At 43.6% G+C, this 72,089-nt stretch overlaps 1 protein-coding gene across 1 annotated transcript; it reads left to right on the top strand.

Moving 5' to 3' along the window:
- Positions 1-14,070: 14,070 nt before the first annotated feature.
- LOC139366413 (ATP-binding cassette sub-family C member 5) lies at positions 14,071-66,838 on the top strand. The gene is made up of 29 exons (XM_071103869.1): positions 14,071-14,349; positions 16,022-16,225; positions 18,352-18,507; positions 22,075-22,222; positions 26,672-26,905; positions 30,496-30,669; positions 31,807-31,954; positions 36,404-36,552; positions 36,719-36,826; positions 36,972-37,334; positions 41,489-41,560; positions 41,792-41,916; positions 42,207-42,279; positions 42,578-42,781; positions 43,205-43,330; positions 43,665-43,782; positions 44,041-44,225; positions 44,700-44,864; positions 45,855-45,984; positions 46,146-46,299; positions 49,113-49,241; positions 49,747-49,933; positions 51,669-51,758; positions 52,542-52,734; positions 53,018-53,177; positions 59,927-60,005; positions 60,310-60,423; positions 60,903-61,067; positions 65,424-66,838. The coding sequence occupies exons 2-29, from the start codon at positions 16,032-16,034 to the stop codon at positions 65,526-65,528; spliced, it is 4,248 nt and encodes a 1,415-aa protein (XP_070959970.1). The 5' UTR covers positions 14,071-14,349; positions 16,022-16,031; the 3' UTR covers positions 65,529-66,838.
- The last annotated feature ends 5,251 nt before the right edge of the window (positions 66,839-72,089 follow it).

Genomic DNA, 72,089 nt, shown 5'->3' with positions numbered 1-72,089 from the left:
ATATAATGAGTGCAGCCAATAGGAGGGTTCGGACAAAGAGATGGTCAGTCCACTGAAGAACAGGAAGTCTAGGCCAAGGACTACAGCAAATGCAAGGCTTGAATCTGCAAGAATAGCCACAGGAAGATAATAGTCTCATCATGCAGTTGTATTATTATACCAATCCAGCCCAAGGGGGTGGTAGGTTCTCCATTGGCCAAGTACAATGGTCCCTCCTCCCATGTTCGTAGCTCCTCATGAGGTAATACCATGTTCTGCCACAGGGCCTCTTGCATCAGGGTGTAAGTTGCTCCTGTGTTGATTATGGCCTTCCCTCTCCAGTTCCTAACAGTCAGAGGAACAAATAGTTGTTGCGGAATAGGAATAGGAGTAAGACCGCTAGTTGTGCTGTCTAAAGGCTTCATGGTGGGCATTAAGGCTGACCCAATTGTACGCAAGCCACCACGCCTGTCCTTTCTGACTTTTTCCTGAATCCTGACGCTGGCCATAGAGGGGACAAGAACCTGGAGGATGTTGGACTTTACACCTCTAACACATCACTGGACTTTTGTCTTGGATCTTGGGTACAAATATCTGAGACGGTTTAGCCCCAGGAGAGTTATGGGTATACTGGGATGAGGGAACAGGGTTTCTAGTTTGGAGGTGGTGCTTCCATTCCCAAGACGCACCAGATCATCCACATTCTGCACACATTCTCGAAGTTAACTAGCAAGGCGGGGAACCATGTTCTGAAGAATGAGTTTGACCATCTCCTGCTCAGTAATGTCAGCCTTCCATCTCCTACATAGAACTTGATAGGAGAAGGCAAAGTCCTGTATTGTCTCTGCTTCAACCTGGACTCTGTTACGAACACGTTCCGCCAGTTCATCCACATAGTTCTCTGAGAGGAAGGCTGAGAGGAATATTTTTTTTAAACTCCTCCCAGGTTGACATGTTCATGGGCTATCTCCCACCAGTCTCTTGCTGTACCATGGAGGACACTGTGGAGGGTGGCAAGAACCTCCAAGTCAGTAAGGGGCCGGATAGAAAGAAAATCATTACACTTAGATAAGAAAAACAGTGGATCCACATCATCTTCTGGGCTGCCAAAAGTGGGGAAAAGTAGTTTGACAGGGAGGGAGCGCTCTAGAGGAGGCATGACAGTGGCAGCGGGAGTTCTGTTGCTTAACAGTATCTTCAGAGGGTTTTTTGTAGTGCTACCTGTTCCTATTCCCTTACTGGCCAAGCCAGTGGCAGAGGTAAAAACCTGAGGGAGGTGCAGAAGATTTGTCCAGAAGGGAAAGCACTGCATTACCTCCTGGTGCCGCTCTTCCAGTTGAAGGTCTGTGGCCTTCTGTGCTTTTTCCATCTCATTAACGGTGTCCTTTTGAGCCTGTTCAATCAAAAATCGTAGTTCCCCTGTGTGAGAGTTCTTCATGTCCTCCATAACTTCCTTCAGATAAGAACACACTCCCTTCACAACAGAGGCTGACTCTTCTGCTCTCTGTTTTTGTTCCTCCTCAAGATAGATTATGACTTGATGATGGTTAGTTTCCATTTGTGTTTTGAACCGGTGCAGTTTTCCTTGAATATCCTGCTTCAGGGAATCTTGTAAATATGTCTGTCTCTGAACAATTTGTTGTTGGTTTTCCTCCATTTAACAGGGAAGGTAATCCAACCTCCGCTGCACATCTGTCTGATGAGCCTCCACACATTCACTGAGTTTGCGAATAGCATTCTCCTGCATTGTCAAACTATGATTGGTGTGTGTCCATCGATGTTCCATTTGTCCAGTGATCACAGAGACACCTCTCCCAGTCTCTCTGGACCGGGTAACGGGAAGAGGTTGAGGGGAGGGTAATGGTGGAGATGTTATAGGTGAGCCGGAACCCTGTGGATTAGGATCAGTGCTATCCAACTCCATTAGTCCATCGAGTCCTTCCACAATGAAAGAATCCCTGAACATGATTACCATCAGGTGTGTCCACATTGACACAGTATGGGGTTCCAACAAAATACATGATTCAACCTTGTGTGGATGGTGTCATGGGTGTTTCTCTTCAAGTCCCTGTTCGGGCGCCAATTCTATAGCGGTGTTTATTAGAGAGGGGTAAAGATACAGATTTTGTTCGGGCGCCAGGCAGGTATTAACCATACCGAAAGGAAAAGAGTAGAATAGAGAGAGTACCACTACCAGACCCACACACAGCAGAAGAGACTGCCTAGAGTGTAGCCTGTTTCCCAGATAGCCAGTGGAGAGAAAAGAGAATACACACCCTATAAAACCCACATCACAGCACAGGGGTAACCCCACCAAAAATACCTCATACAATAATAATAATACTAATAATGGCAGAGCAATTTAACAGCAACTTCATACAAGAAAGAACCCAGTCATCAACAGAGGATTTGCAGTAATATGTATTGTCTTTCAGTGGAGGAGTGCAGAGGGTATGAATGTGGGGGGTGTTCATAGACACAACAAAGGCCTTAAAAATGTCCCCAATCTTCTCGGCCACATGTCATTAGTACACCCCACCTCAATACAGTTCAAATAACAATACACAATAATCCTGGCAGGGCAATAATAGTCCAGCTCTAATGAACATCAATGGGAAGTGCATTTGAAAAATAGAAAATCTGTTGCAGGGTAAAGCACTGGAACAATAGAGGGAAGAGAAAGAGAACAAGAGAGATCTTAGCTGTGGTCTTCAGGCTGGCAGTTGTCCTGTCTGACCGTCTGATGGTTTGTATGTTAAAGCTTCACAACAATGTTGCTACTAATCCATGCAATCCATAACAGGTGCGGTCCCAAACGATAACAACCACAACCTAGAGGGGTGTTATGGGATTTATATGAATAATGACTAAATTATGTATACATTTAATGTAGAACTATAATTAAACAGAATACTACCCTGTCACTGTATGAATGTATGAATCTTATTATAATCATAACACTGAATATAATGTGTGTAGTTTTAGTTCTGAATTAGAACACAGACTTTCTGTTCCTTGTTAGAAACTAATGGAGCTATCGTCAGACCGGCTGGAATACTGTGTTCCTTACAGGACATTCTGTCCCCACCCAGGGAGGGGAGAGACCTTGGGCTTGTAGTAGATTGTTTAACAGGTGGCAGAAAATGTGCATGAGTAGGAGAAGACTTGTGAACTATGTTGCCATTGTATCTGAGAGGAGGAGGGGTATTTATGACGAAATGTGAGGTATATAGACCAATGTACAGGAAATGATAAGCAGAACGTTCCCATGAATAAACATTTAACTATTGTAGACTGGGCCTCTATCTGTCTTCATTTATATCAGTATCTTACAAATCCTGATATAGCAGACTGAGTAATTACAATTGAATTGGTTAATGAACACGAGAACAAAATTCTCTTGACAAGCCGTCACACCGATGATTGAGTTAAATACTTTAAAAATGAACAAGGACATCTGCAGCATAGCACACACAATCAAACTGTCGCGCCAACCAAGAGCTCCTCCCCAGAGAGCTGAAAGAGCTGTCTTTATTTCCTCCTTCCTTACAGCTGATGCACTCTTAAAGTGGCAGCGCATGGTGAAGGCTCCGTGCAGGATTTCACCACAAGGTGTATGAGATAAATATGTACATTTAACCAGGAATAGTGTGACTAGGCAACAGGATAGTTAAAACAGTATCAGTAGTGCATGTGATGAGTCAAAAAGTCTATGCAGGTAGATATTTGGTTCACTATTTAACTAACTATAGCAGTCTTATGGCTTGGGGATAGAAGCTGTTCAGGGTCCTGTTGGTTCCAGACTTGGTGCATCGTTACTGCTTGCCGTGTGGTAGCAGAGAGAACGGCCTATGACTTGGGTGGCTGGAGTCTTTGACAATTTTTAGGGACTTCCTCTGACACCGCCTGGTATGTCAAAGCATTTCATGGCTACAGATGAGTGCTAAGTGGCGATAGTCATTTAGACAGGTTACCTTGGCGTTCTTGGGCACAGGGACTATTTACAGTCAATGCTTTGAAATAAGTTTAAAGGGATAGTTCACCAAAATTACAAAATTGACACATTGGGTTACTTACCCTGTTATCGGTCTATGGAGAAGGTACTGTATGACAGCAATCCATGCTTTGTTTTATTTTCCCTGGTACTGATTCCACTTGCTAACATTTTAGCATTTGTAGCACAAATCCCATTCAAGTCAGGACCGATAATGTAATTTTCGTACATGTCCAAATCATCCGAAAGTCGCTTAGATGTTTTGAATACGGTGTGTAAAACATGATAATATTGTTCCCATGACTTGAGTAAAAAACAACAGCAAAAAAACAAACATATACTGTATCACAGTTATCATGCTGATTTTACTATGGTTGTCATTACCAAAACGATTGAGTCGGACATCAATCACTCTTCATTATAAGACTACCTATGAAAACGGGTAAATACATTTAAGTGTTCTTTGTGTAATTCCTATTTAATCTGCATCGGCCCAGTGCGTTTCAAATGGATTTTTATCCTTTACTGTAGAGTCTGAGAGAAAAGCTAAGACAAAATCTAATCTAATCAAATGTATTTATATAGCCCTTCGTACATCAGCTGATATCTCAAAGTGCTGTACAGAAACCCAGCCTAAAACTCCAAACAGCAAGCAATGCAGGTGTAGAAGCACAGTGGCTAGGAAAAACTCCCTAGAAAGGCCAAAACCTAGGAAGAAACCTAGAGAGGAACCAGGCTATGTGGGGTGGCCAGTCCTCTTCTGGCTGTGCCGGGTGGAGATTATAACAGAACATGGCCAAGATGTTCAAATGTTCATAAATGACCAGCATGGTCGAATAATAATAAGGCAGAACAGTTGAAACTGGAGCAGCAGCACGGCCAGGTGGACTGGGGACAGCAAGGAGTCATCATGTCAGGTAGTTCTGAGGCATGGTCCTAGGGCTCAGGTCCTCCGAGAGAGAGAAAGAAAGAGAGAAGGGGAGAATTAGAGAACGCACACTTAGATTCACACAGGACACCGAATAGGACAGGAGAAGTACTCCAGATATAACAAACTGACCCTAGCCCCCCGACACATAAACTACTGCAGCATAAATACTGGAGGCTGAGACAGGAGGGGTCAGGAGACACTGTGGCTCCATCCGAGGACACCCCCGGACAGGGCCAAACAGGAAGGATATAACCCCACCCACTTTGCCAAAGCACAGCCCCCAAAATCAACAATGACAGCCATAAGCCCGTGAGCTCCCACTGAACACATGACTGACCCCTTATTGTCTCCTGTGGCATCACAGAGAGCACAATGCTGTCTCTGGAACAGCTCTGAACTGGTTCTCCTACCTCTCCAATTGGAAGCAACATATCACTATTGGAGAGTCCAGAGTCTGTAGTCACATGTGGTGTCCCATAGGGGTCAGTGCTGGGGCCTATCCTGTTTTGAAATGACATGCTCCTTCTTGGCCAAATCCTCCGATTACAACATCCACTTCCAATGCTACACTAACGATACCCAGGTTTACATTAACACCAAACCGGACACCATCTCTGCCCTAGCAAATCTCAGCAGCTGCCTAGAAGACATGGATGAAAGAGAACTTTCTCCATTTGAACAGTAGCAAGATTGGGGCTATGCTTATTGGGACACCCAAACTGGTCAACAATGCAGGAAACTGCCCTACAATCAGTGGCCAGGCTATCCCTGTCATCTCTAACGTAGGAGTTAAGTTTTATCCTTCTCTGTCCCTCAATGCCCCCCCCCAAAAAAAAGTCCATCTAAAAAGTATTGCCCACGTCATACCATCACTCTTCCAGCCAGATGCAGAGAAACTAATCCACGCCTTCACCTTCTCTTAGATTGACTACAGCAATGCGCTGTTTGGAGGCCTCCCAGCCAAATCACTACAGAGGCTCCAACTAATCCAACTAACAGTGCTGCCAGAGTCCTGACCAGGACCAAGAAGTCAAACCACATGACCCTGATCCTGGCCAAAATCCACTGGCTACCGGTTAACAACAGGATCGGCTTCAAAATCCTCAAAATGCTTGTATTTAAAGCCATGAATGGATTAAAACTCACTTCTATGTTTTTCATAGTCCTAGTCCCAATCTAATACGTATTTGCACCAAACCCACTATTGCTATTTTACCTGCCTTGATTCTAAATATTTGTTGTTTTCATTGTATGTAATATTAAAAAGAAATCCCCAGTAGACATTTGAGAAGTGTAATGAAAGTGATGTATTATTATCAGGCCTGATTGATAGTCAAATTGTAAGCAATGCTCCCCAAAGATTGCCCAGGGATTTCAGCGCCTCTTGGTAAAGAAGAATAATCCCAATAGCAAGCTAATAGGATTGTAATTTATCCAGCCGTAACATTTACATTCATTGTTGTTTGGGTCGTCAAATTTACATTGGTAATTATTCAGGTCATGTAAGGGCCCAATTATGAGATGGGTTGCCAGGTTTGGATCTCTGACTTTATGAATTTCTAGCATTGAGATAATCTGATTAGAGTTGCTGATTGGAAGTCAACACCATTCTGAAGGCCACCACTGAGCATGCTGTCAAATTGCTGGTGTAGCTCGCCTGCTCTGTCTTGCAGGAGAATTAAATGATTTCTTCCTCGTGGGAAGTGAACCAGAGCAGCATGAGGCTTTCATTTGCTCCAGCCTGACACTGCTCCTGAGCTGTGGACGGACAACGCTAGTCTTAAAGGGATACACTCCAAATCCAGTTGGTGCTTTATATTTCCCATTCATTTGCCTGAAGTCTGCAGATCTCTTCCAATGCATAGAGCATTACTCACAGTAAAGATAAGCATGGCCTTAATTAGACCATTTCTGATTTATTGAAACATCTGCCAAACTATTGAGTGAACCATCTCTTTAACTATTCCATCTTTGACCCCAGTGCTCCCACAATCAAAAAGAGTTTCTCTCAGTTTCTTCACCATGGCAACAAAGTTCTGTATGTGCTATGGAACTTTCTCTCCAAACTCAGCCATCGGTTGCTACATATCAGGAATCACCCAGGAAATGGATAGAGGAGACTGGATCCAGTTCATTGATCTCAGGCATTCAGCAAATTTCCCAGTTCAGTAAAGTGAGACGACTCCAATGATTTTCTGGGCCGGTTTATGTATTGATTTCTGCTGGCTGCCGGTGGTACAGAGAAACCAGTCCATGAGATGGCATCACTGTATTAAGATGATGGCGTTGGGCTGAATACAAATTATCAAAGAAATGGAGAGCGAGACTCTGGGTCCTGTTCCAATACTATGACAAGCCTTCCTTCAACCCTTTCTCACTTCCTTAATGGTACCTATCCAATGATCGGTCATGACTGGATTGGAGATAGAAAGTTAACCTACGTAGTAAACCCTTGATTTTCACCTATCCAGCAGTGTTAAAGGTCAACTGTCGCTTAGAACCAACTTTTCTGGTTTAAAATGGCCTCTGTGGCATCAATATGATTCAAACATGTACAGTGCCTTGCGAAAGTATTCGGCCCCCTTGAACTTTGCGACCTTTTGCCACATTTCAGGCTTCAAACATAAAGATATAAAACTGTATTTTTTTGTGAAGAATCAACAACAAGTGGGACACAATCATGAAGTGGAACGACATTTATTGGATATTTTAAACTTTTCTAACAAATCAAAAACTGAAAAATTGGGCGTGCAAAATTATTCAGCCCCCTTAAGTTAATACTTTGTAGCGCCACCTTTTGCTGTGATTACAGCTGTAAGTCACTTGGGGTATGTCTCTATCAGTTTTGCACATCGAGAGACTGAAATTCTTTCCCATTCCTCCTTGCAAAACAGCTCGAGCTCAGTGAGGTTGGATGGAGAGCATTTGTGAACAGCAGTTTTCAGTTCTTTCCACTGATTCTCGATTGGATTCAGGTCTGGACTTTGACTTGGCCATTCTAACACCTGGATATGTTTATTTTTGAACGATTCCATTGTAGATTTTGCTTTATGTTTTGGATCATTGTCTTGTTGGAAGACAAATCTCCGTCCCAGTCTCAGGTCTTTTGCAGACTCCATCAGGTTTTCTATCAGAATGGTCCTGTATTTGGCTCCATCCATCTTCCCATCAATTTTAACCATCTTCCCTGTCCCTGCTGAAGAAAAGCAGGCCCAAACCATGATGCTGCCACCACCATGTTTGACAGTGGGGATGGTGTGTTCAGCTGTGTTGCTTTTACGCCAAACATAACGTTTTGCATTGTTGCCAAAAAGTTCAATTTTGGTTTCATCTGACCAGAGCACCTTCTTCCACATGTTTGTTGTGTCTCCCAGGTGGCTTGTGGCAAACTTTAAACAACACTTTTTATGGATATCTTTAAGAAATGGCTTTCTTCTTGCCACTCTTCCATAAAGGCCAGATTTGTGCAATATACGACTGATTGTTGTCCTATGGACAGAGTCTCCCACCTCAGCTGTAGATCTCTGCAGTTCATCCAGAGTGATCATGGGCCTCTTGGCTGCATCTCTGATCAGTCTTCTCCTTGTATGAGCTGAAAGTTTAGAGGGACGGCCAGGTCTTGGTAGATTTGCAGGGGTCTGATACTCCTTCCATTTCAATATTATCGCTTGCACAGTGCTCCTTGGGATGTTTAAAGCTTGGGAAATCTTTTTGTATCCAAATCCGGCTTTAAACTTCTTCACAACAGTATCTCGGACCTGCCTGGTGTGTTCCTTGTTCTTCATGATGCTCTCTGCGCTTTTAACGGACCTCTGAGACTATCACAGTGCAGGTGCATTTATACGGAGACTTGATTACACACAGGTGGATTGTATTTATCATCATTAGTCATTTAGGTCAACATTGGATCATTCAGAGATCCTCACTGAACTTCTGGAGAGAGTTTGCTGCACTGAAAGTAAAGGGGCTGAATAATTTTGCACGCCCAATTTTTCAGTTTTTGATTTGTTAAAAAAGTTTTAAATATCCAATAAATGTCGTTCCACTTCATGATTGTGTCCCACTTGTTGTTGATTCTTCACAAAAAATACAGTTTTATATCTTTGTTTGAAGCCTGTAATGTGGCAAAAGGTCGCAAAGTTCAAGGGGGCCGAATACTTTCGCAATGCACTGTATAGTGTCTTAATAGGATAATTTTGGTCATAAGGTCAGTCTCGTTCCAAACTGAGTTTTGCAAGTGAATTTGTCACGACTTACAGGAGGGTTGGGTGTTGCGATCTTGCCCAGTGCCCACTAACATGAGAGAAGCTGCTGTGCTGATTGCGCTCTATCAGTTGTGTGCACTGTTATCAACCATAGCAGCCAGAACCTCCAGACAGTGTGACAGACCTGCCCATTACACACCGCCTCACGACTTGTTTACATAAGATAAGTCGCCAATGTAATGTTGAAATGACCCTTGGCCATAAGCTCTTTATGGTGCGGCCACTTGCTAGTGTGTTTTATAGTGTCTGCCACTTTTTGGGGTAAAATTAGAATTGAGACGATCAGAGCGCACTTGTATCCCAACTGCAACCTGTCAAAATTACAAAACCCATTCAGAAGCCTGTTTTGTAACATAATTCCATATGAAACACTGCCGGACAGATGCACAAAAAACAAATAGCAATGAAGCACACACATAGCAACTCGCCAGTGACCTGATAAGCTGATTGTGGCCTGGCTCAATGTGCCTGCTAGCTTCATTGACAAACACAGAGTTGGAACTTAGCTAGCTAGCAAGTGATTTTGGGCAGTGATAACAGCTTAGAGTTTCAGAAGAAAGTTATTTGTTTCTGGCCATTTTGAGCCTGCAATCGAACCCACAAATGCTGATGCTCCAGTCTAAAGAAGGACAGTTTTATTGCTTTAATCAGAACAAGAACAATGTCTACACTGTATTTCTGATCAATTTGATGTTATTTTAATGGACAAAAAAATGTGCTTTAAAAAAAAACAAGGACATTTCTAAGTCACCCTAAACTTTTGGGACAGTAGTGTATATAAATATAGGACAGCACACACATCACGACAAGAGACAACACTACATAGAGACCCAAGGCAGTAACACATGACAACACAGCATGGTAGCAACACATGGTAGCAGCACAAAACATGGTACAAACATTATTGGGCACAGACAACAGCACAAAGGGCAAGAAGTTAGAGACAACAATACATCACGCCAAGCAGCCACAACTGTCAGTGAGTGTCCATGATTGAGACTTTGAATAAAGAGATTGAGATAAAACTGTCCAGTTTGAGTGTTTGTTGCAGCTTGTTCTAGTCGCTAGCTGCAGCAAACTGAAAAGAGAAAATGTAATAAGCATCAACCAGTGGGTCTTGCAACAGGTATACAGAGATGACCCGTGTACAAAGGAGTATAGAGTGCAGTGATGTGTCCTGTAAGGAGCATTCCTGGCAAATTTGATGGCTGAATGGTAAAGAACATCTAGCCGCTTGACAGAGCACCCTTACCTGCCGATCTATAAATGATGTCTCTGTAATCTAGCATGGGAAGGATGGTTATCTGAATCAGGGTTAGTTTGGCAGCTGGGGTGAAAAAGACATGTTATTCGGCCTCCCGGGTGGCGCAGTGGTTAAGGGCGCTGTATTGCAGCGCCAGCTGTGCCACCAGAGACTCTGGGCTCTCGCCCAGGCTCTGTCGTAACCGGCCGTGACCGGGAGGTCCGTGGGGCGACGCACAATTGGCCTAGCGTTGTCCGGGTTAGGAAGGGTTTGGCCGGTAGGGTTATCCTTGTCTCATCGCGCACCAGTGACTCCTGTGGCGGGCCAGGCGCAGTGCGCGCTAACCAAGGTTGCTAGGTGCACGGTGTTTCCTCCGACACATTGGTGCGGATGGCTTCCGGGTTGGATGCGCGCTGTGTTAAGAAGCAGTGCGGCTTGGTTGGGTTGTGTATCGGAGGGAGGACGCATGACTTTCAACCTTCGTCTCTCCCGAGCCCGTACGGGAGTTGTAGCGATGAGACAAGATAGTAGCTACTAACAATTGGATACCACGAAATTGGGGAGAAAAAGGGGTAAAATTTAAAAAATATATATATACAAAAAATATATCAGCCACCAATAGTTCTACAGCCTGGGGTACACTTCAACTATGACAGTATTGTAGACCTGGTGCAGGTCGATTCTGGTGTCCTTTGACAGCTCTTTGGTCTTGGCCATAGTGGAGTTTGTAGTGTGACTGTTTGAGGTTGTGGACAGGTGTCTTTTATACTGATAACAAGTTCAAACAGGTGCCATTAATACAGGTAACGAGTGGAGGACAGAGGAGCCTCTTAAAGAAGAAATTACAGGTCTGTGAGAGCCAGAAATCTTGCTTGTTTGTAGGTGACCAAATACTTATTTTGCACCATAATTTTCAAATAAATTCATTAAAAATCCTACAATGTGATTTTCTGGATTTTTTTTCTCATTTTGTCTGTCATAGTTGAAGTGTACCTATGATGAAAATTACAGGCCTCTCTCATCTTTTTTTTTTATTTTTTAATTTTACCCCTTTTTCTCCCCAATTTTCGTGGTATCCAATTGTTGTAGTAGCTACTATCTTGTCTCATTGCTACAACTCCCGTACGGGCTCGGGAGAGACGAAGGCTGAATGTCATGTGTCCTCCGATACACAACCCAACCAGCCGTACTGCTTCTTAACACAGCGCGTATCCAACCCGGAAGCCAGCCGCACCAATGTGTCGGAGGCTACACCGTGCACCTGGCAACCTTGGCTGGCGCGCACTGCGCCCGGCCCGCCACAGGAGTCGCTGGTGCGCGATGAGACAAGGAGATCCCTACCGACCAATCCCTCCCTAACCCGGACGACGCTAGGCCAATTGTGCGTCGCCCCACGGACCTCCCGGTCGCGGCCGGTTACGACAGAGCCTGGGCGCGAACCCAGGGACTCTGATGGCGCGAACCCAGGGACCACTGCGCCACCCGGGAGGCCTCTCTCATCTTTTTAAGTGGGAGAACTTGCACAATTGGTGTCTGACTAAATATTTTTTTGCCCCACTGTGTATATATGAAAAATACATGTTATTGTAATCAGAATTCAGTCCTGAGCACGCAGCCAGACTTTCCCTACTTGGTAGGCTGTATACAGTGCACAGACATTTTTCATGCACATTTTTTTTACTTGAGAAATACTGCTAGATGTCAAATTGCACAACTAAGACCTCTTCAGCAAAAACATCTACATTAATGACAGATTCTTGATTATCTTAGATTCATTTTGACTATTTTGAGGAAGTAGCTATGTTGTTGCTATGGAAACTCAGGAAGGACAAACTACAGTACCTACAAGGGTATGATATGCAAACATAACCAGAGATCTGTAATGACGAGATTCTCATGTCTCTGCCCTATCAACGGGAGTCGTTGTCCCAAAGGCGGGAAGTCAGACTACAAGCTTAGGTCCAAAATAAGCCCATAGAAACACATTGGGCTTATTTTGGACAGATTTTGTCAAGAGAGAAACCTCTTGCTTCACCTTTTTTTCCCTCTCTGACATAACACACCCACATCAAACCACACCCCCACGACCCTTGTTTGGCTTTAGTCATGGCTGCTTGCATTTCTTTATGAGAAATCTTCAAAACGAGGCCAAATTGGGAAGTGCAGTCTCCATTTAACTTCAGTGTTTGGACTGCATGGTCTGGGTTGGACAAAGAAACAACTGCGCTGCCTCTCAAAACCCATAGAGGACACTGTAAAGAGTTATGGTTTCTTAAAAATGTTCATACTGTAACAACACAGTTTCTCTTGTCCTCAAGTGGCTTTTACAAGCGTGTTAGTTCGGAGTGGATCACATCACTGGCCAAGGTTAAGCAGCACTTACAATGCAAAAGAGTTTGACGTGCCAACAGGGGTCACAGACTAATTCAGAGGTGAGATGATTCGTCCATTGGCCACCCTGGGGATCTCTGCAAGAAGCAGCAATGTCATCAAGTATTTTTCTATTAGATAACAGTGGATTCTGAATAGAAATGGATGTTAGCCATAATGACTTGATTAGACTAAATCTTTGTATCTGAGGTGTTAATAATAAATTAGTGCAGTGCGCCGCGCCCTATGGGTATTTCAACTTTCTCAACCTCTCAAGTTGACTCTTCAAAGCTTGATTATTTATTGTTATTCATACATCTACCGGAAACATTATCTTTTTCATCCCATCTTGCCAGGGGCCGACTGACTATTCAGTTGCAAAAAATATAACTTTGTCTCCCCCACCCACTCCCCTGTCAACTGGGTAAACAAAGCCTGGTGCAGACATCCCTACTAAGAGCTACAGCCTGGCCATTACACCAACTGTAAGAATGCTAATGACTACCCTTGGCACCAGTTCCTATACACACAAACACAGGGTGGCAGGTAGCCTAGTGGTTAGAACCTAGTAACTGAATGGTCGCTAGTTCGAATCCCTGAGCTGACAAGGTGAAAAATCTGTCCTAATTGCTCCATGGTCACCGTTAATAATTGCAGACCCCAGCTGTGATTCCACTCTCTGAGGGTGTTTCGGGAGAGTTGGAAAATGTGAAGAAACACATTTACACATGCAAATTAATACACACTTGTACATGTGTGAAATAGGACAAACATAAGGACCCACCAAATTATTTTTTCAGTTTCAATAGTTTATTGAAATACATTGTGAAAAATAGGTTGATTTTGACACCTACTCCGGCCAACAAGAAATTACATAGGCCTCTCAACCCCGTGTTTTTCATAAGGAATCTGTGCATCTTATCAACAACAGAGCACAATATTCCTTATATTATTTGGGGAGCTTGCATCCATTCATGATGCAATGCAGGCATGCTTAAAGCAACCATGTTATCTAGATGATTGTTCTTCCTTGGAAATCACATGCACCCAACCCAACTAAGCGCCAAAGAGCACACAACTCAGCTCCTTGGCCTTGGCTGGACTGCTGTTTCCCGTCTCTCCATAGCCAAATATAGACAGAGAAACGTAAGCTGTTCGCGCGCCCTGCTGGAGATCACCACGTGGCTTTCTTGTAGTCACCATTCACGTTGCTACGGCGACGATGCAAGCAAGGCTACGGTTGGTTGAGCAGTGATGACGTCAGGTGGATATCGGGAATTCCGTATGCACTGAGTGGAAGAAAAGCTGAGTTGAGAACTCATCAGAGAGGTCCGGAAAAAGTGGTAACACAACTAGCAAGAAACATTCTGTGGGACATGGCTTTTAATTATTTTACAGTTGATGTTATAGAAGTGTTGCCTATGTATTTTATTAAGAGAAAATTAGATGCAACCTTCGAAAGTGGTATCAAACCCAATGACCATACCTCAACCAATATTCATAAACATCAGATTTGAGAGCTACACCGCTGGGGGACAACTGATAGGCAGACTGCAGACTTGCACATGTAAGTTTCTTACACAGAATAATGTAGATGTTGACAACTTTTTACAATGTTTCACTGGAGATGATGATTGTGAAGGATGTTGGTGATTGTGGTTGTTACAAATTTATATACAATTTTCGAATTACATCAATACATTATTTTTTCCAGATAAATTTGATTTTGTACTGAATGACCTCATTTATTTGGACTTGACATTGCCAGCAAACAGGGCAGTTCGAATGTAGGGTTAACAAAAATGTTTTGTTTGCTTATGCTCCGGTCACATCCTTTTAACGTGGGTCAGTTAAAAGTAGAGTCTAGAATGGAGCTTGGGTTAATACTAACCTGCTTTGGCATCATTCTATATTTTTGTTTTGTCCATTTATCGTTCGCTGAGTTCATGTTTTTAGTGGAATATTGAGTTCATGCACTTACCCATCCTACAGGACTTATTTGACATAAGGAAATTGTATAACCGATGTAAACTTGATCATGTAACCGATGTAAACTTGAAGATGTTTGGGCAGTCCAGGGGCTGTTTCCTTGACGGTGGCTGTTTAAGAATGATTTAGGCCTGGTCTCTGCTCTAGCATCTGGTTCTGCAAAGTTATCAGCCTGGTGACCAACTTCACATGATGAAGGGGCCACGTGATAAAGGTTGGAAGTGAGGGAAAATCAGTGTGATCTTTCTCGCGTATGTCAAGTGAAACGTCTCACTTCTCTGCAGTTCTCATGCTGCAGACAGACACTCTCCACTGACTCGTACAGTGCTACTTCTCAGCGCGTATATCGATACGATCTGTCTGACGTACATGTAACTAACTGACTCTTGCAACATGCTACTTTCCTGGGTGTGTCTGACCCATTGGGTGTAGTAGACCTATGGCTGCTTTTCCTTGCTAAACTTTATCGGCAGCATGTCTGTGTCAATAAATACATTCTTAAATAAACCTTTCGTCTCAGTCCACATTGCTGTCCTTTCCCTGGTCAAGGTCGTTCTGCAACATACGTACTCTGAGTGACCTTATCATGGAGCTTTGCCATAGAAGGATCACTGACGCTGTGCGAACACACAAGCGGCTCAAATATCCTCCCTCCTCTCAATGTTTCCCAAGCCATTGAAGCCGCCAGCGGGCCGTCTTTAAATAGATAAGCACTTCATATTTGTGGCTGAGGGCTGTGGGGGGGGCACAACCTGAGTGTAACTGGTGTGAAATGGCTAGCTAGATAGCGTTAAAATCGGTGACGTCACTGGGCCTGAGACCTTGAAGTAGTTGTTTCCCTTACCCTGCAAGGGCCGCAGCTTTTGTGGCGCCATAGGTAACGAGGCTGTTGTTGATGTGTTCAGAAGGTCTCTGGTTCAAGCCTAGTTTAGAACATGGAGAGGGCCAGAAGCAATATTGTTACATGAGCAAGGTGCTTTTCAGTCATACCAGGTGAGGTGAGTCAGCAAAACAAATATACTTCTCTAATAGGGCTCAGAAGAGAGGTGGTTAGGCAATAGATGGATAGAAAGGGTTCCCACCAAGATCATTAATTGGAAATGACCCATTATTTGCTATGAGGACTTTTCAACTCAAGTGTCTTGCCAAAAACCCTAATTCAACTCCAACCCAGGTTTTGCACAGAAAGGGCCAGTTCGAACACTTTTACATGTCAACTAACTTTTGTGTTTGCATTTTCCCCTCTACAGAAAGTTAGCCATGTTCCCTGATGCTCTGGAGGCAGTTGGCAGGGTGGAAGGCTTGCCCCTGACCTCCCCCGCAACCCCAACCTTACCCGACCCCGATGAAGAGGAAGGCCAGAGGGAGGTTGTGCCGTGGACCAGTCCCAGGCGGAGGGCTGGCCGCTATCGTCACAGCCTGCAGATACTGAAGCCCTTCAGGATAACGCACAAGTAAGCACACTTTTTTTTAGGGCAGGGGTTCCCAAACATTTTGGGCCCATGACCCCATTTTGATATCTGAAAATTCTTGTGACCTCGAACATGTTTATTTTTTTTATTTTGGGCTATGACAGTCAATTGAAAAACATTCTAGCATTATTTCTGACTGTCTTCTCAACTCACCATCACATAAAATATATATATTTTTTATTTTTGGTATTTCTTACCCCTTTTTTTCTCCCCAATTTCGTAATATCCAATTGGTAGTTAGTCTTGTCCCATCGCTGCAACTCCCATACGGACTTGGGAGAGACAAAGGTTGAAAGCCACGTGTCCTCCGAAACACGACCCTGCCAAGCCTCACTGCTTCTTGACACACTGCTCACTTAACCCGGAAGCCAGCCGCGCCCGGCCCGCCACAAGGAGTCGCCAGAGCGTGATGGGACAAGGACATCCCGGCCGGCCAAACCCTCCCTAACCCGGACGAGTTCCCAGTTGTTTTGAACGCAACCTTAATACCCAGAGGGAGACGGCAGGCTATTCCCTTTGAGTCAGTAACCAAAACTCCTCTGTAGTGACCCATGAATGCATTCAGATAAATTTCACTCACCGGCATCGCAACTGAGCCAGAATCACAGTCAAACGGATTGGGAAGTAGGTACCAAAGTCAAAGTGCTCTTCCAAGCATTGGAGGTGAGCAGTCGTCCCTGTGGGACACTTATTGATGCTGTTTTTTGTTAGGAAACATGCACAGCCGAAGGGAAGGGGGCATGGGTCACTTTTGAAAGACTCTGTCCAATAAGAATTATTTCCACTGATTCGGTCACTTGTCTGTAGAATGTTTTTTTAATTTCCCCTGCATGCTTGCGTTCATTTCATTCAGTTTCCCAAATATGTCTGTTACGTAGGCAAGGAGACACAACAGTTCCTCTCTCAAAGCAAAAAAATATTTCAAACACTCCCCCTCGATAACCACAAAGCCTCAGTATGAAATAGAACGTTGTCATGCTCTGATATCATATCTCCACATAGCTTTGCAAACAGGCGTTCGCTCAGTGGATGTGGTAGTTTACAATCAAAGTTACCTGCTGCAGTATACAGTATCTCAGAGTTCTGTGCTCCGCTCTCTTGCCACCAGTTGCTTTTGGTGTATCATACAATGTGTCCATATGGCAGAGGGAGACACATTCATAACTTGAGTGCAGCGGCCTGCCCGCCATACATTTTTTAACAGTGCTATATGACAAAGGTATTGATTTGAGTTTGTGCCTCCCCACACATTGTTTTCAATTGCGGACGGTAATATCGAAGTCTCACAGCGTAACAGGCCTAGCCATTCACCGTGGGAATGATTCAAGTGCAACAGTCAAGTGAGGCCTTTTCCCATGATCTAAGGGAGCTCTCTGGTTGAATTTTTTCTTTTAGATTTTAATAATTTCGTTTCGATTTTTAAGGTTAACCACATTACAATGATTTTGAGATACAAAGACGATATTTAATATATTTATTTTTGTATATATTTCCAGAATTTTGGAAATTCTCCCACGACCCCATTTTCATATTAGGCAACTCCACATGGGGTTGCGACCCCTAATTTGGGAACCGCTGTTTTAGAGCCTTTACTAATTGGCATAAATCCTGCAATGTCAACATGAGACAGTGTGCCCTGCTGAGTTGTGAGTGTATAGGGTAAATGTCTGCATCCCAAATGGCACTCAATTCCCTTCATAGTGCAGTACTATAGGCCCTGGTCAAAATAAGTGCACTATGAAGGGAATAGGGTGCCATTTGGGACTCATCTATAGTCTTCCTGTTTCAAGCGAGCAGCAGGAGGCCATGATAAGGGAATTGACTTATCCCCCGCTAACAGAGGGCTCTGTGTTTGAACGCACACTGACTGATAAACTGTCCCTGAACTTTTTTCACAGCTCCCCAAGATTTCTATGAAGTGCCTGCAAACTGCTGTTCAAACAACGGTGGTTCATGATTCATCTTTCCCCGGTCAAAGTGAAGGTTCAGGGGCTCTTTTCTTTTCTCTCAGGGGCCAGTGTGTTCTCTCTATCTCTCTCCACCTAGCACCCAGATGATGCCTAGATTTTCACTCAGTCCGTTCTTTTCTGCTCCTGGCTTTCTCGCAGGCACCAGCACCCAGTCGACAACGCTGGCCTCTTCTCCTTCATGACTCTGCACTGGCTCACCCCACTCGCACGGAGGGCCCACAAAACATCCAGCCTCTCCACAGATGACGTATGGGGCCTATCCTGCCACGAGGCCTCTGAATTCAACTGTCAGAGGTGAGGCTATTGTCAAACATCAATCCCCAAGCACCCTATGGTCCATTGACTCTCCATAGGTTCAACAGGGTTATTATTTTGTATCTTATCAGAAACCCAATGTTTTCCCCTTCAACAAATATTTGATGAATCACTTGTCCTGCCCCTGTACGAGTTAAACCAGAAAACAGTAGTGCAGCCAAGGTTTCTCAAGGTAATCTCAGTGGACCTCCACATTTGCCGTTTGTGGGATTTCCCAGAGTCACCTTCCACAGAGGTTGATTGCCTGATTTGATGAACATCTTGTCACTTCCAGGAGAGATATGGCGGTTAGGGAGGGTGGTATTAATAGCCTAGGATTAGAGATTAGGGTGTTAGAGTTAGCCAGGACTAGCCTCGCTCAGTCTTGCCTACTGAGAGAACGGTTATGTCATTATCCCTTGTCCTCGCCTCAATGCGGCTGCCAAAACAGCATCTCAAGCAATCCTTTGAGTCTTGTGTCCTCACCCTTATGAAGGTGAATCTGTCATTCATGCATGAATGAATGAACACAAGAAGGACATATTAAATGGTGGATCATTTGTGACTCAAATCTTAAAACGACTTCCACATTTTGATCAAGAGCAGAAATTCCTGTCAGCTAGGCTTATAACATGCTATAGGGGACTACAGGAGAGAGAGGCATGAGAAGAGCTCGCATTATGTCCCTGGCCTGGGTCCAAACGTGGCCCAGAAAACGGACACAATGATATATGCTTGTGCCACGTCTGAGAAAAAGAGGTAGAGTGGAGGGTTTAACTTTGTGTTTACATGGCTAGAACAGTTACGTAACGCAACTACCAAAGAGCGGGATGGGAGACGAGCCAGAGAGCCCCTGGGAGAGCCCCTGGGAGAGTTGACACTTGAGTGCCAAAAGAAGGTGCTATTCATGAAAAGCTAGCAGACTAGCCCTAACTGCATTCAGTCACCACATTTGTTTTCTTAGGCAGGTTTTGTTTCTAAGGCTAGCCAGTACAAAGTGTTGCTGTTAGGCCTACATTTTGCAGCACCGACTTCTTATTTTATTACTTTCAGTATTATTAAGACAAGTGAAAGGTGATTTATAGATTTATAGTTTCTTTATGTGCATTTACACTCCATAGGTCACTACAAATAGACTCTAGACAGTGGCCGGGATTTATTTTGCTTGTATACCTTTTACAGGCTTGAAAGGCTTCTCTCTAAGTTAAACTGCTTGACGTATCGACCATTGATATCAATTCAAACCAAAAACTCCAATGGATATATATTTACACAAAGCTTTGAATGTTTCATTTCCTGCAAACCTCTCTCTGCATAGTCGGCTTAGTGTAGCTATAGTGTTAATTGTAATTTCTCACTCAGCTCGGAGGTAAATGTGAATTAAAGTTTGAATTATCTGCCCATGGGAGAATGTGCACAGGTTAGTGCACTTTGTATCTCTGTAACGTTTTTAATAAACTCATTAACACATCAATTAGATGTGACACCTGCTCTATCCTTCTCTTTTTCCAGCCATTAGGAATGATACATTTTGTCAAGGCATTTTTCCCTCTTTATGGGGAATTTACACACCGGTAAAAGAGTGCATTACCACATATTTAACATGCTTGCGTGTAATGCTCACGCGACTATTATCCTACGTGCCATCCATTCTCATCTCCATTGGGCTCGTTGGCCGTTTTTGTGATCAATCTGATCCATGATGTTAAATTAGTCTATTTCGTGTAAAATACTGGTATGAATTATGCATTTTTCCGAGATAATAATTTTGTCATCAAAGTGCTAATTTCCATCACCATCTTAATATTAGCTGATCTATCACCTTCATCTGTCTGCAGAGTGCATACTAATTTGGAAAGATGTACAGATACAGTGCATTCGGAAAGTGTTCAGATCCCATAACCTTTTCTACATTTTGTTACGTTACAGCCTTATTCTAAAATGGATTTAAAATATATATATCCTGATCAATCTACACACAATACCCCATAATGACAAAGTGAAAACAGGTCGAGAAATTTTTGCAGTTGTATAAAAAACATGTTTACATATTTATTCAGACCCTTTGCTATGAGACTCGAAATTAAGCTCATGTGCATCCTGTTTCCATTTATCATCCTTGAGATGTTTCTACAACTTGATTGGAGTCTATCTACATAAGGTCCCACAGTTGACAGTGCATGCCAGAGCTAAAACCAAGCCATGAGGTTAAAGGAATTGTTCGTAGAGCTCCGAGACAGGATTGTGTTGAGGTACAGATCTGCAGCATTGAAGGTCCCCAAAAACACAGTGGCCTCCATCATTCTTAAATGGAAGAAGCTTGGAACCACCGATACTTTTCCTAGAGCTAGCCGCTTGGCGAAACTGAGCAAATGGGTAAGAAGGGCCTTGGTCAGGGAGGTGACCAAGAACCCGATGGTCACTCTGACGCTCTTCATCCAACCTGACAGAGCTTGAGAGAATCTGATGGGAGAACAATGGGAGAAACTCCCAAAATACGGGTATGCCAAAGCTTTTGTAGCGTCATACCCAAGAAGACTCGGATGTAATCGCTGCCAACGCTGCCAAGTACTGAGGAAAGGGTCTGAATACTTATGTAAATGTAATATTTACTTTTTTTAGTTTTTCTAAAAACCTGTTTTTGCTTTGTTGTTATGGGGTATTGTGTGTAAATTGATGAGGGGAAAAAATTATTTAGAGGCTGTAACGTAACAAAATGTGGAAAAGGTTGAGGTCTGAATACTTTCCGAATGCACTGTAACTGCCAAACTAAAGGAAACACCAACCTTGTCTCTTAATAGGGCGTTGGGCTACCACAAGCCGCCAAAACCTTTTCAATGTGCCTTGGTAGAGATTCTATAAGTGTCTGGAACTCTATTTGAAGGACGTGACAATTCTTCCACGAGAAATTCCATCATTTGGTGTTTTGTTGATTGTGGTGGAAAACCCTGTCTCAGGTGCTGCTCCAGAATCTCCCACACATTCACACATAACACACACTCACACCCCTTAAACACCCTATGCTCCTTTGAGATCCCTCATTCAACATCACTGAGATCTCTTTTAGCGATGGTAGCCAAAATATTGGGCTACTGAGCATTTAATTTATAATATTTGGCCTAATTCCAATACTTCCAATGTATACAGCAAATAAGCACATTGTCACCATAAAAGGTGAATGATGGACGTTTTTCAGGCGGCGTTATAATGCTCTTTCACGCTCACGCAGGTTTACGATGTGTGTGATTTATATCAGAAGCATGCATCACCCCTAGATGGGACTGCCTTGCCTAGTTAAATAAATGTTAAATAAATAAAATAAAATATGGCGTGCGCCAAGTTTATAAATTGCAATATTTTTGTGTGTGCACAATCTTTGCAGAAATGGCTAATTATTTAGTGTCAAATTTAGGCAACGGTTATAAATGAGGCCCAGGTGTTTTTGCCATCCCTTGAATAGGAAAAGGTTAGAACTGGGTGAAGGCTAATCAGATCCTTTTGCCATGGTCTCCAGTTTCATCTGTCCATCTTAACTCCTCTCTCTTTCTCTCCCCCACCCATGGTCAGACTGGAGAACCTGTGGTATGATGAGCTGAAACAGAAGGGGAAAGACGGGGCATCACTGTCTCGCGTCTTCTGGAGGTTCTGCCAGACCCGCATGCTGGTTGCCATCTTCTCTCTCCTCATCACCATGGTCACTGGCTTCGTTGGGCCAGTAAGTACACTCCAAATCCCTCCTACTTCTTCTGCTGCAGCCCTCAATCTGCCTGCATACTGGCTCAGAGACTGGGGATGTGTTCACACATAATGCCATATTCCCTATGTAGTGCTCTACTTCTGACCAGGGCCTGTAGGACTCTGGTCAAAAGTAGTGCATGCTCCAGCAGCGGTCCCCATTGCACCATGGACCGTTCTCATATAGACAATATTTTCCAGGACCGGCTGTGGGATATCGATTAGGCCTACAAGTTTAGTATAGCTGCTTTTTCGTAACATTTTAGTTTAAGTAGGTCTAACGTGATACTATAAAAACATAAAGTGCATATTTTTCTCTAATAACCATATAATAAAAACATTGCAACACACCTTGACGCTGAATCAATGGGAGTCTTGAACCTGTTTCCCCGGCAACAAGACGGTCCCATCTAGGGGTGATGGGAGACATGTTCCTTATGTCCAGTCTACTCCGTAATTTCGTTTTTGTTGCCGTCATTGCGGAAAACCCCGTTGCGCAGAGATTAGGATGTTGGAAATAGAAGCAACGTTTTCAGTGCTTTTGTGGCTATCTCAGGATATTCAGCCTTGATTTTAATCCGGAAGGTCGGCAGAGGTGAAATTCTCAAACATACTTTGAAGGCCATCGTCATTTGCAACCTCAAGGAGTTGATCTTCTTCCTGCACGGAGATGGACAATTCACCTGGGACATTCACAAATGGGTTGAGGATCCATTCCTTAAGACTTTGTGGGTCTTTGGCGGTTGGGAAGTAACACTCGAACTCCGTTGACAGCGAAGCTAGATGACCGTGCACCAGCTGGGAGAAAGACGGCCCAGTCTAAAGTCTCCCGAAATCCCTGCTAATGTTTGGAACATGTCAAATATGCCCCTGTCCACTCGCCATCCCCACAGTTCCAGTTTGGCTTTGAATGCAGCCACTTTATCTGCCAACTTAAAGACAGTTGTCATTCTCCCCTGAAGTGGCCGATTTAGTTCGTTGAGCAGGTTGAATATGTCACACAGGTAAGCAAGTTTTGCGACCCATGCCTCATCTATGAAATGTGCTGCCAGTGGTGACTTTTTTTCTGAAAGAAATCTCTGCAGCGGCTCTCGTAACTCAAACACTCAGGCAATCCAGGGGGAGATCGCTTGCCAATCTCCACATACTGTGCACAGGGGTCTTGGAGCATGCGAGTCACCTGTTGCAATAAAGCCATATTTGAGGTAGGAGTCATATTTTCTATTGAATGAGGCTTTATTTTATTTATTTTTTGCAGCCTCGGGCTCTGCTATCTTTGCATTATAGTCATCTTCGGGCCTTTTTAATATCCTTTACCCCTTCCGAAGAAGCTCTCCAGCGACGTTTATGAGTTTATATTCATGTCAGCTAACGTAGCTAGCTAGTAAAAAGTTGGCGGGCAACACAGCTCACGCAGACCATGATGAACTAGCAGCCAGTGATGCCAACTTAGCAATTTTGTTTCTAGATTTAGCAACTTTTCAGAGAAACCTGGCAACTTTATTTCCAGACAGCACCTAGCTACAAATGTAGCTACTTTTAAAAAATGTATTTGGAACTTTTAGGAACTTTTGAAAAGTGACTCAAACGCTAAAATGCACACATTTTCCCTCTAAATGACACAAAAACGTTTTTCTCTGTCACAACACACGTGCCTGGCTGCAAAAGTGCATTGTGAGTGACGTCAGCAGCAGGCGCTCAGCTCGTGCACAGACAGCAGCAGCAATTTGCAAGTCATTGTTGGCTGGCTGACAGCAGCAGTAGTACAGGTTCGACGAGCCAAACCCAGTGAATATAGTTGGTCAACAAATGTTTGATCTTGAACAGAACTTACAACATCAAACAACATGTCTCAATCAAAATTGTACAGAAAAGAGTGGGAATCTGTACCTTAACAAAATGTCAAATCATATTTTTTGCCGAGATGGCCAGTCAATTTGAGTAACGTTATTGTGTATTCTACGTAATGACGCAGTTTTATGTCATCACGCAATGACATCACAACGTCATTTAGCAACTTTTAGCAACAAATCAACCTGCCTCTAGAAATTTACCCTGAAAATTAGTTGGCAACACTGCTCGCAGCGCGCACATTACTCATTCAAAATCTGTAAACTGTTGTGGGCGTGACAGAGATATTAGAGTGGTGAGAAAAGGACCAACAGACTGCAACACGTTCAACGTATTTACTGCACAAATAACCCATAATTGTATATAATTATTTTTTTATTTTACCGATTTAAAAAAATTATGATTTATCCTTTCCGTGCGGCCCGGTGGTGCGGACCGCTGCTCTACAGGGAAGAGATTTCCATTCGGGACGTACCTACCCTAGCTCGACTGTTTGAAAAAGCACTTCATCCAATTTCACGCTGGTCTGAAAATTGAAATGAAAACATACCCGAAGATTAGAAAGCTTTAGATGGTGAACCAATATTAATCCTCCAGTTTTAGATGGTGAAACCCATATTAATCCTCCAGATTAGCCATTGGTACCACGATTACACTTTGTCCCAGAAATAGGCTGTTATTTTCCAACTGCCACACTTCGGACTTCATTTTCCTACCTAAAATACCCCAAATTAGTACACGTGTGCCGATATTGCACCACAATGCGGGCGCTTATTACAGCCATATTAAACACAATTTCAGGTGAAAGGCAATTCAATTTTTGGGTTCCTTAACTGAGATATTGAATGGCTGTATTGTTTCCAACACCTCTGGCTGTTTATATGGATGTGTGGCATGCTACTGTACATGCTAGCAGCTTTCCTCATTCCACTAATTATTAACTGTATTTACAAGTTACACAATGAATCATTTGTCTCACATTCCTGCCTGGGTGCTATGTAGGCCTACTGTACAGATTTATATTGGCATAAATTGAACTATAGTAGCATTGGTAATCTTACTGTAATTACAATTTTGGACACCTGCACATTTTCAGACCTTGAGTGGTCTAATGTTGAGATGAGTTCATGACCCCAGTCAGTTGTTATGCACAGTGCATTCAAAGTATTCAGACCCCTTGACTTTTTCCACATTTTTTACTTTACAGCCTTATTCTAAAATTGAGAACTTATTTTTGGGTGCAAATGTATATAAGTATTTAGACCCTTTACGCAGTACTTTGTTGAAGCACCTTTTGGCAGGGATTACAGCCTCGAGTTCTTCTTGGGTATGACTACAAGCTTGGCACACCTGTATTTCTCCCATTCTTCTCTGCAGATCCTCTCAAACTCTGTCAGGTTGGATAGGAAACGTCGCTGCACAGCTATTTTCAGGTCTCTCCAGAGATGTTAGATTGGGTTCTAGTCCAGGCGCTGGCTGGGTCGCTTAAGGACATTCGGACACTTCTGCGCTGTCTTGGATGTGTGCTTAGTGTCGTTGTCCTGTTGGAAGGTGAACCTTCTCCCCAGTCTGAGGTCCTGAGCGCTCTGAAGCAGGTTTTCATGCAGGATCTCTCTGTGCTTTGCTCTGTTCATCTTTCCTTCAATCTTGACTAGTCTCCCTGCCGCCGAAAAACATCCCCACAGCATGATACTGCCACCACCATGCTTCACAGTAGGGATGGTGCCATGTTTCCTCCAGAAGTGACACTTGGCATTCAGGCCAAATAGTTCAATCTTGGTTGCATCAGACCAGAGAATCTTGTTTCTCATGGAGGCCGCTGTGTTGTTTGGGGACCTTCAATGCTGCAGACATTTCTTGGTACCATTTCCCAGATCTGTTCCTCGACACAATCCTGTCTCAGAGCTCTTTGACCTCACAGCTTGGTTTTTGCTCTGATATGCAATGTCAACTGTGGGACCTTATATAGACAGGTGTGTGCCTTTCCAAATCATGTCCAATCAATTGAATTTACCACAGGTGGACTCCAATCAAGTTGTCGAAACAAACATCTCAAGGATGATCAATGGGAACAGGATGCACCTGAGCTCAATTTTGAGTCTCAGAGCAAAGGGTCTGAATACTTATGCAAATAAGGTATTTCTGTTTTTAATTTTTAATACATTTGCTAAACTTTAAAAAAAAAAAAAAAATTCGCTTTGTCATTATGGGGTATTGTGTGTTGATGATTTTTCATTTTAGTTAATCCATTTTAGAATATGGTTGTAACGTAACAAAATGTGAAAAAAGTCATCAAGAGGTCTGAATACTTTCCGAATGCACTGTAGATCCGTATGGCTCAATCCCAAATGAAAGGGAAAGATGGGCACCATCTAATGTCATCATTTAAGACTGTGCCTATCTTTCCCATTGTCCTTCCAAAGTCTTCAGTTCACTCTGTCTGTCTTCCTCAATTACCTTATTGTATGTCTCTAATCTGGCTCAAAATGTTCCTCTTTCTGCCTACTCTCCTTCTTCCTCTCCCTCTTCTACGCTTCCTTTCTTACCTCTCCCTTTCCCACCTCATTCCCATTTCCAGGCTCTCCTGGTGCGTGCCCTGCTGGAGTATTCTCAGAGTGCGGAGGCCTGGCTGCCCTATGGCCTCTCCCTAGTGGCAGGGATCTTCCTGATGGAGCTCATGCGTTCCTGGTCGCTGGCGCTCATGTGGGCCGTCAACTACCGCACTGCTGCTCGCCTCCGGGGTGCAGCGCTCACATTCGCCTTCCACAAGATCCTCCGCCTGCGCAGCACCAAAGACATCAGTGCTGGAGAGGTGAGTGATTGTTAGCCTGGTCCCAGATCTGTTTGTGCCGTATAGGCAACTCCTATGGTCATTGTCATGCCTGGGCCCAAACAGATCTGCGAACAGGCTAGGGTGTTTGAGTGACGGTAAATTTCCGGAATTTTTCCATGGGAAGTTAAGCCCGGGAATATGGGGAATTTTGCTTAAATTTATCAAAAATGTAGCTTATAACAGTGAACCCTTTTTGTGTGATATGCATAAGGCAATTCTAGGTCTTGTGGTATATTTTGGTTAAACTATTCCCAATTCAATGGAATTGCAACCCTCTGCATGCACAGTGCATTCTTCCATCACATGTGCAGTGCATTCTTCCATCACATGTGCAGTGCATTCTTCCTCACATGCACAGTGCATTCTTCCATCACATGCGCAGTGCATTCTTCCATCACATGCGCAGTGCATTCTTCCATCACATGCGCAGTGCATTCTTCCATCACATGCGCAGTGCATTCTTCCATCACATGCGCAGTGCATTCTTCCATCACATGCGCAGTGCGCTCTTCCATCACATGCGCAGTGCGCACTTCCATCACATGCGCAGTGCGCTCTTCCATCACACATGTACAGCAGTGCGCTCTTCCATCACATTGCGCATTCTCACATGCGCAGTGCGCTCTTCCATCACATGCGCAGTGCGCACTTCCATCACATGCGCAGTGCGCTCTTCCATCACATGTACAGCTTATTCTCAATATCTTGCACACTAATGAGATGCTGTTGAGCCCATACTACTACACTGTCTGAGCCAAGGACTACATGCTTTCTGGTAAGTTTTTATTTCAATACTGGGTGGGGTGAATATATTTTATAGGACATACATTATTTTTTTGTTAACTAGTAAATAGTAGCCTACAGCAACGTGTGTTTAAATCCTTTCTAACTTGTTAACAATTTCTGCTAGTTAGTTTTTGCTACCATGTGGGTTTTAGCTTGCTTGAGCCTGCTAACTGAGTTTTAATTCACCTGTTTCCATACATGTTTAATTTGAAAACATTTCTTACAAAGGTGTTAAATAGTTCAGCAGTTAGATTAATCTGTAGATGGAATTTTATTTTTATTTTTTTACGTGTATTTTTTTTTCATCTTTACAGGAAAATGCCATGGGCACTATCTGAAGTGTGGAGACATTACACTGCAGCTAATGTAGAAGGAAAAGCGGTGTACATTTGCAAATACTGTCCCAAATCATATGTGAAGAATGCCACAAAGATGCAGAATCATCTGGCCAAGTGCATAAAGTTCCCTCAGCGCTCACAACAAGCAACCTCTGACAAAAGTTCCTCTATTTCTATTTGAGGTGAAAATGATGAATCAGATGAGTCAGAAGTTTTTTTTGACTCAAGGGAGGAACGTAGTCAGAGAAATGCTGATGAATGTCTTGCTCGAGCTGTCTATGCAACTTGTTCACCTCTGATGCTCACAGGCAATGTGTATTGGAAGAGATTTCTGAATGTTCTTCGCCTAGCATACACCCCTCCAACCAGACATGCTTTATCTACTCATTTTCTGGATGCAGAGTTCAAGTGAAGGTCAAAAAAATCATAGAGAAAGCAGACTGTATTGCAATCATCTCTGATGGGTGGTCAAATTTTCGTGGGCAAGGAATAATTAACTACATAATATCCCCCCCCCCCCCCTCAACCAGTTTTCTACAAGAGCACAGGCACAAGGGACAACGGACACACCGGTCTCTACATTGCAGATGAGCTGAAGGCAGTCATCATTGACCTTGGACCACAGAAGGTATTTGCACTGGTGACAGACAATGCTGCGAACATGAAGGCTGCTTGGTCTAAAGTGGAGGATTCCTACACTCACATCACACCCATTGGATCTGCTGCTCAAGGACATCTTGGCACTGAAGATGCACTCTACAAGAGAGCCAAGGAAATGGTTAGGTATGTGAAGGGTCATCAAGTTATAGCAGCAATCTACCTCACCAAGCAAAGTTAGAAGAATAAGCGCACCAGATTAAAGCTGTCCAGCAACACCCGTTGGGGTGGTGTTGTCATCATGATTGACAGTGTCCCTGAGGCGAAGGAGTCTTTCCAAGAAATGGCCGTACCACACACAGTCTGCTCATATGGACAGCCCCATCAAGAGGATATTCCTGGATGATGTATTTTGGGAGAGAGTGGTAAGCAGCCTGAATCTCCTGAAACCTACTGCAGTAGCCATTGCACGGATTGGGGGAGACAATGCCATCCGGTCTGATGTTCAGACTCTGCTTGCAGGTGTAAGAGAAGAAATTCATACTGCCCTGCCCACTTCACTGTTGCTCCAAGCAGAGGAAACTGCAGTTCTAAAATACATCAAAAAGCATTAAGACTTCTGCCTGAAGCCCATACACGCCACAGCGTACATGTTGGACCCCAAGTATGCTGGCAAGAGCATCCTGTCTGGTGTGGAGCTCAACAAGGCCTATGGTGTCATCGCTACCATGTCTCGCCACCTTGGCCTGGATGAGGGCAAGGTTCTTGGCAGTCTGGCGAAGTACACTTCCAAGCAAGGGCTTTGGGATGGAGATGAAATATGGCAGTCGTGCCAACAAATCTCATCAGCCACATGGTGGAAGGGACTTTGTGGCTCTGAGGCTCTTTCCCCTGTTGCCTACATCATCCTCAATCTCACCAACATCAGCCGCCTCAGAGTGCAACTGGTCCTTGTTTGGGAACACACACACCAAAGCACACAACCGGCTGACCAATACAAGGGTTAAGAAATTGGTGGCCATCCGGGCAAATTTGAGGCTTTTTGAGCCTGACAACGAGCCATCCTCAACAAGGTTGGAAAGTGACAGTGAAGATGAGGCCTCAGTCTGATGTTCAAGAGGTGGACATTGAGGAGGTCCAGGTAGAAGACATGGAAGCCTGAGAGGAAGACAACCACCGCTTTAGTTTCTAGACTATCATTTTATGTATGTTGAAAAAGTTTTTGGGAGATGCGATGGATCATTGGGGATCATTCAATATTCCCTTTTGTGGTTCAATGAAATCATCCCATGTGAAGAGTCAGCTCATTTAATTAAAGTTAAATTTGTAACTAAATAGTTTTTTATTTCAATTGGAAGGATTTAATCATTTGCAATTATGTCTACTTATGATAAAGGTTTCTGTTTCCATATGATATGGTAAATATATCCAATGCAAAAAAACATCTACATTTAAATGGTATTAATACTAATTTGCATATATTCCCGTTAATTCCCACGGAAAGTTTCCACCTCTGAATATTCCCCAAAATGTGCAACCCTACCCCACAGACACTGCCTTCAGTTCTGAAAGTGAAATGCACTTCTAGTGGTTACATTGTAGGTGTGTCTCAGATAACAAATAACTTTGTATTAGTTTGATTGTTTGTTTCAATTAAAAAAATAAAATCCTCTGTCGTGCCAATGTCTCAGCCCTTTGTCCATGCTCTACTATTGTAGCTTATTTTCATTGCAACATTTCAGGATTCTGTGGGTTAATTTCATTCTCTTTGACTCACTATGTCCTTCTGAAGTAAATGGTCTGTTCAATGTGTCCACTAACATTCTGTGTCAATGTCCCTCCCTACAGCTGATCAACATCTGCTCCAGCGATGGCCAGCGGGTATACGAGGCAGTCTCAGTGGGCTGTCTGCTGGCCGGGGGCCCGCTGGTTGGCATCCTGGGTCTGTCCTACACTGCTTACTTTCTGGGACCCACTGCACTGGTTGGATCAGCCATATTCATCTTCTTCTACCCTGCTATGGTAGGAAGTCCTCCATGTCTCCTAACAAAGGAATGCACACCTTATGGAAAACAAAAGTGCTGACTAACGAAAAAATGTGAACCGATGTCTAAAGGAAAGTTAGGAACAAAGCTTTAGTTACTGAAAAAAGAATACACTATGAAAGTAAACATTATTTTGACAGCAGTGTTACTTGGAGCATGATTCCTTTGAACTTATCTCATTCTAAGCACTTAATCATTCATGAATTGTCTTTCCTGATTATAGTATTAGTGATGAACTGCATCATATTTCCCCATAACTGTAGAACTAAAGTGAACGTCCTTCACTTCACAGACCGTTATCCTTTACAGCACAGCCTGTTAATTCCCCTTAAAAGGGTTTAGGGGAAGTTAAAGGGCGATTCTGCCATTTTTCAATCTCATGTTCTTCATCTCCAGCAGTAAACCAGTGTCTACACATGCGAAAACAGCTTGCTTCTATGATCTGTGGTTAAAAAGATAAGAAAAAAGGTCCTAAAAAGGGCTTCTCTGTGGCATCACAGGGTAGGTTAAAAAACAGTGATTTTCAAAACCTGCAACGGATTTCTAGGGAGGGTATTTTCTTGCTCCCCATGTCACCGCAAATCTGTGTTTTGAAAATCACTGTTTATATAATGTTTTAACTTTCGAGGATGTCATCGGGTACAACTTTTTTCAAACTTGATTTGTTTCTACGAAACATAGTTTTGCACTGTTTTCACATAGGTTGACACTGGTATTGTGCAGGAGATAATGAAATTGTGGTGGAGTTGCACTTCAACTTCCCCAAAACTCTCCGCCTGCCAATCTCCTGTCGACTTTGCTGTCTTTCAATTGAGTTAGCTTCAGCCTGAGCCTGCCTGTTGGGGACCTTTGCCTTGATGTGGAAGCCGTTTATAGCCTGTTCCTTGCAGTAACCCTGCCGTACAGCTGATGCAATAGGGCTGTCTCTGCATCCCAAAAGGCACCTTATTCCCTATACAGAGCACTACTTTTGACCAGGGCCCATGGGGCTCTGTTCTAATGTAGTGCAATAGGGGAAACATAGGGATGTAGACTGTCTGCCTTCATTTCCCTGTTACGACACTCACATTTCTCCTCTGTTACTTATTTTCTTGCTTCTCTCTATCCGGGACAGATGCTGGCTTCACGTCTCACAGCGTATTTTCGTAAGAAGTGTGTGTTAGTGACTGACCAGCGCGTGAGGCTCATGAATGAGATCCTCGGCTGTATCAAGTTCATCAAGATGTATTGCTTGGAAAACGCTTTCGCTCAGAACATCCACAGTGAGTGTTTGGTAACACTTGTGCGCACACACACACACACACACACACACACACACACACACACTGGGCTTGTATTGTTTTTTTTCTGGTCAGGTCACTTGGTGAGGATAAACACCAGACCACAGTCATATTGTTTATAGCACGGGGCCAGTGACTCAGCAGTCATCATGTTGTGGCACGGTGCCAGTGACTCAGCAGTCATCATGTTATGGCACGGGGCCAGTAACTCAGTAGTCATCATGTTATGGCACGGTGCCAGTGACTCAGTAGTCATCATGTTATGGCACGGGGCCAGTGACTCAGTAGTCATCATGTTATGGCACGGGGCCAGTGACTCAGTAGTCATCATGTTGTGGCACGGTGCCAGTGACTCAGTTGTCATCATGTTATGGCACGGGGCCAGTGACTCAGTAGTCATCATGTTATGGCACGGGGCCAGTGACTCAGTAGTCATCATGTTATGGCACGGGGCCAGTGACTCAGTAGTCATCATGTTATGGCACGGGGCCAGTGACTCAGTAGTCATCATGTTATGGCACGGGGCCAGTGACTCAGTAGTCATCATGTTATGGCACGGTGCCAGTGACTCAGTAGTCATCATGTTATGGCACGGGGCCAGTGACTCAGTAGTCATCATGTTATGGCACGGGGCCAGTGACTCAGTAGTCATCATGTTATGTTATCAGTAGTCATCATGTTATGGCACGGGCCAGTGACTCAGTAGTCATCATGTTATGGCACGGGGCCAGTGACTCAGTAGTCATCATGTTATGGCACGGTGCCAGTGACTCAGTAGTCATCATGTTATGGCACGGGGCCAGTGACTCAGTAGTCATCATGTTATGGCACGGGGCCAGTAACTCAGCAGTCATCATGTTATGGCACGGGGCCAGTAACTCAGTAGTCATCATGTTATGGCACGGGGCCAGTAACTCTGCAGTCATCATGTTATGGCACGGGGCCAGTGACTCAGTTGTCATCATGTTATGGCACGGTGCCAGTGACTCAGTAGTCATCATGTTATGGCACGGGGCCAGTGACTCAGTAGTAATCATGTTGTGGCACGGTGCCAGTGACTCAGTAGTCATCATGTTATGGCACGGGGCCAGTGACTCAGTAGTCATCATGTTATGGCACGGGGCCAGTGACTCAGTAGTCATCATGTTATGGCACGGGGCCAGTGACTCAGTTGTCATCATGTTATGGCACGGGGCCAGTGACTCAGTTGTCATCATGTTATGGCACGGGGCCAGTGACTCAGTAGTCATCGTGTTATGGCACGGGGCCAGTGACTCAGTAGTCATCATGTTATGGCACGGGGCCAGTGACTCAGTAGTCATCGTGTTATGGCATGGGGCCAGTGACTCAGTAGTCATCATGTTATGGCACGGGGCCAGTGACTCAGTAGTCATCATGTTATGGCACGGGGCCAGTAACTCAGCAGTCATCATGTTATGGCACGGGGCCAGTAACTCAGTAGTCATCATGTTATGGCACGGGGCCAGTAACTCTGCAGTCATCATGTTATGGCACGGGGCCAGTGACTCAGTAGTCATCATGTTATGGCACAGGGCCAGTAACTCAGTAGTCATCATGTTATGGCACGGGGCCAGTAACTCTGCAGTCATCATGTTTGTGACAACTGTCCCCGAGCTATAAACATGATAACTCATAAGTCATCATGTTTGTGACAAAGGGCCAGTGACTCTGCAGTCATCATGTTTATAACAAGGGACCAGTGACTGCAGTCATCACGTTTATGACAGGGTCAGTAACTCTGCAGTCATGACGTTTATGACAGGGTCAGTAACTCTGCAGTCATGACGTTTATGACAGAGGGCCAGTAACTCTGCAGTCATCATGTTTATAACAAGGGACCAGTTACTCAGCAGTCATGTTTCTAGCACAGGGCCAGTGACTCTGCAGTCATCATGTTTATAACAAGGGGCCAGTGACTCAGCAGTCATGTTTCTAGCACAGGGTCAGTGACTCTGTAGTCATCATGTTTATGGCACGGGGGCTAGTGACTCTGCAGTCATCATGGCACAGGGTCATTGACTCTGCAGTCATCATGTTTATGACAAGGGGCCAGTAAGTCAGCAGTCATCATGGCACAGGGGCTAGTGACTCTGCAATCATCATGTTTATGTTACAGGGCCAGTAACTCAGCAGTCATCATTTTTACAGCCCAGTGACACAACAAAAATCATAATACTCACTTCCTGTTTTTGCGTCTGGGTTAGAGTGATTATTTCCAGCTGAGAATGCGCCTCTCAAATTCGTACTTCCTTTATTTGACTTTATTTACATTTTCTGCTCTGTTAGGCCAATTCTCTTTCAATTCCAGTCAGTCTAGGAAATTCAACCCGTTACCTGAAATCCATTAGTTCAAATCCTCCAATCATCAATTCAAATTAGATTCATCCCCGGAATTGACCCGGCAACTCCATTCCCGTTAGGTTCCATTGGCTGAGATTCCTTCCATGCCTTCCCACATTACACAAGCCCTGATTGGATCACTGCGCCCAAAGTTTAATTTGAAAAGCGTTTAAAGCTCTTTGATACCTAAGACCTGCAGAGGGTTGTTCCACTTAGAGGAGATTGAAGAATTAGAGAGGGAGGGGGGACATTTCTCACGAGGCTCTGCCTTACATTGTGGATAAGAAACGTGTGGTGCTTTTAATCATGACTGTAATTAGCCAGGTTGGACTCATATCCTCATAACAGCCCGCTGTTTGGATAATAGTGATAATACCTATTATTATGATCATTATTTGGACATTCATCTTAAGGGCTATCGAGTTTCATATCAGGAGTTCTGATATCGTTCTTTTCAGTTAGTGTTAGTATATGGCCCAATTCCACCTGCTGATAAAATATACATTGTATATGTAGCAGCTTCTACAAAGGCAATCCAACAACACTGCTGTGAGTCCCTGGAGAATAATATGAAATGTGTTTTAGGAGGAGTGCAGTCATGTTATAGCTTTCCTGGAGCACGTAGTAGCCTTGGCTGTGTTAGAAAGAAACCTTTGCTTGGAGCCAGAGTGCACTGAATGGACTGTTGAATGAAGCAGCCAACACATGCATTTAGAAGATGTACACAATCATGGATGACAAGCCACTTGACTTGGACAACTGCCAATGGCCCACAATTTTAAAAGTCCATTTCATACCATTTATGGCCGTGAGGCCCAACTTGTCTCTCTTATTTCTGGCCATGACTGTAAGGGACTCTCTCTAATGTTGTTTGGGGCTGAATATAACTGTACAGTGCCAGGGGTAAATTCCTGAAAGACTACAGTGGTAATACAAGAGCTCATTGTCTCTTTTCTGTCTGTGCTATCTCGCTCTGTGTGTCGCTCGCTCTGTGTGTCGCTCGCTCTGTCGCTCGCTCGCTCTGTGTGTCGCTCTCTGTGTGTCGCTCTCTGTGTTGCTCTGTCGCTCGCTCTCTGGCGCTCTGTCGCTCGCTCTCTGTCGCTATGTCGCTCGCTCTCTCTGTCGCTCGCGCTCTGTCGCTCGCGCTCTGTCGCTCGCTCTCTGTCGCTCTGTCGCTCGCTCTCTGTTGCTCTGTCGCTCGCTCTCTCTGTCGCTCGCGCTCTGTCGCTCGCTCTCTGTCGCTCTGTCGCTCGCTCTGTCGCTCGCCCTCTGTCGCTCGCTCTCTGTCGCTCTGTCGCTCGCTCTCTGTCGCTCTGTCGCTCGCTCTCTGTCGCTCTGTCGCTCGCTCTCTGTCTGTCGCTCGCTCTCTCTGTCTGTCGCTCGCTCTCTGTCTGTCGCTCGCTCTCTGTCTGTCGCTCGCTCTCTCTGTCTGTCGCTCGCTCTCTCTATCTGTCTGTCTGTCGCTCGCTCTCTCTATCTGTCTGTCTGTCGCTCGCTCTCTCTGTCTGTCTGTCGCTCGCTCTCTCTGTCTGTCTGTCGCTCGCTCTCTCTGTCTGTCTGTCTCTCGCTCTCTCTGTCTGTCTGTCTGTCGCTCGCTCTCTGTCTGTCTGTCTGTCGCTCGCTCTGTCTGTCTGTCGCTCGCTCTCTCTGTCTGTCGCTCGCTCTCTCTGTCTGTCTGTCGCTCTCTCTGTCTGTCTGTGTGTCGCTCTGTCTGTCTGTCTGTCTGTCTGTCGCTCGCTCGCTCGCTCTCTGTCGATCGCTCTCTGTCGCTCGCTCTCTCTGTCTGTCGCTCGCTCGCTCGCTCTGTCTGTCACTCGCTCGCTCTGTCTGTCTGTCTGTCGTTCGCTCTCTCTGCCTGTCTGTCGCTCGCTCTCTCTGCCTGTCTGTCGCTCGCTCTCTCTGCCTGTCTGTCGCTCGCTCGCTCTCTCTGTCGCTCGCTCGCTCGCTCCCTCTCTCTCTCTGTCGCTCACTTCCTCTCTCTGTCGCTCATTCTTTCTTTCTGCCTCGCTCGCTCTCTGCCGCTCTCTGCCTTGCTCGCTCTCTGCTGCTTTCTCTTTCTGTCCCCCCCAGTGGTCCGATCTGAGGAGAGGAGGATACTGGAGAGGGCTGGTTGTGTTCAGAGCCTCACAGTGGGCGTGGCCCCCATCGTCGTGGTGATCGCCAGTGTCTGCACATTCACTCTACACATGGCCCTGGGTTTTGACCTCACTGCTGCCCAGGTAAACCCCTCCACTCAGCTGTCACTAACTTTTCAAGAGTCAAGTGACTTCAATATCTACCAGTAGCTTCTTTTGTTTGTTTCAATAGAAAGCTCCCCAGTAGCTTTTAAATATGTGGAATTCCACTTAATGTGAAATTACTTGACCACTTTGTTGCTCCCTTCAGGCCTTTACTGTTGTTGCAGTCTTCAACTCCATGACCTTTGCCCTCAAAGTCACGCCCTTGGCTGTACGAGCATTATCAGAGGGTTCTGTGGCAGTCAACCGATTTCAGGTAATTGAAAGACAGATGAGATTGTTGTACAAAATTGGGAATGATTGTAGCGTTCAGTGGACTGTTGTCAGCATAGCACTTCTAAATAGACATGTACATTCATTAATCTTCTCCATATATCATACAGTATATCATATGTCAACAGAGACTCTTCTTGATGGAGGACCGAGAGGTTGTGTTGGCCAAAACGGACGACCCGATGAACGCCGTGGAGTTCCGGTGCGCCACATTGGCTTGGGAGAAGGCCAAAGCTCCCGCCAAAGCCACCCCCGTCCCCAAGAAGCAGTGCAAGAGAGGTGGAATGCATCGAGTACTGCGCAAGGAGAAACTGAGCTTGTATATCACAGCAGAAGAGGGTAAGGGAAACAACGAGGGTCCCAACGGACAGAGTCTCCTTACCCACATGGAACAGGAGAGCCCCCAGAGCACCATCTCCTCTACCCAGAGCTCCATCATCCGCCCACCGCTGCACAAAACCCTACATCGCATCGATCTGCGCGTCAAGAAGGTAAACTGCTTGAACAAGCACCATCAATCAGACAGGTGTATTCACATGTGCACAAAACAACCCTGATTTACATTCATACAAGCCTACACAAATGCTTGTACACATAGACAAATATATGCATGCACGCACACATGCAAACCTGCACATACACACACACACACACACTAAAGCAGTGTTGTTCAAGGTCTGGGGGGAACGCAGTGGGGTTGGCTATTTATTTATGAATACAATTGGAACAAAGAAATCAGAGGACAGATTATTGTATTCAAACATTTTTGAAAATTGTATTTATTTTTTGTAAATGTATTTTGTATTTAGTAAATGTATTTTTTGGTTTCTTTCATATTGATAAGATATGAAAATGTAATGACTTGACGGTTATTTGTTGATGTAAAATATATACCGTTGAAGTCGGAAGTTTACATACATTTAACTCATTTATCAACCACTCCACAAATTTCTTGTTAACAAACTATAGTTTTGCCAAGTCGGTTAGGACATCTACTTTGTGCATGACACAAGTCATTTTTCCAACAATTGTTTACAGACAGATTATTTCACTCTCTCAATTTCAGTGGGTCAGAAGTTTTACATACACTAAGTTGACTGTGTCTTTAAACAGCTTGGAAAATTCCAGAAAATGATGTCATGGCTTTAGAAGCTTCTGATAGGCTTATTGACATCATTTGAGTCAATTGGAGGTGTACTTGTGGATGTATTTCAAGGCCTACCTTCAAACTCAGTGCCTCTTTGCTTTACGTCATGGGAAAATCTAAAGAAATCAGTCAAGACCTCAGGAAAAAAAGTTCTAGACCTCCACAAATCTGGTTCATCCTTGAAAGCAATTTCCAAATGCCTGAAGGTACCACATTCATCTGTACAAACAATAGTATGCAAGTATAAACACCATGGGACCACACAGCCGTCATACCGCTTTGGAAGGAGAAGCGTTCTGTCTCCTAGAGATTAACGTACTTTGGTGCGAAAAGTGCAAATCAATCCCAGAACAACAGCAAAGGACCTTGTGAAGATGCTGGAGGAAACCGGTACAAAAGTTACTATATCCACAGTAAAACGAGTCCTATGTCGACATAACCTGAAAGGCCACTCAGCAAGGAAGAAGCCACTGCTCCAAAACCGCCATAAAAAAGCCAGACTACGCTTTGCAACTGCACATGGGGACAAAGACCGTACTTTTTGGAGAAATGTCCTCTAGTCTGATGAAACAAAAATAAAACTGTTTGTTCATAATGACCATCGTTATGTTTGGAGCACAAAGGGGGAGGCTTGCAAGCCAAAGAACACTATCCCAACTGTGAAGCACGGGGGTGGCAGCGTCATGTTGTGGGGGTGCTTTGCTGCAGGAGGGATTGGTTCACTTCACAAAATAGATGGCTTCATGAGGATAGGAAAAGTATGTGGATATATTAAAGCAAAATCTCAAGACATCAGTCAGGAAGTTATAGCTTGGTCGCAAATGTGTCTTCCGAATGGAAGAAGCGTGTGTGAGCAAGGAGGCCTACAAGCCTGACTCAGTTACACCAGCTCTGTCAGGCGGAATGGGCCAAAATTCACCCAACTTATTGTGAGAAGCTTGTGGAAGGCTACCCAAAATGTTTGACCCAAAAACAATTGAAAGGCAATGCTACCAAATACTAATTGAGTGTATGTAAACTTCTGACCCACTGGGAATGTGATGAAAGAAATTAAAGCTGAAATAAATCATTTTCTCTACTATCATTCTGACATTATTTCACATTCTTAAAATAAAGTGGTGATCCTAACTGACCTAAGACAGGGAATTTTTACTCTGATTAAATGTCCGGAATTGTGAAACTGAGTTTAAATGTATTTGGCTAAGGTGTATGTAAACTTCCCACTTCAACTGTATACAGTACAAGTAAAGTTTGGATACCTACTCATTCAAGAGTTTTTTTCTTTCTTATTTGTACTATTTTCTACATTGTAGAATAACAATGAAGACATCAAAACTATTAAATAACACACATAGAATCATGTAGTAACCAGAAAAGTGATAAACAAAATATATTTCAGCTTCTTCAAAGTAGCCACCCTTTTCCTTGACAGCTTTGCACACTCTTTGCATTTTCTCAACCAGCTTCACCTGGAATGGTTTTCCAACAGTCTTGAAGGAGTTCTCACATATGCTGAGCACTTGTTGGCGGCTTTTCTTTCACTCTGCGGTCCAACTCATCCCAAACCATCTCAATTGGGTTGAGGTCGGGTAATTGTGGAGCAGCACTCCATCTCTCTCCTTCTTGGTCAAATAGCCCTTACTCCCGGGTGGCGCAGTGGTTAAGGGCGCTGTACTGCAGCGCCAGCTGTGCCATCAGAGTCCCTGGGTTCGCGCCCAGGATCTGTCGTAACCGGCCGCGACCGGGAGGTCCGTGGGGCGACGCACAATTGGCCTAGCGTCGTCTGGGTTAGGGAGGGCTTGGTCGGTAGGGATGTCCTTGTCTCATTGCGCACCAGCGACTCCTGTGGCGGGCCGGGCGCAGTGCGCGCTAACCAAGGTTGCCAGGTGCACGGTGTAGCCTCCGACACATTGGTGCGGCTGGCTTCCGGGTTGGATGCGCGCTGTGTTAAGAAGCAGTGCGGCTGGTTGGGTTGTGTATCGGAGGACGCATGACTTTCAACCTTCGTCTCTCCCGAGCCCGTACGGGAGTTGTAGCGATGAGACAAGATAGTACAACAATTGGATACCACAAAATTGGGGAGAAGAAGGGGGTAAAAAAAAAAATAAAAATTGCCCTTACACAGCCTGGAGGTGTGTTGGGTCATTGTCCTGTTGATAAACAAATGATAGTCCCACTAAGCGCGAACCAGATGGGAAGGTGTATCACTGCAGAATGCTGTGGTAGTCATGCTGGTTAAGTTTGCCTTGAATTCTAAATTAATCACAGACCATGTCACCAGCAAAGCACCCCCACTGCATCACACATGTGGGAACCACACATGTGGAGATCACCTTCTCTGCGTTTCACAAAGTCACGGCGGTTGGAACCAAAAATCTCAAATTAGGACTAATCTAACCAAAGGAGATATTTCCACCGGTCTAATGTCCATTGCTCGTGTTTCTTGGCCCAAGCACATCAAGCACTATAATGAAACTGGCTCTCACGAGGACCGCCTCAGAAAAGGAAGACCCAGAGTTACCTCTGCTGCCTTGTTGGTGTCCTTTTTTAGTAGTGGTTTCTTTGCAGCAATTTGACCATGAAGGCAGCAGAGGTAACTCTGGGTCTTCCTTTTCTGAGGCGGTCCTCGTGAGAGCCAGTTTCATTATAGTGCTTGATGTTTTTACCGAATGCACTTAAAGAATCTTTTAAAGTTGTTGAAATGTTCCGTATTGACTGACCTTCATGTCTTAAAGTAATGATGAAGGAACTCAAACGCATTAAGAAAGAACAAAAATCCCACAAATGTACTTTTAACAAAGCACACCTGTTAATTGAAATGCATTCCAGGTGACTACCTCATGAAGCTGGTTGAGAGAATGCCAAGAGCGTGCAAAGCTGTCATCAAGGCAAAGGGTGGCTACTTTAAAGAATCTGAAATGTATTTGTATTAGTTTAACACTTTTTTTGGTTACTACATGATTCCATATGTGTTATTTCATAGTTTTGATGTCTTTACTATTATTCTACAATGTAGAAAATCGTTTTTTTTAAATAAAGAAAAAACATTGAATGTGTTGGTGTGTCAACCTTTGATTGGTACTGTGTATATTTTTTATTCCATCTGAGAATTGTATTTTTAGCTTTTGCGGCAGCAGCTTCTCTTCCTGGGGTCCACAAAATGTACAGATTTTTAAGGTTGTGTCATTATATTTTGGGTGAGGTTGCTAGAAATGTGTGCCCCAAAAAATGGTGTCATCTGAAATTCTGGTGGAAAAAATTGGGTCCCTGCTGAGAAAGTTTGAATACCACTGCTCTAAAGCATTGAGTCACCGGCACTGGACAGATAAATGGATTTAGCATGCAGGCACATTTGATTATAGTAGCACAACTCATAAAGAGAACGACTGAAAGAGTAGACAATTGGAGGGAGTCAGCAACTTCTTTCCTTTTGAAATGGACTGAGTGTTTCAATTTCAAATCCATACCAATACTCCATGGTATCCTTCTGATCTGCAGGGGGCGTTGGTAGGAATATGTGGAGCTGTGGGGAGCGGAAAGAGCTCTCTGCTGTCTGCCCTGCTGGGACAGGTGAGGTTCTATATCATTGGCCTTCAAACCAGCTTACTGGGGGATTCCCCCACAAACCAGACTGGAAAGCATTTGAGGTGCGTTTGATTAAGCTTGATTTTTGCACTTTTGGGACTGTTCCGTTGTACCAGGCAATCAAATGCAGTTCAAGTATTTTCCCTCTCGTGAAAGCCCATGTCAGCTTTACCTCTAGTATGTTTTAACATGAGTCTTATCTCTGGTGCGCAACAGATGACCCTGCTGGAGGGCAATGTGGCGGCCGGTGGCGGCTTTGCCTATGTGGCTCAACAGGCCTGGATCCTCAATGACTCACTGAGAGAGAACATCCTGTTCGGAAAAGAATACGACGAAGACAAGTAAGATTGATTGATTTGTGTTTATGACTTTTGAGGCATTTATTATGGAACAGTACACAATGAAAGCAACAACGCAGACCATTTAGAGGTGTCTTAGTGCTGGATTTAGGTAGACGGCTCATTTTCATCTGTAGTCTATGACCAGTCACGTTTGGATGTCATAGTTTGATAGTTTCACATTCAGAAGGGCCAAAGGCTCATTTCTAACTCATGGTTTACTCATTTCTCTGGACCATGACTGTGTTTCCCTCTCATGTTAAGTCATGTCCTTGGTTGTGTTTCCTTATTAGGTATAATGCTGTGGTCTCTGCCTGCTGCCTGATTCCTGATCTGACAGAGCTGCCCTATGGGGATATGACTGAGGTATGTATCAGACCGCTATTACATCTCTCTGCTGGAGATGCTCTCAATATGAACTCTGGCCATTCTGGACAATACATTTGCCTTACACTTTCTGCTACTTTGGTATAGTGTATTTACCATGTAACAGGCTAGTAAGTAGTACATGCATTTATAGATGGGGTGTATTGTTGTGTGAGAGAACATGATAAAGTGTTATGTAAGTACATGTCTGGTCTGTTGCTGCCTCTGTGTGAAGCCTATCAATCAGAAATGATCCTTGATACATTTTGTCAACATTGTCCCAATGTTTTCACTCCAGATAGGTGAGAGGGGTGCCAACCTGAGTGGCGGGCAGCGCCAGCGGGTGAGCCTGGCACGTGCCCTGTATAGCGAGCGGCCCATCCTGCTCCTGGACGATCCTCTCAGTGCCGTGGACGCCCACGTGGGCTCTCACCTCTTCCACAATGCCATCCGCACGGCGTCCAAGGGCAAGACCACCATCTTTGTCACACACCAGCTGCAGGTAAGAGGAGCTTCTGATTATCTGAATGATCAATTCAAATTGTATTTATGTGAGAAACAGAAGAATTTGCAGCAAATAAGTGACTTGTGTACTATGGCCAAATTATAGGAAATGGCATTCATTTATCTGAAATGGCTTTCTTAACTACTCCCTTGTATATCTTTGGGACGCCTAATCTGAAAGGAAATGAGACCCTATGTAGACCACCTAGGTCGGTGATTATAGTGCCACTTGAGTTTTCACACAAGTCTCCCATTGACATTAATGCATAAAAGCTAAGTTAAGAGTGTGACTCTCAAGAATTTGTCCCGAAATGAGAAGGCTAAGGAAAGGGAGCCATATAGAAATATAGAGGAGCATACTATAGCCCAGGATTCTTCATCAGGAGAATCACAGATCTCACTGGTGTTGACCCTCTCTCAGTACCTGGCAGAGTGTGACCACGTGATTCTGATGAAGGACGGGCAGATTGCCGAGCATGGCACCCACTCCCAGCTTATGGGCAGAGACCGTGACTACGCCGCTCTCTTCAACAGCGTACAGCAGGAGGTAATGCATTGGCATGAGCTGGCAAGACAGCATAAACTGACCTGGGACCAGGCTAGCCCAGCTCTCCTCTATGTAAAAACACCATTTTCATCCCTCTTTACACAACACTATCGTACGTCACATCCTGCGTAATTCATGAGGCAGGAGAAGCCAAGTGGGTGGCTGGGAAATGTTAATGCATACAGGGCCTTTCATTATTTAGGTCGGCGTTGATTTATCGGTGTCACACTGCTAAAGACCCTGTCACCAATATCTCTGTTTAAATGACTTACTGGCAGTGTTATGACTTGGCCGATTGTCTTATGCTGTAGGTCTCTTTGGCATGCTCTCCTAGAACCTGGTGAAAAAGAACCTGGTGAAAACAAACCTGAAGAAAGAGGGAGATGAAAAGGTTGAGACCACCGGGAATTTCGCCAAAGTTGCCAGACCGCCGGTGGAGAAAGGGAAAGGAGGTGAGACTCGACTGCGCCAAATAGAATGTGTTAATATGTTCCCTTTAAAGCGGTTGGCTTGAAATTAGGAAATTACTCACAGGTTTCTTCCTTCCTCTTCCTTCATTCCTTTCTTCCTCTTCTTTCCTTCTTTCCCTTTCTAATTATCTTCCTTATTTCCTTCCTTCCTTCTTTCCTTCCTTCTTTCCTTCCTTCCTTCCCTTTCTAATTCTCTTCTTTCCTTCCTTCCTTCTTTCCTTCCCTTTCTTCACTCTCCAGACCAGCTCATGAAAGCGGAGGAGAAGGGCTCTGGTGCCGTGGCCTGGGATGTGTACAAGGCCTACATCAATGCGGCTGGAGGCCCTTATGCCTTCATCATCAACGTCATCCTCTTCCTCTTCACCACTGGCAGCATCGCCTTCAGTAACTGGTGGCTGAGCTACTGGATCCGCCAGCGCAGTGGGGTGAGTTTGGATTTTCTGATGGACTTACACACGGACACATAACTAGGGTCAGATTACCCTACCTACAATACTTAGAATTATTAGAATTTAAAGAAATATCTGATGCTGTGTTAGTGGGATAGGACAACTTCTGCCTACTCTGAGGGATGTCTATACTGTAGCAGGCTGTCTCCCACAAGTAAAACGACTTCTGTGCATCACTGAGTTGTAGTGGGGAAAGTACGAGCATTAATCTCAGCACGTGTAATTAAAAAAGTACCGGTGTCTCTGTAAACGTAATTAAAACGAGACGAGCCGGTAAAAAGCAGATGTGCTGCAAAGCTGTCATCCGTGTCTGATTGAAGGATGTGTTTGGAATAGCGACATTACCCAAATGGCTGCTGCTTTCATGTCTTCTGTCTCAGCTGGCTTTGTTTCATTTATTTCCTTCATTGGATAGAAATGCCTTGTGTGTATCCCTCCATCTGCCCTCAGAATACATCATTAATCCTGGAGAACGAAACCAATGAAACATTGGTGGGGTTAGCAAGCGACAGCATGAGGCTCAACCCTCACGTTCAATACTACTCAAGAGTTTATGTGCTGTCCATGGGGGCCGCTCTCTTCCTGAAGACAATGAGGGGGCTAGTGTTCGTCAAGGTAAGCATCTTGCTCAAATGTCTTTTAGAGTGGTTCTTGTGGATTGTTCTCTCGTCTTGAAATGTCAGTACCATTCATTGATGCACTCTAAGGCCTGTCAAAGGAGAGTGCATCACTGACCGATTCACTCCAGGGTACTACTTTTAACAAGGGCCCATAGGATACCATTCTGGACGTAACCATAGTCTCCATAAGTCAGGTTTTCATTGATTTACGCTCAGGCCCTTTTCAAAGGAAAGAAGTGCAAAGTTGTTGTGGTACAACCTTGACTCTCTCTATTTGTCTTTAAGACGTTTTCATGAGTTGCACTACTATAATTGAAAGTGCCTGCAGGCTAAATCCATTTCTGTCCAGTGCCGTGACACGCTGCTTTAATGGCTGTGTGTGTGCGTGTGCCACTGTGTGTCCCTGTCCCTTTGGATATGTCCCCTGTGTTTGTTAAACTTTCCTGACAGCCCATTACAGAGGTTATGTCCTCACGTAATTGTGTGACACAAACTTTTCCCGAAGATGGCTAATCTTATTTTTTTTTATACGCTAGCTGTAACGTGAATGTGGGAGTGTTGCATATTCTATTAATAGATTGAATGTGTTCTCTCCTGCCAAAAGTCATTTCTGCCAGATGTTTCTCACTGCGTTAACCTAGACATGGGTTCATAACCTTTGTGTCAGCCTGCCAGACATGAATTTATGTCTGAGGATTTGCATGACCCGAGAAACTTTCCACTTGCTCTTAACAGCACAGTGACTACTAATAGGGACACATCATCAACAACAACAACATATGGCCAACTAGCATTAGCAACATGTCATATGAGCGTTAGGTAGTATGTGTTCATAGCTGTGAATGCTGGCAACAATTCTCTAATGTCTACTCCTACTTGCATTTGTTGCGCCTGGGTGTTGAGCTTTCCCGAGTCCCGACAACCCATCTGTTTACCAGTGTTATGTCTGGCTCCGTGTTGAAACACCACTGTGTTTGTCTGACAGTGCACTGTTCGGGCTGCCTCGGTGCTCCACGACAAGCTGTTCCACCGCCTCCTCCTGAGCCCCATGCGCTTTTTTGACACAACACCTTTGGGCCGCATCCTCACCCGCTTCTCCCGAGACATGGACGAGGGTGAGGTGTCTTGCCTTGACTTCATACTCCGAGCCTTGAGGTGCCCATACCACCCAGACAACACAGTGTGATCTGACAGTTTTTTGTTTTCTCTCTCCCCCTGTGTCCTCTCTCTTTCTTTTGGTCTCCTTTTCTCTCTCTCTCTCTCTAACCATCCACAGTGGACGTCCGTCTGGCCATGCAGGCTGAGATGCTTCTCCAGAACATGACCCTGGTGCTCTTCTGCCTGGTCATGGTGGGCATTGTATTCCCCTGGTTCCTGATCTCCCTCCTGCCCCTGGGAGCCTTCCTCCTCATTGTCAACCGCGTCTCCAGGTCAGGCTACAACCAATCGATTTATACGTGTATGCTCATGCGTGCTTTGATTTAAAGAAGATAAGTGTAGAGATGGATTAGGGTTCCCTAGGTCTTTGGGTAATTTATTATTCAACGTGACACATCTAACCAGTTTCCTCATTAAAAGCAAGCTCAAAAGGCACCCCATTCCCCATATAGGGCACTACTTTTGACCAAGGCCCGCACAATATAGGGAATAAAGTGCTTTTTGGGACGGGTCCCATTTATTGATGTGGTGTACTTTGCCAGCTGGCATCTTGAGATGAAAGTACAAACTGCATAAACATGTTTGTGTAGGTAGTCTCAGAATAAGGAGTGTCATGTTCTCCTCCCTCCCCCCTCCCGCCGGGGAGGATTCATGAGCAGACTTGTTATTCACATGTGCAGCCTATCTATGGACCTAAAAGTAGAACTCCACCCCACCTTTGTCAATAAAACCCTCTCTCTCACACTTCCCTGCTGACTCAGTCGAGTGTCGTGGTAGTGTGGGTCTGTGGCTCATAAATCACATATCATTCAGAAATGATTCTAGCGGAGCCAAGGAATGGCCTGAGCTGTGCCAGGAAATGGTTGTCCTGTCCTGGGCAGAATTACACTCTGACTCCCCTGTGTGCTCTCATCATACACTGCTCAAAAAAATAAAGGGAACACTAAAATAACACATCCTAGATCTGAATGAATGAAATATTCTTATTAAATACTTTTTTCTTTACATAGTTGAATGTGCTGACAACAAAATCACACAAAAATGATCAATGGAAATCAAATTTATCAACCCATGGAGGTCTGGATTTGGAATCACATTCAAAATTAAAGTGGAAAACCACACTACAGGCTGATCCATCTTTGATGTAATGTCCTTAAAACAAGTCAAAATGAGTCTCAGTAGTGTGTGTGGCCTCCACGTGCCTGTATGACCTCCCTACAACGCCTGGGCATGCTCCTGATGAGGTGGCGGATGGTCTCCTGAGGGATCTCCTCCCAGACCTGGACTAAAGCATCCGCCAACTCCTGGACAGTCTGTGGTGGATGGAGCGAGACATGATGTCCCAGATGTGCTCAATTGGATTCAGGTCTGGGGAACGGGCGGGCCAGTCCATAGCATCAATGCCTTCCTCTTGCAGGAACTGCTGACACACTCCAGCCACATGAGGCCTAGCATTGTCTTGCATTAGGAGGAACCCAGGGCCAACCGCACCAGCAGATGGTCTCACAAGGGGTCTGAGGATCTCATCTCGGTACCTAATGGCAGTCAGGCTACCTCTGGCGAGCACATGGAGGGCTGTGCGGCCCCCCCAAAGAAATGCCACCCCACATGATGACTGACCCACCGTCAAACCGGTCATGCTGGAGGATGTTGCAGGCAGCAGAACGTTCTCCACGGCGTCTCCAGACTCTGTCACGTCTGTCACATGTGCTCAGTGTGAACCTGCTTTCATCTGTGAAGAACACAGGGCGCCAGTGGCGAATTTGCCGATCTTGGTGTTCTCTGGCAAATGCCAAACGTCCTGCACGGTGTTGGGCTGTAAGCACAACCCCCACCTGTGGACGTCGGGCCCTCATACCACCCTCATGGAGTCTGTTTCTGACCGTTTGAGCAGACACATGCACATTTGTGGCCTGCTGGAGGTCATTTTGCAGGGCTCTGGCAGTGCTCCTCCTTGCGCAAAGGCGGAGGTAGCGGTCCTGCTGCTGGGTTGTTGCCTTCCTACGGCCTCCTCCACGTCTCCTGATGTACTGGCCTGTCTCCTGGTAGCGCCTCCATGCTCTGGACACTACGCTGACAGACACAGCAAACCTTCTTGCCACAGCTCGCATTGATGTGCCATCCTGGATGAGCTGCACTACCTGAGCCACTTGTGTGGGTTGTAGACTCCGTCTCATGCTACCACTAGAGTGAAAGCACCGCCAGCATTCAAAAGTGACCAAAACATCAGCCAGGAAGCATAGGAACTGAGAAGTGGTTTGTGGTCCCCACCTGCAGAACCACTCCTTTATTGGGAGTGTCTTGCTAAATGCCTATAATTTCCACCTGTTGTCTATTCCATTTGCACAACAGCATGTGAAATGTATTGTCAATCAGTGTTTCTTCCTAAGTGGACAGTTTGATTTCACAGAAGTGTGATTGACTTGAAGTTACATTGTGTTGTTTAAGTGTTCTATTTATTTTTTTGAGCAGTGTATCATAGTCCACTAACCTGTCAGATAACTGCACTGTCATTGGAGTTATAATGTAGTGTTTGTCAACCCTCTCCTCGACCACCATCCCTAGATATTTCACAATGTTGTTGTTGTCCTGATCTAGTGTCTGGTTTGGTGATGAGTTCACAAGTTGAATCAGGTTCCTTAGAACACACAATGGAAAACATTTTTGCAACGGGAAATTAAAATGTTTAACCCTCCCTAAGGATTGGCTGGAGGGTCACAGAGTAGAGGTTTGGCTGGGGGGGGATTTTGTTCCAATGTGTTCATTAACCAATGCAATTAATACACTCTGTTTCTAAGAATTTGTAAGGTTCTTATTTAAATGAAACGGACAGAGATCAGTCAACTTAGCCAATAGCGTTTATTCTCGAGAGCTCTGCTCATAATACCATGTACATTGGTTCATCCCGTAAGACGGCAGCTATCCACTGCATCATTGTGAGTTGAACAGTAGAGGTTTGGCTGGGGGTCACAGAGTAGAGGTTAGAGAAATGGTGAGTGAGTGGACTTCTTTAGCATCCCTAAAGTGGTGCTCTGGTACGTTTAAGTAATCGACTTGATGTTCCACTTCCTCTTTGTCTGACTAGGGTTCTGATTCGCGAGCTGAAGCGTCTGGAGAACATCAGCCAATCACCTTTCACCTCGCACATCACCAGTAGTCTCCAGGGGCTGTCCACCATTCACGCTTATGGCAGAGGGGACGACTTCTTACACAGGTGAGAACAGTACATTAATATACCGTATAGCGCTCATAGGAAGACACTATCTGTCACAGGACGTTTTTTCAAACACTGATAAGACATTGGTTTTGACAGTTCATGTCCAGTTAGCTTCGCCCACCACACGTCTACATTTTTTTTATTTTTAATGTTTTGTCATTTAGCAGACGCTCTTATCCAGAACGACATACAGGGGCAATTAGGGTTGAGTGCCTTGGTCAAGGGTACATCAACTTTTTTTTTACCTAGTTGTCTCTGGGATTTGAACCAGAAACCTTTCGGTTACTGGTCCAACGCTCTTAACCGCTAGACTAGGTGCCGCACAAATTGCACAACTAATAATGAGAGAACCCCCCTAAGTAACAGTTCCTTGACTTTTGAGTTGAGTAGCATTTGATTTCTGCTTAGCTAATGTGGGCACTGAGCAGCCTTCCACTAAGTCTGTTATTGGTCCGTTGACTTTCACTAACCATTCCTATTGGTTTATCTCTGTGTACCTCAGGTACCAGGCTTTACTGGACACCAACCAGGCTTCCCACTACCTGTTCAGCTGTGCTATGCGCTGGCTGGCTGTACGGCTGGACCTGATCAGCATCATTCTCATCACCACCGTAGCCCTGCTCATCGTTTTCATGCACAACCAGATCCCCCCAGCCTACGCAGGCTTGGCTATATCCTACGCTGTGCAGGTACACACACACAAAAGCACATTCATGCACATGCATGTAAACACGCACACACGCATGTAAACAGACACACACTGCTAGAGTATGTCCTTGCGATCTGTGAATTATTTTGACTGCCCTTTATGGGAATGTTTTTATGAAGGCTTTTTGATGTTCTATACAGGACCCGTCAAAAGTCTGGACACACCTACTCATTCCAGGGTTTATCTTTATTTGTACTTTTTTCTCCATCTAGAATAATATTGAAGACATCAACACTATGAAATAACACATGGAATCATGTAGTAACCAAAAAAGTGTGAAACAAATCAAAATGTATTTTATGTTTGAGATTCTTCAAAATAGCCACACTTTGCCTTGATGACAGCTTTGCACACTTTGTGTGCAAAGCTGTCATCCCTGTCTTAGGTCAGTTAGGATCACCACTTTATTTTAAGAATGTGAAATGTCGGAATAATAGTAGAGTGATTTATTTCAGCTTTAAATTCATCACATTCCCAGTGGGTCAGAAGTTTACATACACTTAATTAGTATTTGGTAGCATTGCCTTTAAATTGTTTCACTTGGGTCAAATGTTTTGGGTGGCCTTCCACAAGCTTCCCACAATAAGTTGTGAATTTTGGACCATTCCTCCTGACAGAGCTGGTGTAACTGAGTCAGGTTTGTAGGCCTCCTTGCTCGCACAAGCTTTTTCAGTTCTGCCCACAAATGTTCTATAGGATTGAGGCCAGGGCATTGTGAGGGCCACTCCAATACCTTGACTTTGTTGTCCTTAAGCCATTTTGCCACAACTTTGTAAGTATGCTTGGGGTCATTGTCCATTTGGAAGACCCATTTGCGACCAAGCTTTATCTTCCTGACTGATGTCTTGAGATGAAGCTTCAATATATCCACATAATTTTCCTTCCTCAATATGCCATCGATTTTGTGAAGTGCACCAGTCCCTCCTGCAGCACACCTCCACAACATGATGCTGCCTCCCCTGTGCTTCACGGTTGGGATGGTGTTCTTTGGCTTGCAAGCCTCCCACTTTTTCCTCCAAACATAACGATGGTCATTACGGCCAAACCGTTTTATTTTTGTTTCATCAGACCAGAGGACATATCTCCAAAAAGTACGGTCTTTGTCCCCATGTGCAGTTACAAAGCGTAGTCTGGATTTTTTATGGCGGTTTTGGAGCAGTGGCTTCTTCCTTGCTGAGCAGCCTTTCAGGTTATGTTGATACTCATTTTACTTTGGATATAGATACTTTTGTACCCGTTTCCTCCAGCATCTTCACAAGGTCCTTTGTTGTTCTGGGATTGTTTTGCAATCTCTAGGAGACAGAACGCGTCTCCATCCTGAGCGGTATGACGGCTGCGTGGTCTCATGGTGTTTATACTTGAGTACTATTGTTTGTACAGATGAACTTGATACCTTCAGGCGTTTGGAAATTGCTCCCAAGGATGAACCACACTTGTGGTTGAAAAACAAGATTTAATGACTCCAATCTAAGTGTATGTAAACTTCCGACTTCAACTGTATGTCTGTCTATAGGGGTCGTAAAGGTTTATGGTTTGTGCTGCTCATTCATCCAAATGTTATCAGCGCACACAGTGACCAACACTAGTGTTGACGTGAGCCTGGGTTGATTGTAATAGGGTGTGAGGGTGTTAATCATTGACTAATCACTTCTCTCTCTCTGTCTGTCTGTTTCTCTGTCTGTGTCTGTCTCTCTCGCACTCTCTCTCTTCTCCAGCTGACCGGTCTGTTTCAGTTTACCGTGAGATTGCTGTCAGAGACTGAGGCTCGCTTCACTTCAGTGGAGAGGATCAATCATTATATAAAGGTAGGTAGGCCTAATGACACCAGGGATGCTGCCAACAGTCGGGGGAAGGGTTGCTGATTGGCTGAACCATGTGTGGCCGAATCGAAAGTACACACATGGTGTGACACAAACAAACACAGGCTTATATACTTAACGCAGCAGGACACAGGCACAGATGAAGCAACACACACACATACAGGCACAGCATACTCACATGCAGACACACACTCTAAATCCACATTCCTGCGCGGGGTGCACCCACGCACTTACACAGGTCCATATCCCAATAACACAAGCTGTTGGATAAGGTTGACATACTCACACATACACAATCATGACACACACCCATGCACACACACATAACCCAATCCCAATAACACAAAGCTGTTGGTCATGGTAGGCTCCAGACAGACACAGTGTACATCCCAAATGTAACCCTATTCCCTATGTAGTGCACAACTTTTGATCAGGGGCCCATAGGGTTTGGTTAAAAGTAGTCCACAGTATAGGGAGTCGTGTGCCGTTTGGGACACACCCCGTCTCTGAGAGGCCCAGCAGGAAGCAGATGGAACCTAGTGTGTGGCCCGTCACACATCACAGCACATGACAGGACCTGTTTCACACAACACCCATCAAAACATAAACACCCCCATATCAGAGGAACAACTTTTTTTCTCTCAAAGTGCCAACAAGCTTTTAGAGATCTATAAATTACAGTTATATTGAGAGGTAGAGGTCTTTACTTCATGGGATTGGAGATACAGAGATTAGCACTCCATATTGGATCTATTTTTTCTGTCTCAGACCTTAGAAGGTGAGGCGCCGCGGCAGATCACTGGACCCTCCTCTCCTGCCCCCTGCTGGCCAGATAAGGGACGGATCTCCTTCCAGGATGTGGAGATGTGTTACCGGGACGACCTGCCGCTGGTGCTCAAGAAACTTTCCTTTAACATCCTGCCAGAGGAGACCATCGGCATTGTGGGTCGCACTGGCTCAGGTACTTCCCTCCTTATTTCCATGTATCGTTTTACATCGTTAATGTTTCATTTTATTATCTTTGTTTCCGCTGGTGTTTACCTGGTATTTACTAAGAAATCATGTAGCAATGGGTTGAATTGATGGTAATGGTGTTTGTTTTCTAATGATTCTTATTCAAAAAGATTCTCATAAAATAAAAGTAATCATTAACCAGTGAACTGTAATCTTCACATGTAGATGTGGTTATCATCTATCCGAACTAATCGTAGTTCACTCACAACCCCCCGTTTCTATCTATCTAGGGAAGTCCTCGCTGGGCGTAGCTCTCTTCAGACTGGTGGAGCTGACTGGGGGCTCCATCACCATCGACGACATCAACATTGCACAGATCGGATTGGAAGACCTGAGAAGCAAGCTGTCAGTCATTCCCCAGGAGCCCGTTCTCTTCATTGGCACTATCAGGTATGTATTAATGATTTACCTAAGATTCCCCTAGGTACAGATGTAAGATCAGCTTCCCCTCCCCAATCCTAACCTTTAAGGGATCCTTTGGATATTGGGTAATTTCCCAGAGTCAGACAAACTCATGGATACCATTTTATGTCTCTGCGTGCATTTTGAAGGAAGTTGAAATTAGCATATCGTTAGCTTAGCACAATTTCTGGAGGTCTATGGGTATCTACTAGCCAGCTCCTCTCAAAAGCAGGGAAATAGACCTAACTACTACAAAGCTATGTGGTTGGTCATTTATAGTCTAACAAAGGTATACATAAAATATAGATTACTATGAAATGAGATTCTATCAACTTCCTAATTTACGGACTGGGGGGGCTTGATATCTATGGCAAAGAAAGCAACGCACACAGAGACTGTAACAAACCCTGAGGAATTTTCTGCGCTTATCAATCCTGGAGTTATGGAGACATTCTTCCATATCCCAAAATGAAACTGTAAGAAACAGCCCCTACCTGCTGGACCGAATGGACAGCTGTCTATCGAGTAAGTGACATTATTCTTGCTTGTCCCACCACACACTAACAAAATATAAAGAAGATAATCTATCGGTAACTTTTGTTTCATAATTGCACTCTGATCAAATCAAATAGTTTATTATTAGTTTGAATCTATTAGTTTGAATCTATCTATTGAATCTAACGACTCATGAATAATAACTTATTTGTTCTTAGTCAATACAGGCTGGTTGCATATCGACTGGTGTTTGAGTGGGCACTGAAGGGAGAGAGACTGGGACGAGGGAACAGAAGAGTTTTGCATTCAGCTTCACAGCCAGACATTGCCTAACCAATTCTGTCAAATCATTTAAATAAATGCCCTTAGGAACAAAATAGGTGGTACTGGTTCTATCTGCTAGAAGTGATTCATTACAGTATGCTACAACATCTTATTTTTATTATGAAATATTGCAGTCAGATCTATGTGTCAGTAACATTTGAATACTTAAGGTAAATTGGTAGAAGCAACAAAACAGCGTATACCTATGTAATGACATGACAATTGATGAAGAGGCAAAGACCATTATGTATTTTACAACACAGTATAGACATTCAAACAATGCACATCAATTAAAGGTCAAATATACAATAAAATAGACAGTACAAAGTAAGTATGGGGGTGCTGTTATGTCCAGTGGTAGTCTACAGTGAATGGTATGGGGGTGCTGTTATGTCCAGTGGTAGTCTACAGTGAATGGTATGGGGGTGCTGTTATGTCCAGTGGTAGTCTACAGTGAATGGTATGGGGGTGCTGTTATGTCCAGTGGTAGTCTACAGTGAATGGTATGGGGGTGCTGTTATGTCCAGTGGTAGTCTACAGTGAATGGTATGGGGATGCTGTTATGTCCAGTGGTAGTCTACAGTGAATGGTATGGGGGTGCTGTTATGTCCAGTGGTAGTCTACAGTGAATGGTATGGGGATGCTGTTATGTAGTAGTCTACAGTGAATGGTATGGGGGTGCTGTTATGTCCAGTGGTAGTCTACAGTGAATGGTATGGGGATGCTGTTATGTCCAGTGGTAGTCTACAGTGAATGGTATGGGGATGCTGTTATGTCCAGTGGTAGTCTACAGTGAATGGTATGGGGGTGCTGTTATGTCCAGTGGTAGTCTACAGTGAATGGTATGGGGATGCTGTTATGTCCAGTGGTAGTCTACAGTAAATGGTATGGGGGTGCTGTTATGTCCAGTGGTCTACAGTGAATGGTATGGGGGTGCTGTTATGTCCAGTGGTAGTCTACAGTGAATGGTATGGGGGTGCTGCTATGTCCAGTGGTAGTCTACAGTGAATGGTATGGGGATGCTGTTATGTCCAGTGGTAGTCTACAGTAAATGGTATGGGGGTGCTGTTATGTCCAGTGGTCTACAGTGAATGGTATGGGGGTGCTGTTATGTCCAGTGGTAGTCTACAGTGAATGGTATGGGGGTGCTGTTATGTCCAGTGGTAGTCTACAGTGAATGGTATGGGGATGCTGTTATGTCCAGTGGTAGTCTACAGTGAATGGTATGGGGGTGCTGTTATGTCCAGTGGGAGTCTACAGTGAATGGTATGGGGGTGCTGTTATGTCCAGTGGTAGTCTACAGTGAATGGTATGGGGATGCTGTTATGTCCAGTGGTAGTCTACAGTGAATGGTATGGGGGTGCTGTTATGTCCAGTGGTCTACAGTGAATGGTATGGGGGTGCTGTTATGTCCAGTGGTAGTCTACAGTGAATGGTATGGGGATGCTGTTATGTCCAGTGGTAGTCTACAGTGAATGGTATGGGGGTGCTGTTATGTCCAGTGGGAGTCTACAGTGAATGGTATGGGGGTGCTGTTATGTCCAGTGGTAGTCTACAGTGAATGGTATGGGGATGCTGTTATGTCCAGTGGTAGTCTACAGTGAATGGTATGGGGGTGCTGTTATGTCCAGTGGTCTACAGTGAATGGTATGGGGGTGCTGTTATGTCCAGTGGTAGTCTACAGTGAATGGTATGGGGGTGCTGTTATGTCCAGTGGTAGTCTACAGTGAATGGTATGGGGGTGCTGTTATGTCCAGTGGGAGTCTACAGTGAATGGTATGGGGGTGCTGTTATGTCCAGTGGTAGTCTACAGTAAATGGTATGGGGGTGCTGTTATGTCCAGTGGTCTACAGTGAATGGTATGGGGGTGCTGTTATGTCCAGTGGTAGTCTACAGTGAATGGTATGGGGGTGCTGTTATGTCCAGTGGTAGTCTACAGTGAATGGTATGGGGGTGCTGTTATGTCCAGTGGTAGTCTACAGTGAATGGTATGGGGATGCTGTTATGTAGTAGTCTACAGTGAATGGTATGGGGGTGCTGTTATGTCCAGTGGTAGTCTACAGTGAATGGTATGGGGGTGCTGTTATGTCCAGTGGTTGTCTACAGTGAATGGTATGGGGGTGCTGTTATGTCCAGTGGTTGTCTACAGTGAATGGTATGGGGATGCTGTTATGTAGTAGTCTACAGTGAATGGTATGGGGGTGCTGTTATGTCCAGTGGTAGTCTACAGTTAATCATTTTATTATGCTACAGATGCAGTGTGATAATGACCAGAGTGTTTGTATTTTGTAGTAGTTTGTATTAATGTAGGTAGTTGTTCAAGGACGACCATTTCCATAGATACCAGATGAGTTGGGGGTGTCAGAATAGTCCCCAAGTGTCCTTGAATCTTGACGTGTGTCCCGCAATGATCTTGACGTGAGTGACTGTCTTTGTCTATCAGTATATCACTGTTTTGTTACTTGTCATGTTTTATGTTTTTGTGTAGACCCCAAGAAGAATAGCTGCTGCTTTAGCAAAAGCTAATGTGGATCATCATAAACCAATAATGACATCCTCCTTGCTAGGTTTTGGGATGGGGCTATGTTGGTTTTGGGATGGGGCTATGTTGGTTTTGGGATGGGGCTATGTTGGATTTGGGATGGGGCTATGTTGGATTTGGGATGGGGCTATGTTGGATTTGGGATGGGGCTATGTTGGATTTGGGATGGGGCTATGTTGGATTTGGGATGGGGCTATGTTGGATTTGGGATGGGGCTATGTTGGTTTTGGGATGGGGCTATGTTGGTTTTGGGATGGGGCTATGTTGGATTTGGGATGGGGCTATGTTGGATTTGGGATGGGGCTATGTTGGATTTGGGATGGGGCTATGTTGGATTTGGGATGGGGCTATGTTGGATTTGGGATGGGGCTATGTTGGTTTTGGGATGGGGCTATGTTGGTTTTGGGATGGGGCTATGTTGGATTTGGGATGGGGCTATGTTGGTTTTGGGATGGGGCTATGTTGGTTTTGGGATGGGGCTATGTTGGTTTTGGGATGGGGCTATGTTGGATTTGGGATGGGGCTATGTTGGATTTGGGATGGGGCTATGTTGGTTTTGGGATGGGGCTATTTGGGATTTGGACTCCCAGTATTTGTCCATGCGTCTCTTCAGGACGCGCTCCATCAGGTCATTCCAGAATCTTTGTGTAGTAGGCTGACATATTGGCCGGGCAATCCACTATTGTGATTGTTTTGGGTGGACAAGTTGAATCTTGGAGTGTCTGAAATGAGGAAAGAGGAGCTGATAAACCAGTGAATACAATGTAAACACAATGATGTTTCCATACATACAGAAAGAACATGTGTGACACTTCTGGATGCAGTTGATCAGATTAGTGTAGTGGATATAGTCAGCTTCGCACACTTGAAAGGGAGCGCCATTCAAAGAAACCCTCCACTTTACCCAAGTCAGCAAAACTATCCTGGAGGGGCAGTTAGGCTACCTGTCCATTTGTTAGAATAGATGTGTCTGGACACGTCAATGATTGCATTACCATCCTAATATGACAAAACAAGTGCTGAAGTGTAAACATTGATTGCATATTTTGAGTACTTGCCAGCAAAAATTGAGGCCTGTCCTCTATTCTGGTTCTGAATGTGATGTTACTCCAGCAAACATGGAGTCCGTTCCTTGTGGACTGTCCACAGCAGGCATGACTGCTATCTAAACCAGAGTGAGCAATAAAGGGAACAGGAAATGGGGGAAATCATTTGAAATATACAAAGGATATACAATATACAAATATACACTTAAAGAAGGCCATAATAGATGTTCTGATTTAGTGGCATGATGTCATGCATTATATAGCTAACACTATAAAGTCAAGTCAATCTATTTGTTTCTCAAGCATGTGGAAAATGTATAATTAGTTGGAAAGTACTTGAATCAAGTTGAATAAAGACTAAAATAATGGCACCACTCAATGTTGAATAATTAAAAAAGGAGAGCACTTAATTTTGTTGTACTCTGGTTTTCTTTGGCTTTGAGCGAAGGGCATCACAGATGTAATGGACAGCCCATCCACAAGAAAAGTGACAGGCCTATCACATTTTATCATGAGAGCAGCTAGCTACTATTCAATCAATCAGATAATGTAAGATCGCATCACACTTACCCCCATTCCACTTTGTCCTGATGTGCGTAGAATGGCCACTGATTGGACCGCTGTATCCTTCAGGAAATGTCTCATCTTATGGCTTGTCAGTTCCATCCTCTCATAATAGTCCCCTAGTTATAAAAAAAATCAGAGCAAACCATTAACTTTCGGAGATCCTTGGTCGGAGTGTTGTTATCTAGCTTGCTAACGTTATATTCATGGCAACTCAATCAAGGTTTATAAAAAATAGACCCATACAAACAAATACAATAACATGTTTCAGTTCAATACAATACGCTAAAAAAACAAGATATAGATTTATCAGAGTCTGTTGATGCTGAAAAGGCTTTCAACCGTCTTGAATGACCTTTTTCTGTTCAAAAGCCTTCAACTTTCCAAAAGTATTGGGACGGTGACCATGTTGTTGTTGTTTTGGCTCTGTACTCCAGCACTTTGGAAGCCTTCAACTTTCCAAAAGTATTGGGACGGTGACCATGTTGTTGTTGTTTTGGCTCTGTACTCCAGCACTTTGGAAGCCTTCAACTTTCCAAAAGTATTGGGACGGTGACCATGTTGTTGTTGTTTTGGCTCTGTACTCCAGCACTTTGGATTTGAAATGATACACGGTCAGCTTTAATTTGAGTGTATTTTCATTCATGTCGGGTGGACCGTTTTTAGAAATTACAGCACTTTTTTTGTCCCCCCCATTTTAGGGGACCAAAAGTATTGGGACAAATTCACTCATCTGTATTAAAGTAGTCAATAGTTTAGTGTTTGGTCCCATATTCCTTTAAATTTGTTGGTTCCATTTTCTGTTTTGTTTTGGTTGTGTTTCTGATTATTTTGTGCCCAATAGAAATGAATGGTAAATAACCTGTTGTCATTTTGGAGTCACTTTTATTGTAAATAAGAATAGGATATGTTTCTAAACACTTTTACATTAATGTGGATGCTACCATGATTACGGATAGTCCAGAATGAATCGTGAATAATGATGACTGAGAAAGTTAGACACACAAATATCATACCCCCAAGACATGCTAACCTCTCACCATTACAATAACATGGGAGGTTAGCATTTTTTTATGCCTTTAACATTGTTGACACTGCTGGAAGTTGAGTGACAAACTTTACAGTCACGGCTGCGAGGTAAAAGTATTTGCTCTGGACATGCATTGGCAGTCTGATGTATTATTTTTCTTTTGTGAGGTTTATCTTCTCACACTTCGGTTACTTGATATGTATCTAGTAACCTCGTTCAAACTGCCGCTGTCTCAGCAGGCCTGCTGTGTTTACACTTGCACACAGCCAATGCTTGTGCTCACCGTCGATGAATGAAATGCGTAGTCCGGAGAAAATAGTTCCAGAAATAACTATAATAAAAACATAATTTCATATATACTTGTAATGAATACTTAGAGTACAAAGTACTAACCACCCAGCCTTTGAATAGTTAGGTTAATTTCCATGCTTTTGAGAGGAGCTGAGTAGTAGATACTTATAGACTTCCAGCAATTGCGCTAAGCTAACAACATGCTACCGTCAACTTCCTTCAAACTACACACAGAGACTTACAACTGGTATCCATGACATGAGTTTGTCTGACTCTGGAATTTCGGGAAATGTCCTACTTACCCAAAGTATCCCTTTAACCATTAGTGGGGTTCTGTCAAACTGACCCCACGGGCAACTTCACCAGACTCTTGTTGTACTGTTATCTAGGCTTGTTTACAATTATGGAGATTGATTCTTTATTCTTATTTTTCCTTATCAAATAGGTCCAATCTGGACCCATGGAATCAATACTCAGATCCCCAGATCTGGGATGCACTTGAGAGGTCCCATATAAAGGAGATTGTAAGTAGAAAGATGGTAAATGTTAACATAAATAGAGTAAGCAATGCATTGCTATGTCAGTTTAACCCCAAATATATTGATAATGTCTGTCTGTATACAAACGTCAAGTAGTCCTTATGTGTTGACATCATACTATGTATTCATTGCCTTGTACAGCTTCTGATAGTGTTACTAGCGCTGACAGTAATTGATAACAAATCCCTAGACCTGTGTAAGATTAAAGTTCCCCACTAGAGATTTTTTAACAGTTGAAAACGATATGTGGCTTGTGTTTTGACTCCATTTCGTCTCTCATCATGTTCAGATCAGCCAACTGCCCCACTCCCTCCAGTCCGAGGTGACAGAGAACGGAGAGAATTTCTCAGTGGGAGAGAGACAACTACTGTGTGTGGCAAGAGCACTGCTGAGACACAGCAAGGTAAACACACACAGACACATCACACATGCACGTGCGCACACACACACTCTAGCGTTGCATCACGTCTCTTTCTCTCCATAGCACACAAACACACAGGACAATAGACAAGGGCAGTTAGATTGATTTTCTCTTTTCTGTTACCACAGAGGAAAGCTTTTGTGCCTCACATCCTAATATTGAGGTAGTCACATAAGGTGGGCAGAAGGCAGCAGCTTCTCCAAGGCGTAACATTGCCACCACATGGCTTGTGTTGTAATCTCACTCTGATTCTATACAATGCAGTTGGAAATTCAATCAACTGAAGATGACGACAAAAGACGTTAAAGGACTAGTCCTACATAGTTATAGCACTCCTTAAGATTGTAATATACACATCCATATTCAATGTTGTTTCTATATTGTTACTTCCTTATTCTACCAACCTTTGTGATTGAACCTCTGCAAAGTTTGCTTAAATGTGACATGTGTTTGGTTGCCAGATATTGCTGTTGGATGAGGCGACTGCAGCCATCGACACAGAGACAGACCGGCTGATTCAGGAGACCATCCGCGAGTCATTCAGCAGCTGCACCACGTTGATCATCGCCCATCGCCTCAACACTGTGATGAGCTGTAACAGGGTCATGGTGTTGGACCAGGGACAGGTGGGTCTTCTGCACCATAGAATGCGTCTTAATGGCACCCTATTCCCTATGTAGTGCACTGCTTTTGACCAGGGCCTTTTGGGAATAGGGTGCCATTTGAGACGCTGCCATATCATTCTATTTCTTCTATGTTCTGCAGCTCTTAGCTCTGTGTTTATTTGAGGGGACTTGTAACCATTTGTATCTATTGAATCATACCAGTGGCTAATGAAACACATTTGACGTCTTCTAATTCTGGGTTTGTAGTATAGTGTAAAAATATACACAGTTCCTTCAGAAAGTATTCACACCTCTTGACTTTTTCCACATTTTGTTGTGTTATAGCCTGAATTTAAAATGGATTCAATTTAGATTTTTTTTCCCACTGGCCTACACACAGTACCCCATAATGTCAAAGTGGAATTAATTAAAAATGAAAAGCTGAAATGTCTTAAGTCAATAAGTATTCAACCCCATTGTTATGGCCAACCTAAATAAGTTCAGGAGTAGAAATGTCCTTAGAAGTTGCATAATAAGTTGCAAAAGCTCACGATGTGTGCAATAATAGTGGTTAACTAGATTTTTTTATTGATTACCTTATATCTGTACCCCACACATACATACACACACATCTATCTGTAAGGTCCCTCAGTTGGGAAATGAATTTCAAAGACAGATTCAGCCACAAAGACCAGGAAGGTTTTTCAATGCCTCACAAAGAAGGGCATCTATTGGCAGATGGGTAAAAATGTAAAAAGCAGACATTGAATATCCCTTTGAGCATGGTGACGTTATTCATAACACTTTGGATGGTGTATCAATACACCCAGTCACTACAAAGATACAGGCGTCCTTCTTAACTCAGTTGCCGGAGAAGATTTCAGGGATTTCACCATGAGGCAAATAGTCACTTTAAAACAGTTGGCTGTGATATGAGAGAATTGGATGGATCAACAACATTGTAGTTATTCCACAATACTAACATAATTGACAGAGTGAAAAGAAGGAAGCCTTTACGGAATAAAAATATTCTAAAACATGCATCCTGTTTGCAACAAGGCACTAAAGTAATACTGCAGAACCATGTGGCAAAGAAATTAACTTTTTGTTAATGTTTGGGGCAAATCAAATACAACACATTACTGAGTACCATTCTTCATATTTTCAATTATTATGGTGGCTGGATCATGTTATGGGTATTCTTGTAATTGTTAAGGACTGGGGAGTTTCAGGATAAAAAATAAATGGAATGGAGCTAAGCGTAGGCAAAATCCTTGAGGAAAACCTGGTTCAGTGTTTCATCAGACTAGAGGTCGACCGATTATGATTTTTCAACGCCGATACCGATTATTGGAGGACTATAAACGCCAATACCAATTAATCGGCAGATTTTTTTATTTTGTATTTATTTATTTAATAATGACAATTACAACAATACTGAATGAACACTTATTTTAACTTAATATAATACATCAATAAAATCAATTTAGCCTCAAGTAAATAATGAAACATGTTCAATTTTGGTTTAAATAACGCAAAAACAAAGTGTTGGAGAAGAAAGTAAAAGTGCAATATGTTCCATGTAAAATATGTGCCATGTAAGAAAGCTAACGTTTCAGTTCCTTGCTCAGAACATGAGAACATATGAAAGCTGGTGGTTCCTTTTAACATGAGTCTTCAATATTCCCAGGTAAGAAGTTTTAGGTTGTAGTTATTATAGGAATTATAGGACTATTTCTCTCCATACCATTTGTATTGCATTAACCTTTGATTATTGGATGTTCTTATAGGCACGTTAGTATTGCCAGTGTAACAGTATAACTTCCATCCCTCTCCTCGCTCCTCCCTGGGCTCAAACCAGGAACACATCGACAATTAGCGCGCGCTAACTAGCTAGCCATTTCACTTCGGTTACACAAGCCTCATCTCGGGAGTTGATAGGCTTGAAGTCATAAACAGCGCAATGCTTGACGCACAACGAAGAGCTGCTGGCAAAACGCAATAAAGTGCTGTTTGAATGAATGTTTACACGCCTGCTTCTGCCTACCACCGCTCAGTCAGATACTTGTATGCTCCGTCAGATTATATGCAACGCAGGACACGCTAGATAATATCTAGTAATATCATCAACCATGTGTAGTTAACTAGTGATTATGATTGTTTTTTATAAGAAGTTTAAGGCTAGCTAGCAACTTACCTTGCTGCATTCGCGTAACTCCTTGTGGAGTGCAACGAGAGAGAGGCAGGTCGTTATTGCGTTAGACAAGTTAAGGTTGCAATATTGAATCCCCCGAGCTGACAAGGTGAAAATCTGTCGTTCTGCCCCTGAACGAGGCAGTTAACCCACAGTTCCTAGGCAGTCATTGAAAATAAGAATGTGTTCTTAACTGACTTGCCTAGTTAAATAAAGGTGTAAAAAAAAAAACGGCAAATCGGAGCCCAAAAATACCGATTTCCGATTGTTATGAAAACTTGAAATCGGCCCTAATTAATCGGCCATTCCGATTAATCGGTTGACCTCTACACCAGACAGAATTCACCTTTCAGCAGTACAATAATCTAAAACACAGGGCTACACTAGCAGTACAATAATCTAAAACACAGGGCTACACTGGAGTTGTTTACCAAGAGGACAGTGAATGTTCGTGAGTCACCAAGTTACAATTTTGACTTAAATCATGGCAAGACCTGAAAATGGTTGCCTAGGAATGATCAACAACTAATTTGACAGAGATTGAAGAGTTTTGAAAAGAATAATGGGCTAATGTTGCACAATCCAGGTGTGGAATGCTCTTACAGCTGAAATTGCTGCCAAGGGTGCTTGTACAAAGTATTGACTCATGGGTGTGTGAATACTTATGTCAATTAGATATTTCTGTATTTTATTAGCAAACATTTCTAAAAACATGGTTTCACTTTGTCATTATGGGGTATTGTGTGTAGCTGAGTGAGAAAATTATAAATTTGAATTCCGTCTGTAAAACAGCAAAACATGGAATAAGACAAGGAGTATGAATACTTCCTGAAGGCATGTATTTAACCCCTTTACACTTGTGGGAATTGGCCTATATGGATAGGATTACATTTACATGTTTCTTACAGAAGAAATATGGAAAACATATGCATGACCATGGTAACAATTAAACAGGAATAGTTAGGAGATTGTGGGGAAATTATTGGACTAAAGGTGAGGACACAACTGTTCACCTGACACAATAATGAACCCAAACATTACACTGTTGCTTTTATGTGCATTTAACATTTACTGTACTTTTCATCTCATTTGACAATAACAAAATCTGAAAATACTCTGGATACATTGAGTAACATGATGAGAATATTCCTGGAAAATGTGGGACAGGTGCAACATAAGAGAAAAAAATGACATGGATTTGAGTGAGAGGTCTAACTGGTGTTTCACTTCTCCAAAGTGTGCCCAGTTCCTAAGTCATTTCAATGCAGAAGAGTATTCAACTATAAGGTGCTTTTTTGAGCTCTCCTAGCTGTGCTGTTGAGGAACTAGAGCAAGTACACTTGTAGTTGTTTTGTTTGGAACACAGCCCTGAAAACTTCTGCCTTTACACAATTACTGTTGTTTACGCAATCCAAAAGTGTCCATTTTAACCGCAATCTGGGACAGGTGGGCATAATTTGAAAGCTTGTTCTATTGCCAACATGGCTAGCTAAATTATAAAATACAATATTACACTGCTAGGCTTTCACAAGGCAATTCAGAGAAGCAGAACATAATTTTGGTGGGCTTAGAATGGAGTCTTAAGTGCATTGATGCGTGGTCCATGGCAAATGTTCATCACAATACAACAAACAGGCTCATTCTCTTCAAGACAACCCAGGGTATAACGCCATGTCATCTTGTAACTGTATATCAAACATAGTGATCATAAACACTGACTGTATATTACATGAGTTTTATGATATGGAAATGTGAAGTGCACATTTGTGCTCACGGGCGTTTGACATCAAAGTTATATTTTTCATTGTAATCCTCAGCGTCTCATATTTCAAAATGCATTGAGTCCTCTTAATTTACAGCTTTTCCCTCACTCAGACAAAAAAAATTGTGAAAATTGCCAAGTTCAGAACGGCTGTCAGTCAAAACCCATACAGTGCTGTGAAGAACAGAGCCTGAGCTCTGACGTCATGTATAGTATGTTACTGTACAGCCACTGTGTTCCAATTTAGGCACTTATCAGTGTCCAAATCTGCAATTTTCAACCTGTATATTGGTACGAGTGTAAAGGGTTAACAGCATATACTAAACAAAATATTTGATATACTACTGTGTACCTAAGGAAACATTTCTCTAGTGGGTCGAAATACTTGTTGGTCAGAACTTGTTTATTTTCTTCATTCCAGATTTTGGAGTTCGACACCCCTGCTGCCCTGCTGGCAGATGACAACTCCAGATTCCGTGCCATGATCGAGGCGTCTAACGGCAAGCTCAGTGACACAGAGCAGTGAACCGAGTCGAATGGGTACAAATTAGCGCTTATAAAACGAGGCAATACAGCAGGGGACATGACTTGCACAAACTTTGAAGATTACCATCCTGCCATGGAGCGAGTCAGATGTTATTTTAGGAGGCATTAACAGAGGTTCTTACCAACGCTGCTAAATCTAGTGATGTCTGTTGATTTCAAAAACCAATGATGACTTCATGAGTATGATGACAATGTTCCAAAAGACGCATCAAAGATGTGGATCTATTGAGAGTTGGGAGTATCGTACCTGCTGACCTTTACTGCTGTGTGGAAAGAGATCATTTCTCAGAGGCAAAAGGAGAATGTGCAAATCAAGAGCAATGACTCTACAATGGCACTTTATATTCCATGATGAAACACTGAAGCGTCTGATAACACTGAATGTTGCTTCCTTTCACCCTCTCTCTACAGGGCTATCAGTGAGACTTGGAAGAGACCATAAAATGATCTATGTATTTCACTGATATAATTCGAAAGGAACCTATCATTTGTATAAGCCTCAATGCTAGTTGGTGGAATGGATTTTATATTATGATATTTGCAATCAATACAGCCAGCACATTCATCAGTCAAATCACTGGGCAACAGACTTCCAAAGAATCACATTGATATACCAAAGTAGCCATTCCACATGAGCAAGGTCAGGAATATATTGACTGGTAATATGTCAAGTTTTAATAAGGCAGATTATTATATGGTAATCATTTCAGTGAATCCTAACAGATGCGGTGTATATGTGCCTCTACAGTTATGTCATTCGTTGTGTAGTAATGTTGTAGCCTATGCTTTTTGGAATTGCATTTGTGTTGCATTATGTTCTGTTCTGGGTGAATCATATGCTGGTATGTGGGAACTGTATCTGCATAGTCTCTTGTATTGTTGCAGGGAATATGGCAGGAATGTTGTTTTTATCAACGCGTAATCATTCTGTTGTGTAGTAATAAAGCACAGTTATATTCATGAGTTTGAAGGATAGCAAAACAGAGTTATGGAACAAATCATGAAAGGTACTGAGTATTTTTTTGTTTGTTCTAAACAACCACAGACAATGTCTGCAAATCTGTGTTTTTGGATGACGTTTTGGATTGTAAACATCTAGATGCCTTAAAAAAAATGAATACACTGAGCAGACATTGTGTGCAATAAGCAACAGGTTGTTAGATAAACCGTAAAGATGGCCTTGTAAAAGACTTGAGATTGTAATTTTGCTATATTTTTATATTCTTAAATGTTAAGATTTTTTTTGTCTTAGAAATGCTTTACCAATAAAAAATGTTTTCATACTTGAAATATTGTCCTTGCATTCATTGTTATCGCATATGGTGCCTTCCTGGCATGCATGGTGCTCTGATAACGAATTAGATCAATAGTCCATGGGCCAGAGGGACAAATTTCACATATTGGTCCACTATGGGGTGGCAAGGGTAATGTCTGTGAGCTATATTTTGGTATGATAACCACTATCGGACATTGATAAATTGTGGTAATCACTGCATGAATGTTATGACCCCTATGCGGTTAATAAGGACAACTGGATTTATGAAATGTATTATAAAACAACAATCTTCTCAAAACAACTTGTTATTAACTTCATAATACAACATGAAAGAAGGCCATTTGAATCGTAGTGGCATCTCTATGGGCCCAACGTGGAGGGTGAAAGGTCATTTATGTAGGAATGTTGGGGTATATATTGAGCCAGAATGGACGTACGATATAGGGAAGTGCTCCATTATGACATGGTACGTAGATAATCATCACCAAAAATCACACAAGGAGATCCATTGAGACATTTTTGCATTCGGAAAGTATTCAGACCCCTTTTTCCACATTTTGTTACATTACAGCCTTATTCTAAAATTGATAACTTTTTAAAAAATTAATCAATCTACACACACTACCCCATAATAACAAAGGGAAACCGGTTTAGACATTAATGCAAATGTATTAAAAATAACAAACTGCAATACCTTATTTACATAAGTATTCAGACCCTTTGCTATGAGACTCGAAATTGAGCTCCGGTGCATCCTGTTTCCATTGATTATCCTTTGTTTTTACAACTTGATTGGAGCACCTGTGGTAAATTCAATTGATTGGACATGATTTGGAAAGGCACACACCTGTCTACATAAGGTCCCGCAGTTGACATTGCATGCCAGAGAAAAAAACAAGCAATGAGGTCGAAGGAATTGTCTGTAGAGCTCTGAGACAGGATTGTGTCGAGGCACAGATCTTAAATGGAAGAAGTTTGGAACCACCAAGACTCTTCCTAGAGCTGGCCGTCCGGCCAAACTGAGCAATCGGGGGAGAAGGGCCTTGGTCAGGGAGGTGACCAAGAACCGATGGTCACTATGACAGAGCTCCAGAGTTCCTTTGTGGAGATGTGAGAACCTTCCAGAAGGACAATCATCTCTGCAGCACCCCACCATTCAGGCCTTTATGGTAGAGTGGCCAGACGGAAACCACTCCTCAGTAAAAGGCACATGACATTCCGCTTGGAGTTTGCCAAAAGGCAACTAAAGGACTCTCAGACGACGAGAAACAAGGTTCTCTGGTCTGATGAAACCAAGATTGAACTCTTTGGCCTGAATGCCAAGTGTCACATCTGGAGGAAACCTGGCACCATCCCTACAGTGAAGCATGGTGGTGGCAGCATCATGCTGTAGGGATGTTTTTCAGCTGCCGGGACTGGGAGACTAGTCAGGATCGAGGAAAAGATTAACAAAGCAAAGTACAGAGAGATCCTTGATGAAAACCTGCTCCAGAGCGCTCAGGACCTCAGACTGGGGTGAAGGGTCACCTTCCAACAGGACAATGACCCTAAGTACACAGCCAAGACAACGCAGGAGTAGCTTCGAGACAAGTCTCTGAATGTGAAAATAGCTGTGCAGCAACGCTCCCCATCCAACCTGACAGAGCTTGAGAGGATCTGCAGAGAAGAATGGGAGAAACTCCCCAAATATAGGTGTGCCAAGCTTATAGCGGGCATACCCAAGAAGACTTGTGGGTGTAATTGCTGCCAAAGGTGCTTCAACAAAGTACTGAGTACTTGCTGTTCAGGGTTTTAGGCTGGGTTTCTGTGTAGAACTTTGATATCTGCTGATGTAAAAAGGGCTTAATAAGTACATTTGAGTAATTATGTAAATGTCATTTTATTTTTTAAGTAGCAAACAATTCTAAACCTGTTTTTGATTTGTCATTATGGGGTATTGTGTGTAGATTGACGAAACAAATCAACTTAATACATTTTAGAATAAGGTTGTAACATAACAAAATGTGGAAAAAGTCAAGGGGTCTGAATACTTTCTGAATGCACTGAATATACAAAACATTAAGGACACCTGCTCTTTCTGACGACTGACTAGGTTAATGCAGGTGAAAGCTATGATCCCTTATTGATGTTGTTGTTGTTAAATCCACTTCAATTCAGGACGCCTACAGCACTCGATGTCACAGGAAGGCCAAAAAGATAACCAAGGACATCAACCACCCTTCATCCAGAAGGCATGGTCAGTACAGGTGCATCAAAGCTGGGACCGAGAGACCGCTTCTATTTCAAGGCCATCAGACTGTTAAATAGCCATCACAAGCCGGCCTCCACCCAGTACCCTGCCCTGAACTTAGTCACTGTCACTAGCCGGCTACCACCCGGTTACTCAATCCTGCACCTTGGATTATGTACATAAAATTGGATTATGTACATAGACATGGAGTCACTGGTCACTTTAGTAATGGAACACTGGTCAATGTAATAATTTTTAGATAATGTTTTACTCATTTCAAATCAAATTTTATTGGTCACATACACATGGTTAGCAGATGTTAACGCGAGTGTAGCGAAATGCTTGTGCTTCTAGTTCCGACAGTGCATTAATATCTAACAAGTAATCTAACAGTTCCACAACTACCTAATACACACAAATGTAAAGGGATGTAATAGGAAGATGTACATATAAACATATGGATGAGTGATGGCTGAGTGGCATAGGTAAGATGCAATAGATGGTATAAAATACAGTATATAGATATGAAATTGCATATTTTACATTACTCATATGTATATACTGTATTCTAGTCATTCCACTCTGACATTGCGCGTCCTAATATTTACAGTATATATTTCTTAATTCCATTCTTTTACTTTTAGATTTGTGTGAATTGTTAGATACTACTGCACTGCTGGCGCTAGGAACACAAGCATTTCGCTACACCCGCAATAACATCAAAATAAACTCAGAAAAAAAAGAAACAGACCTTTTACAGGAACCTGTCTTTCAAAGATAATTCGTAAAAATCCAAAGAACTTCACAGATCTTCATTGTAAAGTGTTTAAACACTGTTTCCCATTCTTATTCAAAGACCCATAAACAATTAATGAAGATGCACCTGTGGAACGTCGTTAAGACACTAACAGCTTATAGACGGTAGGCAATTAAGGTCACAGTTATGAAAACTTAGGACACTAAAGAGGCCTTTCTACTGACTCTGAAAAACACCAAAAGAAAGATGCCCAGGGTCCCTGCTCATTTGCGTGAACGTGCCTTAGGCATGCTGCAAGGAGGCATGAGGACTGCATATGTGGCCAGGGCAATAAATTGCAATGTCCGTACTGTGAGATGCCTAAGACAGCGCTACAGGGAGACAAGACTGATCATCCTAGCAGTGGCAGACCATGTGTAACAACACCTGCACAGGATCGGTATATCCAAACATCACACCTGCGGGACAGGTACAGGATGGCAACAACAACTGCCCGAGTTACACCAGGAACGCACAATCCCTCAGACTGTCCGCAATCCCTCAGACTATCAGCGCTCAGACTGTCCGCAATAGGCTGAGAGAGGCTGGACTGAGGGCTTGTACGCAGGTCCTCACCAGACATCACCGGCAACAACGTCTCGTATGGGCACAAACCCATCGTCGCTGGACCAGACAGGACTGGCAAAAAGTGCTCTTCACTGACATGTCACGGTTTCGTCTCACCGGGGTGATGGTCGGATTCGCGTTTATCGTCGAAGGAATGAGCGTTACACCGAGGCCTGTATTCTGGAGCGGGATCGAGGTGGAGGGTTCGTCATGGTCTGGGGCGGTGTGTCACAGCATCATCGGACTGAGCTTGTTGTCATTGCAGACTGTCTCAACTCTGTGCGTTACATGGAAGGCATCCTCCTCCCTCATGTGGTACCCTTCCTGCAGGCTCATCCTGACATGACCCTTCAGCATGACAATGCCACCAGCCATCGTTCTGTGTCTGATTTCCTGCAAGACAGGAATGTCAGTGTTCTGCCATGGCCAGCGAAGAGACCGGATCTCAATCCCATTGAGCACGTCTGGGACCTATTGAATCGGAGGGTGAGGGCTAGGGCCATTCCCCCCCAGAAATATCCGGGAACTTGCAGGTGCCTTGGTGGAAGAGTGAGGTAACATCTCACAGCAAGAACTGGCAAGTCTGGTGCAGTCCACGAGGAGGAGATGCACTGCAGTACTTAATGCAGATACTGTTACTTTTGACCCCCCCCCCTTTGTTCAGGGACACATTATTCAATTTCTGCTATTCACATGTCTGTGGAACTTGTTCAGTTTATGTCTCAGTTGTTGAATCTTGTTATGTTCATACAAATATTTACACATTACGTTTGCTTAAAATAAACGCAGTTGACATTGAGAGGAAATTTTTATTATTGCTGAGTTTTTGTGTATGTGACCAATGATTTGACTTGAGATGAAGTGGATTAGACAAGCACCATATTTTCATGATGGCCAACATTTATTCTAATGAGGAACTACGTGGATTTTGTATGGCTATAACTAAATAAGGATTCAGTGTAATAAGTCAAATAATGGCTTAAAATGTGTGTTACAATAAGGACAACACACACCCCGCACACACAATTTAGACAGGGGCACTTGGACCAGCCCATCTGGCGTTTGCACTATTCTCTTAAGACAAGAATAGACATTCATTTATACTGAACAAAAATGTAAATGCAACAATTTAATTGATTTGACTGAGTTTTACCATTCATATGAGGAAATCAATCAATTGAAATACATTTATTAGGCCCTAATCTATTGATTTTACATGACTGGGAATAGATATGTTGGTTGCAGATACCTTTAAAAAAATGGGCCTCATAATGGGCCTCAGGATCTCGTCATGGTATTTTTGTGCATTCAAATTACCTTAGACAAAATGCAATTGTAGTTTATGCCTGCCCATACCATAACTCCACAGTCACCATGGGGCACTCTGTTCACAAAACTTGAGACATCTGTGGCATTGCGTTGTGTGACAAAACTGCATGTTTTTTGAGAGGCCTTTTATTGTCCCCACTACAAGGTGCACATGCTGTTAAATCAGCTTCTTGATATGCCACACCTGTCAGGTGGATGGATTATCTTTGCAAATGAGAAATGCTCACAAACAGGGATGTAAGCAAATTTGTGCACAAAATTTGAGAAAAATAAGCTTTTTGTGAATATGGAAAAATGTTGGGATATTTTATTTCAGCTCATGAAACATGGGAGCAACACTTTA

The sequence above is a fragment of the Oncorhynchus clarkii genome, chromosome 14, assembly GCF_045791955.1.
Source record: "Oncorhynchus clarkii lewisi isolate Uvic-CL-2024 chromosome 14, UVic_Ocla_1.0, whole genome shotgun sequence".
Lineage (NCBI taxonomy): Eukaryota > Metazoa > Chordata > Actinopteri > Salmoniformes > Salmonidae > Oncorhynchus > Oncorhynchus clarkii.
The sequence above is the reverse complement of the archived record's forward strand: the minus strand, read 5'-3'. Positions and strand labels throughout refer to the sequence as shown.

Coding starts and splice junctions, on each gene's coding strand:
- LOC139366413 (XM_071103869.1), top strand. CDS start 16,032: ATGTTCCCTGATGCTCTGGAGGCAGTTGGCAGGGTGGAAGGCTTGCCC. Junction 49,934..51,668: donor CTATATCCTACGCTGTGCAG/GTACACACACAC, acceptor TCTCTTCTCCAG/CTGACCGGTCTGTTTCAGTT. Junction 51,759..52,541: donor GGATCAATCATTATATAAAG/GTAGGTAGGCCT, acceptor TTTCTGTCTCAG/ACCTTAGAAGGTGAGGCGCC.